Source organism: Mustela nigripes, chromosome 3 (genome assembly GCF_022355385.1).
Source record: "Mustela nigripes isolate SB6536 chromosome 3, MUSNIG.SB6536, whole genome shotgun sequence".
NCBI lineage: Eukaryota > Metazoa > Chordata > Mammalia > Carnivora > Mustelidae > Mustela > Mustela nigripes.
Window position 1 is genome coordinate 46626640 of NC_081559.1, and position 65178 is coordinate 46691817.

At 57.3% G+C, this 65178-nt stretch overlaps 3 protein-coding genes across 5 annotated transcripts; 1 reads left to right on the forward strand and 2 right to left on the reverse strand.

Annotated features, from left to right (window-relative positions):
- Positions 1-860: 860 nt before the first annotated feature.
- PDCD1 (programmed cell death 1) lies at positions 861-12121 on the reverse strand. 2 transcript variants are annotated; one of them, XM_059392743.1, is made up of 5 exons: positions 11971-12121; positions 3858-4217; positions 3237-3398; positions 2176-2210; positions 861-1958 (listed from the first exon to the last, which is right to left on the reverse strand). In XM_059392743.1, exons 1-5 carry the CDS (start codon positions 12044-12046, stop codon positions 1728-1730), a joined length of 864 nt encoding a protein of 287 aa, XP_059248726.1. In that variant the 5' UTR covers positions 12047-12121; the 3' UTR covers positions 861-1727. The 2 variants fall into 2 exon arrangements, with proteins under 2 accessions (XP_059248726.1, XP_059248725.1); XM_059392742.1 differs by having other exon boundaries at positions 861-1961.
- Positions 12122-19915: 7794 nt separating this feature from the next.
- RTP5 (receptor transporter protein 5 (putative)) lies at positions 19916-23698 on the forward strand. Its single transcript, XM_059393947.1, has 2 exons — positions 19916-20114; positions 21937-23698. The coding sequence occupies exons 1-2, from the start codon at positions 19963-19965 to the stop codon at positions 23402-23404; spliced, it is 1620 nt and encodes a 539-aa protein (XP_059249930.1). The 5' UTR covers positions 19916-19962; the 3' UTR covers positions 23405-23698.
- Positions 23699-31442: 7744 nt separating this feature from the next.
- Positions 31443-36036, reverse strand: FAM240C (family with sequence similarity 240 member C). Of its 2 annotated transcripts, XM_059392745.1 has the most exons (3): positions 35949-36036; positions 33351-33499; positions 31443-31648 (listed from the first exon to the last, which is right to left on the reverse strand). In XM_059392745.1, the coding sequence occupies exons 2-3, from the start codon at positions 33494-33496 to the stop codon at positions 31552-31554; spliced, it is 243 nt and encodes an 80-aa protein (XP_059248728.1). In that variant the 5' UTR covers positions 33497-33499; positions 35949-36036; the 3' UTR covers positions 31443-31551. The 2 variants fall into 2 exon arrangements, with proteins under 2 accessions (XP_059248728.1, XP_059248727.1); XM_059392744.1 differs by lacking the exon at positions 35949-36036 and having other exon boundaries at positions 33351-33511.
- Positions 36037-65178: the final 29142 nt, after the last annotated feature.

Below are 65178 nucleotides of genomic sequence, written 5' to 3' on the forward strand. Positions count from 1 at the left end.
AATAGAAGATCTTGGCCACTTTTTCTTCTGACTGCTTATTGTTTGAAAATATGAAAGCCAAGTGTTTCTGGGGGTTAGTTTTAGATGTGTGACATTTTCTCACTACTGTCCTTGTCTTTCCATGGAAGCTACTGGTTTCTTCAGACTCTCAAGCCTGCACAGCCCGCAGACTCCCCAGCAGTGTCCCTCCATGTGTGACTCCGCCTGGCACCCTCAGAGCAAGGCGGCCTCCTTGCCTTGTCCTGGGCGAGGTGCATCTACGTCCTGCACAGCACTGGCCAGGACCCTGGCACAGTAGGACAGGACCCCTGTGTGGCAAGCCAGGGTGTGAGTGCAGAGGACCTGGGGGGAACTTTGTGCACGGACGGCCCCTGAGGGTTTGGATAGGGTGCCCTGGGAAGGGGCAAGTTTGGTCTCCTCACAGCGGGGCTGTATCTTCTTCCGGAAGATGGACAGACGCTCCTTTGTGAGTGGGAAGGGCTTTTTCTCTACCGATGCTGCACCCTCTCTCCACCTGTGCAGTCCACCTGCATGCCCACTGCCCAGGGCCCTGGTGCTGCCTGGGAGGGACTCTCAGGTCAGGGGGAGCCGTGCCAGGCTGAGGAAGTCTGGAGACAGGCTTCCTGGAGGGTAATGCCCCATGGCACCCTGAACTGTAGGGATCTCACCCTATGGAGGCTGTGGGACATGGACGTGGGTGGGGGGCAGAGATGAGAGGCCTTGGGGAGTCTCTGGGGCAGTGAGGATGAGGGCCTGGGGAGGGCTGGCTGGGTCCTCCATCTTTGGGCAGAAACTCACCCCCCTCCCCTCCCACCACAAAAGCAGGAGAGAACTTGGTCTTTTCTTAGAACTTTTGTCATTATTTAATTATAATATAATAGAATAGGGGGAGGGACTCTGAAGTGTTTGTGGAACGCAAGACAGGACATGGGCTCCCGAGTCCCTGACACCCAGGCAGCCGCGGACCGGGCTGCGCTGCAGCAGACCTGCCTGCTGGGCGAGGCCCCTTTAAATAGCACCGTGTGTGGTTGCCAACCAGAGGGAGATTCCCGGGGAGGGTCCCCAGGTCTGGCCTCTGAGGGGGTGACTCTAGCTCTGCCTGTTCTTTTCCTTGCTACCCCGCCACCTTGGGGCTGCTTGGAGGGTGGGGCCGTGCCTGGGGGTGGTCTGTGGGCCCCCACTCTGCCTTGCCAGGAGCTCCCTCCCAAGCCTGGAGGAGCACAAGGTCCCCACCCCCTGCGTGGAGCCCTCTGGCTGCACAAGGGGGCACGTCAGTGGGCCACTCCAAGGCAGAGTCTCCAACCAGGGTCCTTGTGATCCCGTGTCCTGGCAGCAGGCTCCCCTGGGAGGCGGTGGGGGGCCATGGAGATTCGGGCAGCCTGACCCTCTGGAGGCCACAGCACTAGACCAGCCCTCCCCCCCCGGGGAGACACTGGTGGGAGGCCCAGTGCAGCACAACCAGAAAGTGACTGGCTCAGGCAGCTGGGCCTTCAGTCCTGGGTGGTCTCCTTTCCTGACCACAGCAGGCGACAGGGACACCTCCCACCCCCAGGTTGTACAAGAGGAGTTGAGCAGGGCTGGCGCAGGCAAGGCTGGTCACCATCACCGGGCTCAGTCCTGGGGCGACTCCCCACCTCCTCCCCACTGCACACTCCTTCAGGGAAGGCTCCCACTTGGGCTCCCAGTGGAGGGTCTGAGGGATGCAGGCCGCCCGAGGAAGCCGCTGGTCAGAGAGGCCAGGGGCAGGGTCCGTGTTCAGGGCTCAGAGGCTGGGGTCCCTGAGGGCTATTGGCTGAGGCCCTGCGGCCCGGGGATCCCGGCATGCTGGGGAAGACAATTGTGGCATACTCCGTCTGTTCAGGGATGCAGGGAGTGGGGGGCTCCGGCGTCTTCTCTCGCCACTGGAAGTCCAGCTCCCCATAGTCTACGGTGAACACAGGCGCTGCACAGGGGCCCTCCTTCTTTGGGGAGAGAAAGAGGGAGGTGTTAGTGGTCTGTGGTGGCGGACAGGCAGGTGCACGCGTGCCCACCAGGGGCCAGGGCAGGGCTTGGGCTCTCGGACCCTTGCTAGGGTCTGATGTCCCTGTGCTCAGATCCCGTGACAAGGCTGGAGACAGGCGTGCTCCTGAGCCTGTGGACTCCCATCCCCCGGGGCCACAAAGGGAAGGAACTCACCAGGGGCTCGTCCTCGCTCCCACAGGCACAGGTACCTACAGAGAAGCACATATTGAGTGAGGAGGCCCGGGACACCCCACGCTCCTGCAGGTGGTGGGGCTGGGGGCTTTGTAGCAGGGCCCTTCCTCCCCAGGGGCTCCCACGAGGGTGACCGAATGTCCTCTCCCCTGCCCAATGGTCTGGCTAACCCTACCCCCCATGCAAGGACCCCGTGTCCCTGATCATCAAGTGGAGAGCCACAGGTCCCATGTGGACCGGGAGTTGTGCTGGGTGGCGGCAATATAGGCCCTCTGGCTTCCAGTCCCCATACTCCTGCCACAGGAACCTGCCATCTCTGGCCACAAACCCCCCACGGGGAAACATGCAGGCACCAGCCCCCCATGCACAGTGGACGCCTGATCAGCAACGCAGCAGCCAGTGTCTCTCCGTCGGAGACCACACAGCTTCAGGGGGCCTTGTCTGGGACCCCATGGGGCCGCCCATTCAGCCACATGATCCCTGGGGTGCCCCCTGGCCCAGGATACCAGGACTGGGCCTTCGAAGGAGCTGATCCCCAGGCTGGGTCCCCTCTGGGTGCCTCCTTCCAGCCCCAGACGTGGTCATCAGAGTGACTGAGTCCAAGCTGTCTAGGACAACCAGGAGGTCAGGATGTGTGCAGGGGGTGACTGGGGGGCTCACAGCAACCACCCTGGTGTCTGTGGTTGTCAAGGGCAGAGCCCAGCAGCTGTGAGAAATCCTTTCAGTGTCCTGTGGGCTGTGGTGTGGCCTGAGGTTTGGGAGGGCCCTGTGTTCCCAGCATAGATGGCTCAGCCTGGGGGTGGGGGCTGTTGCTTGCCTTTCTGTGTGACCGTGGCCACAACCCGCTCCACCCCACTCCCCTCAGACCCCTCCTTAGAGCAAGTGTATGGGAGAGGGGGGACCCCAGAACCTGGGAGGCCCACTTCAGCCCCAGCCCCTCCATGAGAAGTGCTCACTGTGGGTGGGGAGGGGTGGTTGTGGCTGGGGGGAGGGGCTTCAGGAGACTGGGGTAGTGACAACAGTGGGGCTTGGCAGGGCCTTACCTCGAGTGGCCCTGGGGAAGGCAGTGGCCAGGACCCAGGTCAGCAGCAGCAGGAGTAGGACCCCCACCAGCACACCTGTGATGCCAATGACCAACCCCTGTAACTGGCCAGGGAGTCTGGGTGGGGGACTGGGGCTCTCCGTGGGGGGCTCCAGGATTCTCTCTGGAAAGGCAAAATGAGAGAGATTCACAGAGGGGACTTAGTAATGGGGATTCAAGGAGGGGACTCAGGGAGGGGCACACAGGGAGGGGGCTTAGAGAAGGGACTCAGGGAGGGGGTCGCAGGAGGGAAGCCAGGGCGGGGACTCAGGGCCCTCCCCTCCGCTCTCCATGTCCAAGGGTCCAGCCCCTGGTCTTGCACTAGCTAGTCTTGCCCCCGACCCCGCCCTGCCCACACCTCTGCTGAACCTGAGCTTTGCTGCATCCTGAGAGGTGCCGGCCACCTGCTGCCCTCCCTCAGGCTGTGCCCTCCCACCAAGGGCAGAGGGTCTGGGGGTGTGTCCCATCCCAGAGGTTGATGGTTGATGCCGTTTGTCCCTGAGGGCCTGGGTGGACAGAGCTGCTCGTGGAGCCGGGGAGGCCCTGCCCACTGCACACCCCCATCTTGGGCTTGAGGCCGCACCCTTCACGGTGAGCTCCGCACGGGGGCTCTCGTTGATCTGCGTGTTGGGGGGCAGGTAGATGGCCCCGCACAGGTAGGTGCCGCTGTCATTAGGCCTGGCAGCTGCGATGCTCAGGTGGAAATCCCGGCCGCTGGGCAGCCGCGTGATATGGAAGCGTCTGTCCGGGCCGGGCTGGACGTGGTCCTCCTGGAAGGCGACCAGCTTGTCTGTCTGGTTGCGGGGGCTCATACGGTACCAGTTGAGCACAAAGCTCTTGGGGACGCTGGAGAGGCTGCAGGTGAAGGTGGCGTTGTCCCCCTCGTGCACAGTGAGCTGTGCCGGGGAGAAGGTGAGGGGGCTCCAGGGCCTGTCGGGGGAATCTGTGGGGGAGGACCAGAAGCCAGTGAGGGAGGGGCGTGGGGACGGCGGCCCAGATCCTTCCCCCCAACTCCCCCAGCTACAGGGCCTCTGCCTCCAAGCCTTGCAACTTCTTGCACGCCCCCAGGGATGTGGTGCTCACGTCTCACCAGGCAACTCCATGGTGGGGTGGGGTTTGACGGTACTAGGACCCGAGGCCCGGGCTGTGTTCTGGCTCTGACCCCTAAATCTCCTATTTCTCCCCCAAACGGTGGGGTTTCAGGTCCTCCCTGCAGGCCTAACTGTCATGTTCCTAGCTCCACCATCCTGGGTCCCTGGCTCATCGTGCTAGCCTGGTCCTGTGTGCCCTGAGGGGGGCAGGGCCGGGCCAGGATGCTGGGCTGCTGGTGGGGGCCTCCCTTGGAAAGCTCAGCATCCGGCAGGCTCAGGGTCCAGCCTTCGGCCCATTGCGGGACAAGCTCAGAGCTGGGATGGGGTCTGCCTTCTGCCTTCTGACATGACTCAGGGGACTGGAGTTCAGAGCAGCTGGGCCATTATCCCTGATATGGATAGAAATGGAGGCCCCTGATGGTCCTGGTCTCTAGCCCACACTCCTCTTGCAAGAACAGCTGATTGCCAGGCCCTGGCCCCGGGGATACTCCCACATCCTTGGAGGGGCTCACGCCTCCTTCCACCGGTGCCTGCCTCACCACCACATGCACACGTGTCTGCGTGAGTGTGCGTGACCATCCCCCCCCACACTTGGCAGAAGCCCCTCCTATCTGGCCCAGGCCACAGGACAGCAGCACCCCCCAGGGAGTCAAGGTGACACAGGAACAGGTCAGAGTCTCCCAGGGTCCCAGGGTAGGAGCCATGGCCAAGCCCATACGTGCTAAGCCTTCCATTCTCCGTAGCTGGCTCACCAGGGAGGCTGTGCTGTGATTCCTGATAGACACACGGGGACCAAGGCACAGATGGAGGATGTACCAGGTCTCAAGCTGCTCTGTCGGGACCCAGCTCCGGGTCTGCCTCTGGCTGCCCTGACCCTGGCCAGGGGACCTTGCCTGGAAGCCCGGGGCTCCTCCGGGCCACTGCCACACTGCTCTAGGCCTTGGCTTCCTCACCCGGGAGGGAATACCCAGACCCAAGACGTGGTCCAGTGAGGTCATTTCCTGGCCCCCCTACACGTCCCATACCGCTCAGCTCCCAAACACTGCAAAGACGGGAGGCCCACTGCCCTGGAGGCTGGGCATCTGCCCATGGCCCCCAGCCCGGCTTTCCCAGAGGAGACCCCCCACCCACAGGGGACCATGCTAAACCCCTTTCCTATTTGTCATTGCGTGTCCCACCCATTCACAGCCGACCCACCACAGTGGTACCTCCCTGGCGGTCCTGACGCATGTCTTCGTTATCCGTGTATTTGAGAAGCTCACGCGTTTACAAAGAGAGCATCATGGGAGTAACCAGGCAATTGGGGCGTGGGGGTGCTGAAGTCGGCCGGGACATTGCCGCCTTGGCCTGGGCTGCTGGGTCCGTGGGCCTTCCCCCACCCTCACTCTGCATGTCTCCTGCCCAGCCCCACGTGCCCCTGGTCCCACTGGAGATGTGCCTGCACCTGCCTCCTGACAAATGTCCACCAGGAACCCCCTCCCACTGAGGCCTCCAGACAGAATCTGGGCCTCTGAGGAGTGGCCCTTGGGGTTCCGCAAGGTGCTTAGCATCCCCTCCCCTCCTGTAGAGCACCCGCCCCCGCCCTGGTAGGCCTCCCCCTGGGCTCCTGAGTGGACTCTGGATCAGACCCTCAACTACCCCACCCCTCACCCAAATTGGTGACCACTTGGGTCCCTTGTCTGTTGGTTGGCTCTTTGCAGCACCTCTTGGGGAACCTGAACTTGGCAAGGAGGGCAGACTGGGTGGCCCTTAGCCCAGCCTCTGCCTCGGTCTTTATGTGGCAGCCTCCTGGTCCTGCTCAGGCTCTGCTGACTCCCAGGTCCCTCCTGGTGGCCCATGAGACCCCATTCCCTTTGGTGGCACCATGGCTTCCTTGCTTTTCCTTGGACCCCTCTCCAGGGCACCCCCATCTCTGTGCCTGTTGTACCCCCACCCCCAGGGGTCTCACAGCATGGTCAGCGCCAGAGCCTGGATGCAGCAGCAGCCATGGGTCCGGCCTGAGACATGTCAGGGTGGTCTTCCCTGTGGGGAGTGTGGAAAGGGGCAGCCCTTCACCCTGTAGCTGCCCCAGAGCCCATTCTGACCAGGGAGTACCCACCTCCCCAAAGTCACAAGGTGCATGGCTGTTGAGGGCTCTGACGGTTTGGCTGGGGTGCAGGCCCACAGGGGGATCCCGGCTGGGTGCTCAGCAGCCTGTCCACATGGAGAAAGATGAGCTTCCTGGAACGGGGGCTCAGGGACACCTGAGGAAGCGGGCCGGTGGGAGCACGGGGCTGAAACCTCACTGGGGTGAGAGGGGGGCTCGGTGGGCACTGGGCTCGCTGCTTTCTGGGAGCAGGTGTGACGGCCAGATGGGACAGGGACCCTGTGTACACACACCTCTAAGTCAATCCAAACTTCCCCAGAGGAGCGCTGGTAGTAGAGCCCGACTAAGTACGGCCGTCCCTACAGTAGGAACACCTGTGAATCTTGTGTTGTTTGGCTTTAAACATTGAAGTGTCATCTACTTATTTCATATTTGATAATAAAATGTCGGTAAGGGGCTCCAGGGCCTTTCTTTGGGGAATGGGTCAAGGAGGGAGCTGTGTGCGCAGGCGGGGAGATCTCAGGGTCGGGCCCAGCGTGGTGGGACGGGCTGCGTGGCAGGGGGCACAGCCACTGCTGTCCTGGAGGTCACAACTTTCTCATCTAGCACCCAGCAGCAGTTGATTTATGCAAGACCTGCCTATGGTACTGGAAGAGTCACCCGGTGGACGGTCAGCTCCTACAACCCCCATGAGTCTCTCACTCGGCAGGAGGGGGACAGGGTGCCTTCACTTCCTTGCCGTGGGGTCCCTGAACTTGCCGCATGGAGGATCAACACGTCCCTGAGGTCCCACACGTGTCCGATGCACCCAGATGACACGCACCTACCCACCCTCCTGGGACCCGTCAGGGGCACGTGGGGGTTCACGGCAGGGAAAACAAGCAAGTTTTTATTGGGGACTACACGAAACTCAAACCCTTCACACAGCAAAGGAAACCATCAACATGATGGAAAGGCAACCTACAGGACGGGAGGAAATACTTGTAAATCATTTATCTGATGAAGGGTTAATATCCAAAACACGTAAAGAACTCACATAACTCAATAGCAAAAATCCCCAAATATCAGATTAAAGAATGCACAGAGGACCTAAATAGACAGTTGTCCAAAGGCGTCCAGAGGGCTGACAGACACCAGGAAAGACGCTCACCATCCCTCATCGTCAGGGAAATGCAAATGGAAACCACAATGAGATATCACTTCACACCTGTCAGGATGGCTAGACTCAACAAGACACGAAACAACGAGAAAAAGGCACCCTCGTGCGCTGTTGGTGGAGATGGGAGCTGGCACAGCCACCGCAGAGAACAGTGTGGAGGGTCCTTAGAAACTTAATAGAGCTGCCCTAGGATCCAGCTACTGTACTACTGAGTATTTACCCAAAGAGAACAAAAACACAAATTAGAAAAAAGCCACATGCACTGCCATATGTCCTGCGGCATTATCTACAAGACCCACAGTACAAAAGCAGCCCGCGTGTCCGTCCACAGATGAGTGGTTAAAAAGGTGTGGTGTGCGCACACAATGGGACATCACGTAGCCATAAGAATGAGATCTTGTCATTTGTGACAACATGGGTGGACAAGGAGGGCATTACGTTAAGTGAAATAAGTCAGTCACGGGCACCTGGGTGGCTCAGTGGGTTGGAGCCTCTGCCATTGGCTCAGATTGTGATCTCGGGCTCCTGGGATCAAGTCCTGGTGATCTCGGGGTCCTGGGATCAAGTCCCAAATAGCATTGGGGCTCTCTGCTCAGCAGGGAGCCTGCTTCCCCACCCCCACCCGCCTGCCTCTCTGCCTACTTGTTATCTCTGTCAAATAAATAAATAAAATCTTAAAAAAGAAAAAAAAATAAGTCAGTCAGAGAAAGATGAATACTCTGTGATCTCATTTATACGTGGAGACTAAAAAAAAAAAAAAAAGAAAGAAAGAAAAAGAGAAAGAAGAAAAAATTAAACAAAAACTTAGCTCCTGGATATAGGGAACAGATTAGCAGTCGTCTGAGGTGGGAGTGGGGTGTCAGTGGAAGGAATGAAGGGGTCAAGAGACACGAACTTGCAGTTATAAAATGAGTAAGTCCCGGGGATGGGATGTAAGTCATGGGGACGGTAGCTAATAATCCTTTCTCGCACGTTTCAAAGTACCTAGAAGAGTGAATACTGAAAGTTCTCCTTACAGATTTTGTGACTCTGTGTGATGACAAGTGTTAACTGGTTAAATTTTGTAATATGTACAAATAGCGAATCATTTCACTGTGCGCCTACAACTAATATAAATGTTCCTAATTCAGGCGCCTGGGTGGCTCAATTGCTTAAGCGTCTGCCTTCGGCTAAGGTCATGATCCTGGAGTCCTGGGATCGAGCCCCATATCAGGCTCCCTGCCCAGCAGGGAGTCTGCTTCTCCCTTTCCCTCTGCTGTTCCCCCTGCTTGTGCTCACTCTCTCTCTCTCTCTCTCTCAAATAAATATTTTTTTGTTAAAGATTTTATTTATTTATTTGAGAGAGAGAGAGAGAGGGAGAGCACACAAAGGAAGAGGGAGAGGGAGAAGCAGACTCTCCGCTGAGCAGGGAACCTGATGTGGGGCTCGATCCCAGGACCTGAGATCATGACCTGAGCCAAAGGCAGATGTTCAACTGATTGAGCCACCCAACCGCCCCAATAAATAAAATCTTTAAAAAATATATTCCTAATTCTAAGTTTTCCATATCTAAAATAAAATTGAGATCTGAGTTAAAAAAAAGAAAAAAGAAAAAAACCAACCAGAATGCCAGTGGTGGTGGCAGAGAGAACTGGCGTTTGACCAGAGTCAGAAGAAACCAAGGACAGTGACATCCAGGGAGGTAGGCGGCCCTTGACTGGGCTCCCATCAGGGCAAGATAATCCAGCAAGAGGGAGCATCAGAACGAAGGGCCCGGGGGGAGAGCCCCTGGCGTGTTAGTAGAGAGGTCTGACCTCTGTGAGATGAGTGGAGCCGTGCCCCCCAGTGCACCTGCTGGCACGGCCCTGAGCCTCAGCATGGCACATTGTGACCTTATTTGGAAATAGGGTAGGGGCGCTGGCTTATGGGTAGAGCTTGCGACTCTCCACCTCAGGGTCGTGAGTTCAAGACCCATGTTGGGTACAGAGACTACTAAAAAAAAAAGGGTTATTGCAGACATAATTTCTTTTTTTTTAATGGCTTTTTAAGAATTTTTTTAAAAAAGATTTTTATTTATTTATTTGACGGAGAGAGATCACAAGTAGGCAGAGAGGCAAGCAGAGAGAGAGAGGAGGAAGCGGGCTCCCTGCTGAGCAGAGAGCCTGATGTGGGGCTCAATCCCAGGACCCTGGGATCATGACGGGAGCCGAAGGCAGAGGCTTTAACCCACTGAGCCACCCAGGTACCCCGCAGACATAATTTCTTAAGATAAGCTAAAACCCATGGGTTCCTAATGCAACATGGCTGGTGTCCTTACAAGAAGGGGAAAATTTGGACAGCAGCGAATGAGGGGAGCGCCACATGATGCTGGAGCCAGATGGGCTATTGCATCCACAGGCTGAGGCCCCCAGGATTGCTGGCAAACACCAGGCGCTGGGGGAGCCTGGAAGGGAGCCTCCCTCACGGTCCCGGCGGGAATTGGCCCCATGCACACCTGGTCTCGGACTTCCCGCCTCCAGAAATGCCAGACTACAACCTCCAGGTGCTGAAGCCTCCAGGGGCTGGCTTTTTCCCCCCGAAGCCCCAGCAAATCCATTCACAAAGGTGCCAATACAGCCAATCAGAAACTTGGAGTAACGGGTGTTCACTACTGCGTTCTTGTGACTTTTCTGTATGTTTCAGACATTTTTCAAAATTTTAAGTTGGAAAAATAACTAAAACAAATCTGCCTTCAAAAAAGAGATCATGGGCTATGCAGGCAGTTTTCAGAATTGACCTTTTTGAATTCTCAGCGCAAGGCAGACACTAGCGTCCCCAGCCGCAGGTAAGAATGCCGCTGCCCAGTGAGACGAGGTGACTTGCCAAAGGTCTCATCAGCCATGCCTTCCTTTGAACTCAAGCCTGTCCTGTTCCAAAGCTGTACTCTTCCTTACTCTCATTCACTAGGATCTGGGCCAGCCAGCTACTGAGTTTGGGATATTCCATTAAATGGAAGAAAAACACGTACGTAAGGAGATATGGGGGGGTGGGGAGACATCCATGAGAATGATCCAAATAATAAATGTAATACATTAGGAAAGCAAAGAGATAGCACTCAAATGTCCCCGCAGCCAGGAGCGCCCGAGTCTGGTGGAAGGGGAAGAGGGTGACCCGACATATGATGTTGGCAACGTGGTGTGCTCAGGGTTGAGATGGGGAAAATGAGCCCCAAGCTGGTGCCTTTGACTCTGGACAGCGGCTGCAGTATCTCATTCTCACCTTACCCTGCTTGGGGAAGGGGTCCCGGGGGGTTGTGGGCCTCCAGGGCTGAGTCAAGGCCCACATTTATGCCTCCGTTCCCCCTCCTGGGGTGATACTCACACCTCTGCCTCTGTGCCTGGGCTCCTCTGCAAGGCCCCCCAACGGGGCACCTTTGGCCACATGCCCTTGGGCCTCTGACCTCAGCTCTGAGTTTCCTCCGCTAATCTTGAGAGTGGCCTACATGCCTTCCTGGAGAGCCAGGCTGGGCTGGGGAGGAAACATAGGGCGGCTGGCACCCCACCATTGCCCAGCAGGCCCGGGAGGTGCACCAAGACTCCAGGATGGGCAGTCCCAGTGGGACCTCGTCGTGGTCCTTCTGGGGGCCATGCCACCTCCCAGCCCAATGAGGTCCAGAGGAAAGACCCTGGACCCACCCAAAGGATCCACCTTCCTCAATGTTCCCATCTGTGCAGTAGCCGAGGACAAGGGCAGCTGGGCCCCTCTCCCTGACCAATGGACTTCGACCGGGGTCCCCAGTGGTAGATAATCTGTGCAAGGGGGGTAAGGGCCAGGCCCCCTTGCCGGAACCTGCCGTGGATGCTCGCAGCCATACCCAGACCCTATACACACAAGAGTCTCTTCCAGAGACCTAGGCCCACAGCAGGTGGGCTGCAGAAGTGGACAATCTCCACTTGAATGGTTGGTTACTCTTCTGATATAATTAGAGAAATGTCTCTTGGCCATCTGCCTGGGACCTCACAGAGACAGTCAGTCCCCTGGGGCGCTGGTCCCAATCCCTGGAAAATATGGGGCATCTGGGCTGAGGTTTGGCGCTCTGGTCAGCCCTTATCCTACAGAGGGGCAAGCCTGTCCCACAGGACCCTGAGAAACAGCTGGGATGTTCCTGCCTGCTCATAGATGAGGGCTGGACTCACCGCCAAGTGAGGTGGGCAGGCAAGAAGCTGGAGCCCAGAGATGCACTTCACCCACCCAAAGTCACACAGCACCCTGCCAGGGGCAGTGCTGGGCCTTTGAGGCCAGATCCCAGCACAGCCCCCTCCCTGTCTGTCTGCCAGGGACCAAGAGCCAGAGGTCTTTCCCTGAGACCTGATCCCGTGCCACCCAGCCCTGACCCACATACCTAGGAGCCTTCCTGGCCACCAGCCCAGCTGCAGCACGGCCCAGACGAGCGGCCAGGGCGCCCGTGGGGTCCCCATGCCCAGAGCGCAGCCAGCCTCGTTTGCCAGTCTCCTCCTCCACGGCTCTGGCAGAGGTGTGAGCGGAAAGGAAACTGTCCCGGGTCAGGACGGAGCGACACGCCCCAGCCCCACCCCCTCTTCCTCCTCCTCTTCCTCCACGTGGGTGGAAATAGGAGGGGAGCCCGAGAGAGACTGGGGGACTGAGGGAGAGAAAGATGGGGAAGACAGAGTAGGGGACTGAGAAGGGGGATGGGCGAGAGAAAGAAGTACAGAGGGTGGGGGCAGGGGTGGGGAAGAGTGAAGCACAGGCGGATGAGGGGGACACCCAGCTGCCCCTCTTCCCCTGTGGGGGTCTCTCCACCTGAGCAACTTGTCATTTGTTGTGGCTTCTTTCCCCTTCTGCTGAGCTTGTGAGGGATACTGGACTCTCTGTTCTCCCCTCCCCCACCCATTCTGCCCTTTGCAGGTGGACTGTGCATTCAGGCCCCTGGGGCTGCGTTGAGGGCTGGGCTCAAGCCCATGCCCACTTTGTCTTCTCTTGAAGGCTTGAACCAACCACACTCTGCAAGTGCTGGAGATGGTGGGGGCAGGGCCACTGCCAAGGGTGTGCCCCTCCCCTGAGGGCTGCAAGGCCATGCTGGGGCAGCTGAGGGTCTGCCTAAGCCCTAGACTGGGTCCGGGAAGCAGCTGAAGGGCTGCCTGAGCCCCAGGCTGGGTCCGGGAAGGGCATTTCTGGTAGGCCTACCTGAGACCCCCTCCCCTCCTGTCCTGTCCCAGGCCTTGGAGTGCCCTGGCCCTGGGTGGGGGGAAGGGGCTCCTGCAGGAAGCTGGCACCCCCAGCCCCCAAGCTTCAGGGTGCCACCTGCCGGTGTCCTGAGGACGTCCCATGTTGGGGGCTTAACCTTCAGCGTTTTGGGCTGCTCAGCGCAGCCTGGGGACAGGGGCGGTTGGGGGCGGTCGTGGGCCGGGGTCTCCAGGCTCATCCGGGCGGGGAGGGGGCGGCGCGGGCTGGGTCGTGGGCCTGGGGTCTCCAGGGCGCCGGCCGCGTGCAGCCACACGTCTGGCCATGGCGGGTTTGCTGAAAGCGGTTGGTGATGAATGGAAAGCGCGAGAGGAAACTGCTGACAGCGGCAGCCCCAGGCTGGGTGCGTGGGTCTCACAGCCCGAGCAGCAGCCCGACAGCTGGCGCCTCCCCGGCCCCGTTCACCTCGGGCTCGGCTGCCAAGGGAAAACATTAAAGACAACTGAAACGATGGAAAAAGAGCATCAAAGATGGTGTCTGCAAGCGAAGGCGAGCAGAGGAAGCTTCGGTGGTGAGCGCAGGGCCACTCCCCGAGCCCCGCGTGGGCGGCGGGGGGCGGGGCACTAGGCCGGAGGCCTCGGATTGCTGGGGGGTGGGTGGGCCCTCCGGACAGGTGTCTCCTGGTCCGCCAGCCCCCGGGGCTTCCCCTTGGGCCCCGGACTGGGGATGTGCGGTCAGGTGGGATTCGGGGCTGCCAGGCGCCCGGCAAGTCTCGGGCCCGGTGGGCACAGGGGGGACCTGCATTTTCGAGCCCCAGGCTCTGTGCTGGGAGACATGCCTCCCTGCATGAGGGGTGTGTGCTGGGATTCCAGGCGACTACAGAGCCACCCCCCACCCTACACCCCCCAGCCACCCCAGCTGTGATTCCATCTGCAAGAGCTTGAATGCGTGTCTGCCTGTCCTGAGTCGGGATGCACTGTGCCCCTCCCCCAACACCCGCTGTGTCCTCCTTTCTCCTCCATCCCGCTGAACTCCCTTGGGGTGAGGGGCTGTGGGAACGGCCCACTCAAAAGGTTGGAAGGGGCATTTGCGACCTGGAGGGTTGGGTCAACAGGACGATTTGGAGTCACAGGAGGGCACAGAGACCCTGCAGGCAGGAAGGGGAGGGGTACACAGCCTGGAGGAACCTCACACTCCACACTAGGGTGGGCAGGCGCAGCAGGTGTTGGGATCAGAGCCTGGGAAGGAAGCTGGGACAGGTGGGGGAGGGGGCAGGGGTCCCAGGGACTGCTGGGGTGCTGTACTCCCAAAGGGAGCTTTCTACCACTTGTCAGCACACTTTCCCCCAAAGACATATTCTTCCTGTTACACAGTGTCCCTGTCATACTCACTGTCCCTGTCACACACACCGTCCCCCCAAGACATACTGTCCCCACTGCATACTGTTCAAACCACATGTTGTCCCCATCATACCGTCCTCATCACACACAGTGTCCCTGTCACACAGTGTCCCCATCATACTGTCCCCATCACACACACCATCCCCCCAAGACATACTGTCCCCACTGCATACTGTTCAAACCACATGTTGTCCCCATCATACTCACCATCCTCATCACACACAGTGTCCCTGTCATACAGTGTCCCCATCATACTGTCCCCATCACACACACCATCTCTCCAAGACATACTGTCCCCACTGCATACTGTTCAAAGCACACACGTCCCTGTCATACTCACTGTCCCCATCACATACAGTGCCCCGGTCACACAGTGTCCCCGTCACACTGTCCCTGTCACACACTGTCTCCTTCCCTCATCATCTTAGGGATAGGACAGGCTCCCTGGCTGGAGAGAAGGGCAAGATCAGGGTCCTTTGTGTCCCTCCCTGTGTCCCCCACAGGCTGGCATTCTCCTCCTTGCCCTGTGTCATGGTTTCACCCCTTTGGGTTTGGGGGGTCCCAGCTGAGGTTACAGCTGGGGTTTCCCGTCCCTGTCTCCACTTACAAGTAGGCACCAGGGACAACCCAGGAGCCCCATTCAAATGATAGTTGATGAAGAAAGATGTGTGTGGTCAGTGAGGTAACTAGGTTCCCTCGCAGTCTCGGAAACAGCCGAGAGCCGGCCCCTCACACGTGGCTCAGGCTCTCTCGGTAACACATTGCACAACCGGCAGTGGTGTGACAACCAGGATGCTGACACGGGGACCATGCCCTGAGCACAGTCAGTTCCCGTGCGTGGTTCTCGTGTGCATGTCTTGTGGCCCTGGGACCACCCTGCACCCCCACACACAGGAGTCACCACACCCTCGTGCCTGTTCCTCCTTCCAGTCACCACCGGCTTTCACATCTGCTCCATGTCAGCCTGGGGGTGATCCAGCATGTGGCCTGTGGGGTGGGGTGGGGCACGATCTGTCCACGTCCCTGTGTGGCTGGTGGGCTCCTTCTTGTATCTGCCCAGAGCTCTGCAGTGGGCCGAGCACAGGCGGGCTGGTCCCGGCTGAGGGCTGTGCTGGGGCCGATCGGTGCAGGGAGTCTGGGATCTACAGCCTCCGCCGTCCTGCGAGGGCCTCCTGTCCCACGTGCTCCCTGCCACATGCCCGTTGTCCTGTGGTCCTGCCTAGGCCGTGTGTGCTCCCTGGGGAAGCTCCCCTGTCCCTCCCCCCGCTCCGCCCCCCCATGTGCTTCTCACTGGACTAACACATGGCCCTGAGGGTGGGGGTTGTTGGCAAGGTGGGTGCTGCCATCTCCCCTGAAGCAGGAGGGTCTGGTTGTGGGGGGCGGGAGAAGCTTCCTGCCTGGGGCCCTCCCACCCTCCCCATCAGAGAAGAGGAGTCTAGTTTCCAAGGTGCCAGCCCAGCTGTGACGCCAGGCAGGGGTGTGCGGGCGGGCAGGCAGGCGGGCGGGCGGAACCTGAGCCAGAACGATGGAAAGTGGGGGAGACGGGGATCTCCCCGCGCTTTCCCGAGGCAGCAGCCCAGTCACAGGGAAGTTTCCATTTATGGTAAAGCACAGGAAACAGAAGGATCATCCTGAAAATGCTTCTGAGCGGCTGGGCGGTGATGTCACCCCGGCCTGGACGGAGCTGTGGCCCCGGGAGGCAGCGGCGGGTTCGCAGTATTTCTGAGGTTGGAACAGGAAATGGTTAATAGTGTTTGCAAATAAAAACTTTTTGTTCTATCCTGTTTTTGAAGCATTTCCCAGAAGTTAAAAAAGAGCACCCAAGTTATTTGCCCAATTTAAAAACCCAATTTTAAAAAATGTGAACAAAACATGACACCATTTATTAATAGACAAGAACCGAGATGGTCGGGGTATCTGTTTGCTAAGATGACAAGTTACAGATTTCCTGCTCCCCTTTCTTTGTCAACTTTCGAGAACACTGCTTTTTAACGTGAACTTACTTGCAGCTTAAATTTCCACGTGTGTTTGTGTGTGTATGTGGCTGCATTTTGTGTGGGGTGCGTGTGCATGGGTACGTGTGTGTGTGTCCGTGTGTCTGCGCTCACACGTGTGTGTTGTGTGACGCGTGCTGCGTGTGTCCTCTGCGTGTCCGCCACTTGGACTCCCAGCTTGCTGGTCCCCCCAGCTGGCACAGGGGCAGCCCCCTGCAGGCCATGACTCCAGGCACTTGCCAGCTACCTGCCCTCTGGGACCTCCGCTCTGCTCCAGTGGATGTGGGTGAGGAGGGAGCCTGCCCTGCCCCACACTTACCTGCTGATTTCAGTGGAGCCGTGAAATCCGGCTGTGCACCTGTGTGGAAAACTGAACTGTCAGACCAAGCTATTCTTGCCGGTTATGTTTTATTCTCAGTCTCTGTGGCTCTCATGGGTCCCCACTGGGGCTTGGTATACGTGACTGGCCCCTGGCAGGGCAGCAGTCGGTGGACACCAGGGCAAGGAACTTTGCGGGGTGGGGGGTGGGTGAGAAGGGCTTGTGGGAGCAGAACACTGGATGCTGGACATGGGGCTTCAAGGGACAGATGCTGCCATCCTAGCCACGGACTCCATGGCCCCCGCCCGTAGCCCAGAGACACGCACCTTGCCTGCTTGCTGGGGACTGGGCCTGGGGTCTGCCCAAGTGGCCTGTGTCCCTGGAACCAAGGTTTGGGGGAAGGCAGGGGTGAGCCCAGCACGATTATTTCCACCTGATTTTTTCTTCTTGCCTGTCTGTCTCTCTCAACTTCTCTCCTTCCAGACACACAAGGTGGGGTCCAATCAGCTAGGTGGCCTAGAGCTGGACCCTGTGATACCCTCCTTTCCCAGCCTGGCTTCCAGCTCTGACTCATTGGCTATGCTGTCTTGTCCCAAAGCTGGCATTTATCTGGTTCAGCATGGCATGGAGAGGTTTTGGGGGGACCTGCCCAGGCCACGCCCAGGCCAAGAGGGAGACAGAGGCTCTGAGCATCGTCACCTGCAGGAGACTGTCCTCATGGCTCATCAGGGCTGCCAGAAGATTTGCTTTCAAATGCTCCACCTAGAGGTCCCCCAGTGGTGAGGGCTGAGCCCTGCCTTCTAACCATCTTCTCTAAAAACTGAACTCAAGAAGCTAAGTGCCAGGCAGGGGAGTGTGAGCCAAAAGGAGTGTCCATGGGGGGTGGGCAGGCAGACAAGAAAGTGCTGTCTCCATCAGGTGGGGCGGCAGCAAGGGCAGTTGCCCTTGGCACCGCTCTCCATCCCCAGCCCGGCCCATTCTGGAGTCATCGATGCATCGGGAGGCTGGTCGCAGAGTGGTGGGCAGACGGCGGAGGGCAGACGGCGGAGGGGCTGCTAGCCAGCCTCATTCCTAGAGTCCATGCTTGGAGGGACCTGTGTCCATGCAGGTGGACCCCACACAGCAGGCCAGCTTCGGGGTCACGCATAGCCCTCAGGTGTTGGCCGAACACTGTGCCGTATTCTGCCTTGTCCATCACCGTCTGGTGAAGAAGCCAACCGACTTGTTAGTTGGTGTGTGAGTAGCTTTTGCAGAGAGCTTGGTTTGTGGGTTTGGGGGGGACAGATAAATGGGCATATGGGAAGAGGCACATGGAGGCTGGCTTCCCTGGGGTCTGTCCCCTATGCCTTTCGAGCGATCTTCTGGGAAAGGTATAAGGAAGTTCCTGAATCAAAGCTTATTTTTGGATGGTGGTCAGTCCTGATACCAAGACTTCCCTAAACTCAGAGGCAGGTTGTGGTTTCTGGAGCAGAGAAGGCTGTGGGGTGGGCCGTGCAGATGGGCCTGGAGTATGGGGTGGAACATGGGGTGGAGCACAGGCTCCCACACCCAGCAGGTTGTGCAGGGTCCAGAGAGGCCAGGTGGAGAGGAAAAGCCCTGTGGGGACCTCTGCAGACCATGCTCCAACTGTCTCCTGGGACCACTGCTACCCACGTGACCAGGTCCACATGCTTGCTCGCCTATACACAATGGCCCTAGACCAGCCAGAAAACCCAGAGCACGAGGTCTTACTTACCATGAGAGCAGGATCTGGGTATTTACCTCTCTCTTGAACAACAAATCTGGAAGTAGGTGATCCTGAAGAAGTACAGGGATTCCAGCTGTCATCAAGGTTGCAAAGTCTTGACTTTCTGCTTCTTCCGCATGTAGCTTCTAACTGCAAGTTCACTTCATGGTCCAAGGGGGCTGCAGGAGTGCCAGACATCATGTCTGCATCAACGAACAGACGTGGGGGAGAGTGCAGGGGCGGGGGTTTTCCCAGCCAGCTGGTCCTGCAGGATGGAGCCTTCCCAGGAGCACATCCCAATCATTTCCTCTCCTACCCCGTGATCTCACTTTGCTGCAAGGCAGACAGATGGCGCATAGCTGAGACAGCCAAGAAGTTTCGGAAATGCAAAATGTGAAAGGGCCATCCACTCACTTGCCAGGATCAGCTGCGGACGGGACAAAGATGAGCAGAGAATTCGTCAGCCGTTGAGAGAGGAGAAGAATCGCTCTGCACACAGGTCAGAGAGGCTGTCATGGAGGCACAAAGGGTGAGCGAGAGGTTTAGGGAGCCACAGGGGTGAGGTGTTTGCTCTACCCTTGGGAGGAGTGGGCTCACGTCCCACTCTGGAGCTTCTGGGGCCACCAAAAAAGCAGCAGGACTGGGTGCAGCATTCGCAGACCTAGAGGGGTGGGAATGGAAAGATGAAATTGTGACCCCAGCAGGAGGCATGGGAACAGGGACAGGGCCCGGGGGGTGGGCAGGAGGAAAGACCCAGGGAGCCCAGGTCCTGGGAGGGGTGGAAGCCTGAGGCCTGAGGACGGTTTTCCAGCGGGTGCCACAAGCCTCATGTGGGGCACACGGCAGCGTGGCTGCGTGCACAAGAGGGGGGTGGTCGCTGTGATGCTTCTGTGAGCCAGGGGAGGGCGGGGACCCAGACCCACACACACAAAATATGTCCTGCACGATTCCATTTACATAAAGCCCAAGGTGGTGAAGGGGAACGTCTCCAGTCGTGGATCTGGAAGGGGTCCTGGCCAGGCTGGAGGGGCCTCTGCAGGGGAGGAGCCTACGGAGTAGGTGGGGGGCTGCCCTTCAGGTGTACAACTAGTCTTTACAAAACCGTGACGCTCTGCATTATGTTTTAGCCATTGTTTATGCAAACGTTCTATGTTTCTGGCCAATATAAAGTTTGAAAAAAAAAAAACCCATAGGAGAATTTGCAAGGATACACACTCAGTGCATGTCCTCCTGGCCTCGTTTCTGATGGCGAAGGAGCACTGAGCAGTCGGGGACCGAGGCGGCTGGATGGACGGAGACATTTGCACGCAGATGAGTGGGCAGCACTGTCCATGACAGGTCGTGGGCCGAAGAGGCCAGGGCGCACCAGCACACGTTCAGGGTGACTTCTTGCTTGAGGAGAAGACATACTGGTGTACGTGTGTGTATGTACCTGGGCCATGTACGGACATCAGCCCACCGTGACGATTTTGTGCAGATTTATTTTCTATTGCATATTTTCCTTTGGATATATCTGTTTGTTTCTCATTTTTCCTAAAATGAAAATATATTGCTTGCGTAATAAAAAATATTCAAGGGGATAAGAAGGAAAGGCCTGTTTCTCATGTCTTGGAGACGAACCCTGTTGCCATGGAGACTGGATGGTTGTCAAGGCCGCGATTGGCTGGTGAGGGTGCGGGATGCAGGATCCCGGGCTTCCTAGGAGCTGGGGCTGGCGCAGCTGTCAGTCCGCACTGCGGAGCCCGGTGCCAGCATGGACGGGGTGGACGTGTGGGCCAGCACCCTGGCCCAGCTGATGGCCAAGAGGAAACCCCAGGACACCTGGGAGCTGGTTCCCGAGGAGAACCTGGCATCCGGGCACGTGGAGGGCGGTGGTTTCCAGTACCGGCTGAGGGGGCTTTCCAGGTGCGCGGCGGTGGGCAGGGGCCTTGATGGGTCACTGGGAGGGGAGGGGCTGATGCTGCTTAACCCCCAGCTCGGTCGGCCTTGAGTCTGGAGGCTGGGCTGCCGCCGACCAGCCCTCATGGTCCAGGAGGGGTCATACACCCAGCCAGCTCTTGGCCCCCAGCAGGTAGGTGGGCTGGGGACGTGGGGGGCTGGGAGCCACCTCTGTTCAGTCCCTCAGTGCTGGCCACCCCAGTGGGGGCCCTGGGGAAGTGGGGGCGGGGCAGATGCTGGGGTGTGACTTGGCCACCCTGGCGTGAGAGCCTTGTTTGCTTGAGGCAGCATCTTCTGGTTTCCATGGCAGCAGAGCCAGCCAGAGCCGGGTAGGGGCAGGTGCCTGTGCTCAAGCCCAGCCTGCAGAGGGGCCTGAGGAGGGGGTGCTGAGTCGTGCCCAAAGGGGCACAGGCCCAGAGAGGGGGAGCTGTGTCTGGACTAGGTTGCGGGCCAGGCAGGGGCCTGGCTGAGAGCCCCAGTGTTGTGGGGGTCCTTGGGTGAGACCTGTTCCTCACTGTCATGGTGACAACAGTGGGGACGGGCCAGGCCTACAGGGACCCCACCCAGCCAGGCATCCCTGGCCCTCCAGGCAGGGAGGGGGGCCAGTGGGGGGATGGAGCCTCATGGACAGGTCACTGTGGGGACCCCGGGCAGCCACATTTTGACACAGATGCCACAACTCCTGGTGTCTGAAACCCCTGGGGTGGGGTGTCCAATGGGAGGCTGGGTTCCCCGGGTATTAGGAGAATCAGCAGCCCCCCCCCCCCCCCCGCCCCCGTCTGAGAAGCACCTTTTCCCACAGCCAAGCCGGAGCTGCCTTCGGTGGTAGAGGAGGGTCACAAACACCATTCCCTCGCCTTTCAGCTTTCCTACAGAAAGACCAGGGAGCAGGTTGGGTGGGGCACAAGGGACCGTGCCACGTTCTGCAACACGGCAGCGGCTGGGCACAGGTGGCCTTCGGTTACACTGAAATGAAGCTGAAAGTTCAGCTCCCCAGGGCGCTCGCCAAGCCCAGCCCCACCTGTGGCTGTGGGCTGCAGGCTGGGCGCGCGCAGATGGAGCCTGCCCTCTCCGTCACAGAAAGTTCCATGGGATGGCACTGCCTGCGAGATGCTGGGCGGGCTTCCGGTGTGCATGTGGTTGCTCATCCGTGACCTAAGGGTCTTGGAGAAGGGGCCCACCTCCTGGCCCTGGGGCATATGACCACAGAGACCCCAGACTGGTGCCTTCTTCAGCCCCAGGGTGCATGGCAGTCTTGCTCATAGGTTTGGAGCCAGAGCAGACCTGCCCAAGGGGCTCGCTTGCCATCGTCCTGGGAGCCCCCAGCCCTCCTGGCTCTCCCCGACCTTCAGTGTCCCGAGATTCCCCTGCCTATGCTAGCTCACCTTTTCTCCATGGGGGTGGGGCTCTTCCTCCAGGGCCTCCCCTCATTTCTCTGCTCAGCATGGAGACACCTTCTGCCCCCCTCACAGGACCCATAGGACTGTTTGTCCGCAGGGCAGTGAAGCCCGAGCCACAACACAAAAGGGCAGCACGAGGCAGCAGCAGGGGAGTGACCTCCCACAGGGGTCAGGCCAGTCTTTGCCATCCAGCCGGCTTTTGGTATGAAACTCATAGAAAGGGATTTACTTTTCAGCTTTCCTGATGACATGCTGCAGGCGAGGGTCGTGCACCTGTGGGAGGGGTCTCGGGTGAAGGAGCTCCTGCTGGGCCAGCCCCCAAGCTGGCCAGGGGAAAGGGCCGTCCCTGCTAGTCTGCTCATGGCTGCCTCTGTCCTCCCCACCCCCAGGCTCCAGTGTGGCCGCTGCCAGTGGGGCTGGTCCTCAGCCCACGTGCACATCCTCTTCCAGGCGTGCTTGGACGAGGACAGCCGCCTGGGGCTGGTGAAGATGCGCATCTGGGGCCAGCAGTGCCGGCTCTGCCCACCGGGCACTGGGGGTGATTGCCAGGTGAGCCTTCTGAACGTGCGGCTCTTTCTCAACAAGCTGGTCCCGGTCATCCTGCAGAAGTGCTATGGGGAGAGCCTCAGCTCCGACCAGTGCCCCGAGATCTGCTTTGGGGAGCGCTGCGAGGCCTGCGATCTGGGCGTCTGCTTCTTCCAGAAGCCTCCAGATCCAGCCTGGGGGCCTGAGGTCGGGAGCACCCCCACCATCAAGGGCAGGTACACCTTGTACGGAGAGGATGATGTGGCCACCCCTGCTGCCGGCAAGCAGCTGCTCACCCTTGGCAGCGGGCCCGTGGTCGACCGTGCCAGGGGCTACACCCCCAACTCCATCACCATCCCGCTGTCGGTGTCCGACTTCATCAGGAACCCGATTTCTGAGAGCAGCAACTTCTTCAGCCAAGATGATGACATCGTCACCGTCCCCTTCTCCCTTGTGCATGTGCATAGGGACCAGGGGAACGTCGGCCCCAGCTCGGGCTACCCCCCAGCGGCCGACCCCCACGCACCACTTATCATCGCCAAGGGCTCCATCTACTTGCCCACCAGGTCCATGGCCATGCCCAAGCGCAGAGGCCTCCTGGTGAATATCAAATGCCCCATCTTCCATGGCAGAGGCCTCCTTATCAGCAGCATCAAGCCTTTCCAGCTGAAAGGCTTCATCTTCAAAGGCCAGGGCTCCATCTCCAGCCCAATCGACCCTGAGAAGGGCCTGGGCTCCGTCCCCAGTGCTGCTGGAAATGACCCCCCACCGGTGTCCTATATCATTGGCCTCACGGATGATGGAGAGGGCTCTGTCACCTTCCCCTCGTCTCTGGCAGACCTCATCAGAGACAACTCCATCCCTGGCATTGACGGCTGCGTCACCTTCCCCTTCATCTTTACGGATGAAGACAAAGGCAAGGATGCTCCTGCCAATACTCCCCAAGGCAAGGAGGAGGGTGGTGGTGACGGCCCTGTCCCTGCAGGCCAGGATCCTCTCCCAGGCACCCATGCCCGTAGACCTGTCACCATCAGCGAGGGCTCCATCAGCATCCCCTTCTCCGTCTTCAACCTCATAAGACACAAGGGCCCTGGCTCCATCGCCAGTGGCCGCCGGAGCAGTGGCCTGGCCATGCATGGCTATGACAAGAAGATGATGCAGCCGAGGGCCAGGCTCAGCGGGTCCGGCTCCGATCCCGGCTGGGAAGAGGACTTCTGCTGGGATGACGAGTGCTGCGCGCCGCGTTTCGACCCCTATGAAGAAGTGTGGATCTGGGTGTCCATGACTGTCTGTGTCCTCTGGATCATGTACCTGTACAAGTTCAGCCCCTGATGGCCACCGCAAACCTGATGCTGCCTGCCGGGGCCTCCCCTTCCCCCTCAGCCGCAGAGCAGCGGGATCCTCTGCCCCTGCCCGCAACCCCAGGGCCCCCAACCCATCCCTATCCGCCCTCCCCGAGCGGAGCCTGGGCCCACAGCCTTTTCCTGCACCCCTGCTTTTGTGTGTCTAGTCTCCTGATGGGAGTCGTGGCTTCATGGACGTCCACACTGTGATTATCTGCCAAGCTGCCCACCTGGGGTCCAAGCGTGTGTCTGTGTGAGTGTTATGGTCCAATAAAATAAAAGTTAAAAGGAGAAAAACAACAGTGTGCCTGTGCTGTGAGGAAGCTGGCCGCCAGGAGAAGGTTTTTAGGTGGGAGGGCGTGCTGGGCACATCACTGTCCCCTGTCGGCCCCTGAGGGGAGTGGGTCACATGCACTTCTTCCCCTGACAGCTTCTGGATTCCTGGCCAGGGGTGACGGGACAGGACATCCAGGCCAGCCTCCCCTTCAGCAGTGTTCCTGTGGGCATCCATGGGATTTTCCTGGGTCCACCCTGGGGAATGATTAAAGCCCCCCGTGAGCCTGGGCTGGTGACCACCCAGCATGCATCTTTCCCGAAGCTGTTCCCTGAACTGTGGCCAAGAAGACATATCCCACCCAGAGGGCAGGGGACGAGACACAGCCCTGCCAGCCCTAGGGACCCTGGACCCCTCCAGCACTGGTGCGGTTTGAGAAGGGCTGTCCATGCCAGAAGTCAGAGCCCTCCTGTCCATCAGTCACTCTGGATTTCCACCTTCAAAGGCCAGAGAGCCCACTTCCACAGGGTGGGGGTTGGGCTGCATGGCTTCCAGCAAGGTGGGTCAGTGGGCACAACAATGTCAGGTCGCCACACTCTCTTCCCCTATGCCTGACCTGGCCCCCAGCACCCCAGGTAGGTGGGGCCGGGTCTGGAGGGACCCCAGGGTCAGACAAGAGGGTCTGGGGAAGCCTTGCCTTGTGGGGAGGGGTGAGTGTATGGAGACCTCTGTCCAAGGCTCTCTGTCCAGCTGCCCTGAGCCTGACCTGGATCCTGCTGGGGGAGGCAGGGAAGACCTAAATCCAGACTCTCCATGTCCCTGTCTACACCAGGTGGGACTCTCACTGTAAGGCCAGGACCCACCACCTACCTTCAGGGTCCTGTTTACACCAGGTGAGAACCCTCTGTCCTCGAGCAGGTAGCATCTTCCCACCATGGGTGTCCTGTCCACACTTGGGGTGAAGACTGAATTGGGTGGCTGCGTAGAGGTGTGTCTGATTAGGAAGGTCCCACATGGCCTGGCTTTGTCTGGTCCCCACACAGCGGTCCCTGCTGGAAATGGCTGTTTGGGGGGGAACTGTGGCCACCGTGGGCACTGCAGCTGGACTTTCTCCTGAGACAATCTGTCCGCAGTCGCAGGGGTCCCAGGACAGGACAGACCTCACCCATCCTGAGGAGCACCCCTTTGGGCCTGCGGGTGGACACCTTCCTGACCCTCACCCAGAACCCGAGAGGGGCTCCTCAGAGGCCCTGCCCCTCCCCACAGAAGGCCCCCTCTGGCTCACTTTCTGCAGATCAGGGACCCTGCCCACCAAGGCCGCCCTGGGGAGGGGGCTAGTCCCGCCTGGTGTCTTTTGTTTGAGGGACCCATGCCAGTCAGCTCCGGTAGGAGTAAGGACATGTGAGTCTGCCTGGTCTCTCCGCCCCGCTTCTCCAGCTCCTGGACCCTTCCTCCAGCCCCCGCCCCTCCCCCCTCCTTCAGCCCCCTTTCCCCTCCAGCCCCCTCTCCCTCCTCCAGCCCTTGGTCCCCGCTGCCCCAACCCCTTCTCCAGCCACAGCCCCCATCCTCTCCTCCAGCCCCGTCCCCTCCTCCAGATCCCGTCCCTCCCCTCGACCCTCCCCTCGACCCTCCCCTCCTTCCTCCAGCCCCAGCCCCCTCTGCCAGACCCCGGGCTCCTGCTCCTGTCCTGGCCGCCCGTGCTGTCCTGCGGCGCCCCCGTGTGGTCGCTGGCTGGCAGCGCCGCCCAGAGATGTGGGATCTATTGCAGCTGTTTTAACTGTTTCAGTTTCCTCAGTTTTATTAAAATCCAGCAAATTCCAGGGGCGCCTGGGTGGCTCAGTGGGTTAAAGCCTCTGCCTTCGGCTCAAGTCATGATCCCAGAGTCCTGAGTCCTGAGTCCTGGGATTGAGCCCCGCATCGGGCTCTCTGCTTAGCGGGGAGCCTGCTTCCTCCTCCTCTCTCTCTGCCTGCCTCTCTGCCTGTCAAATAAATAAATAAAATCTTAAAAAAAAAAAAAAAATCCAGCAAACTCCATTCGCCATCAGCATCGTTAACATTAGTCTTTATGAATAGTTAAATTTCATTAAGTCATTAAGAATTAATTCATGAAGAATTAAGTTTCATCAGGGCGCCTGGGTGATTGGGTTGATTAAGCGGATTTGATCGTGGGATTGAGGCCGGTGTTGGCTCGCTGTTCAGTGGGGCGTCTGCTTGGGATTCTCCCTCTTCCTCTGCCCCTCCCTGCACTCATGCGCCTGCACATGCTCTCTATGAAGTAAATAAAATCTTTTAAATAAAGAATTAAGTTTCATTAATAAAACCAAGAGCGAATGCAGTAGACGCACTTACTGGGTGGCAGACTGATATGTAAACAGATCAGGTATTTTGAGTGCCACGTCTACCTTCATAACCACGGGAGACCTCAGGCTTACAGACATCAGTTAAAATGCCAAGGGCAAGCCTGGGACTCAAATCTAGGACAGCCTACATCTGAGTCCACACCTGAACCCACACCTGAGCCCACACCTGAGTCCACACCTGAGCCCATATCTGAGCCCACACTTGAGTCTACACCTGAACCTACTCTGGAGCCCTCACCTGAGTCCACACCCGAGTCCACACCTGAGCCCACATCTGAGCCCACACTTGACTCTACACCTGAACCCACTCTGGAGCCCTCACCTGAGTCCACACCTTAACCCACACCTGAGTCCACACCTGAGCCCACACCTGAGTCCACACCTGAGCCCACACTGGAGCCCTCACCTGAACCTATACTTGAGTCTGCACCTGATTCCGCACCTGTTTCTAGTACAGCCTGAATGATCAGGTTGGGCCTAATTCAGTATGATGTAGCAGTAACTATTTTTGGAACTCAGTTGGTAATGGAGACACAGAATGTATACAATATTTTAAAGAGAACCAAAGGCAATCACATTTTAAATCAATTATTGTTAGTTCAGCCAAAGTTGGGGCCTCAAAGTGTGAACAGTTTCCTGATTTTTGCTAAATGTTCTAGTGAAGGAATGAATCACACTTCCTGCACCCTGGGCAGTGGGCACGGTGATATGAACTTCTCAAGCTGGGAGGAAGAAGCAAGGGCCTGTGTGTTGAGGGAGGACTTCAAGGAGATCACCTGCAGGGCAGGGGGGAGGGGGCTCCACCAAACAGACTCTGATTAGCCGGGGACCTAGAACAGTCATGTCCCACGCCTGGACACAGTGCTCAGAGCACGTCCCATCACGTGGCTGGATCCTGCAAGTCCCACATGCCCTCGCCTAAGCCGGCAGCAGGCAGCTGGGACCTCACTCTGTACACGGCAACAGCTGGGTTCCTGATTTTGAGTTGCCCCACCTGAAATACTCTTCTTTTATGTTTTCTCTGAGTTGAAAGGTCAGAGGACAATTTGTTGACTTAGATTAGAAAACACATCTACCGTATGGTCCAGCTGTTCTCATCAGCAAGTGTAGGCTGATGTTGCTTCCCAGCAAATTCTAGAATTCTACCATTATAATCCCAAAAGGGCTGGGTGAGTTTGTGGGCAGGCAGATCTTTAAGCCCTTTTCTGGCCAGGGTGGGGCAAGACCCCAAGCACCCAAGACAGGGTGGGCTTGCCTCCAGGTAGAGCTCCTGGGGCACTCAAAGGAAACACACACTTAGTATAGCTCCTGGTCTGAACCGTTCCCCCTATTTTTATTAGAAGAGTCGCATGAAGAGTTCAAACCCTCCTGGAAGTGGAGGGTTCGGGAACTGTGTCTGCCCTCTGCTTCTGGATGTCACTGGGGTGTCTGTTGTGTATCTGCCTAGAGTTTCTACTCTACACCTTCCTGTAGCACTCTACACCTTCCTGTAGCACAGATCATGACGAAATGGGACTTTGTGTGTCCTTTCAATGTCAGAATAATTCTTCACTGAACGTAAGTCTGGAACAGCTGAGTCCCCTGCTGCGCCTGCTCAGCCACCCCGCCACCTGAGCCTGCCTGGATTTTTGACTTTCCCCGGTGATCACCCAGGGCCTGCAGGACTGGGCTTGGCTTCAGGGCAAGGATAGAAAGATGGCGTCGTCCTTCTTTTAAATACAAGAAGAACATCATGAAAGTGACACACACTTATTATTGAAAAAGAGGAAAGCAGAGACAAAGCCCCCTCCGCGGTGCACCAAGCTCTCTTATCCTCCCGATCCTGATGTTCCCAGTGGCTCGGGGTGCGGGGAAGTGTGGGGTGGAGCACCAGCCCCTTGATGCCCCGATACCCTCCTGAAGAGCCTGCCAGGAGCCCACTCAGAATGCTGAGACTGTTAGCCCAGGCCAGAGGCCCTGGGGTGGCAGCAGTAGGGGAGGCCGTGAGTGATGCAGCCGACAAGTGGGGCTTCATTCCTTCCTGATGTGTGGGGGAGTGGGTGCTGCCCTGTGCCAGGTTTCCCAAAGTTGGCCTTCCCCCTGCAAGGAGTGGCTGGCTGGAGCTTGGCCATAAGATCCCAGCCAGACAGCAGGGCCCATTATGGAGCCCAGGCAGGCTGCTGTCCCCAATCGGGGTCCAGGGGGGCCGGCAACCCAGCCTGAGGCCACAGTCAGGTCTTCCTGAGAGGCTGAGGGCAGGACAGGCTGCAGGACTGGTGGCTGGAGCCAGGAGCCACTAGGATCAGCACAGGTGTGAGGGGCCGTGGCTGGGCCACATTTTCTCTGGGCCGTGGCTATGTGGCCTGTTTGTGGACAAGGTCCCAGCTGGTCTGTGGGTATCAGAGGTGGGGATGGGTGACCACAGGTGTGCTGACTGCAGGCCCTGAATCCGTGACTCTGCCCTAGGGCAGCAGGATGGTGTGTCCCTCACAGGGGCCGTGAACTGCTCTGTGAGGATCCTCGCTGATCTGTCAGGAGGGTGAAGCTGTGCCTCCTGGTGCCCTATCTGGATGGAGGGGGAATGTTCGCCGCGCACCAGTGGCCACAGTCATAGGACAGGCCCTGGCTCTGTCTTTTCCTTTTAGTTCTGCTCATTTTTTCATTATATATTTTGAGACTCTGTTATCAGGTTTATAAGTAGTTAGGATTTTTTATGTTTTCCTGAAAGACTGTCTCTTTGCCCTCTGTTCCTCTGGTGAGACCACTTAGCCTGACAGCATTCCACGGAAGCTTCCTTATGCTAGGTTCTGCAGGGCTCTCCTTCGAACATTTAACCTGTGTCCTTATGTTTCTTTTTTAACTTTCTTCTTTTTTAAAAAAAATTCATTTGTTTTAGAGAGAGACAGCTCAGTGGGGAGGGGCCTATGGGGAAGGGGGGAAGAATCTGAGGCAGACCCCATACCAGAGGCAGAGCTGGATGTCAGGCTCGACCCCACAACCCTGCTATCACCACCCGAGCCGAAATTAAGAGTTTGAGGGTCACTCATCAACCGACCGAGCCACCCAGGTGCCCATCTATGTCTTCTTGTTTTATATATCGTCAGGTTTGCTGTTCGTCTGACAGTCTCCGTCTTATATTTGTTTTCTCCCTTTGCATTGTATACAGTTACTGATATGGTTGTCTATGAACACTAGGACCAAACTGTTCCCAGGGAAGGGGCCCTCAGCCTCATGCAGGGGTGCTGCCCATGAAGGAGAGGGGGACAATGGGGGGGTTGTCAGCCCCTGGTGAGGGGATGGGGTGATTGGGGGTCAGCCCCCGGTGAGATGGTCCATCAGTTGGGATCGGGGGAGCCCAGGGGATACTTCGCGCTGGGGTATGGAGGGCTGTGGACCGAGGCCCTGTTGCTGGTCCTTGGTGGGAGGGGACAGTCCCAGCTTTATTTTGAATCCCTGGAGCCTCTCGAGTGAATGGCTGTGTTTCTAGGTTTAAAGGATGAGAGAGGCTCGAGGACAAACCAGTAGCCGGTGAGGAAGGAAGGGATCATCTGGCTTCTGGTCCGTCAGAGGCGCGTGGGGACATGCAGACTGTGGCTATGCTCCCTGAGTCCGTCCCACACGCAGGGCTGCTTGGTTCCATTGCCTGTAGTGAGTCTGGCACAATCGGGTGCAGGGTATGGGATGCCTTCCGAGGCTGTGGCCGGTGTGAGCAGCCCAGCGGGTCGGGCTCTTCAGAATGAGCTGCAGACCTGGGTGGGGCGGCTTCAGAGAGCAGGAAAGAGGGTGCCCGTCAGTGCCCTGCGGGGTCAAGGCACCTCTCCCCTGTGCACTTGGCACCCAACGGTTGTGTGTAGGAGCACTGGGTGGGAGCCCTTGGAGTGGCCGGCACACGGTGGCCCAGGTGTGGAGCTGGGTGAGCTCGGGGCCCAGTCCCTGGGTCCAGGCAGCGCCATGGGACCCACAGCCCCCCACCCCCTGCCCGTTCCTAACCTCTTCCTCACCTGATGTCTCTTGCCTGGGAGCCTGGCTTGGCTTTGTCTGGGGGTCACTTAGTGGTGGAGAGAGCACAGATGTGCCTGGTCCATGCCCCGGCATCGGAAGGCAGTAACTGGAGAGACATGGGCTCCAACCACCGACAGAAAGCAAGGAGGGCATGACTGTTCTTGAAAATTCCTCAGAGCCTGGCGGCATGGGCAGCTTTGTGAACACACTCGTCTGCCCGCCCCAGTCTACCTGGACAGCTCTGCTGGTTAGTGTTCTGTGCCACAGTGTTCTGAGTATACCACTAAACAGAGTTACCTTCCGGCAGCCTGCGGTGTTGCAGGTGCCAGGGAGTGACCTCTGCCCAGGAACTACTTGGGGCTATTAATGGCCACATCCCCCGGTGTGTTCATCAGTGGAATCTGAGTCATGAGTGATGTCAGACAGCCTAGGGGCCACAGGAGGAACATGTATTCATGGGCTGGTGTCGCAAGGGACATTCACAGGATTCTCTCCACGTGTTGATTTGGAGAACCAGACATCCACGCTTTGTGCAGGGTTGGACCTATCTTTCTGCCCTCTGGAAATGCCCTACAAGGTGTCTGAATGCACCTTAGCTATTGGTTGATGTGTTTTCTCTGGGCAGTGTCTCATGACTGGCAAAGCTGTGCTTATCCCCCCTCTGCTTGCCAGCTTGGTTGGGGAATCACAACAAAACCCAAACCCAATAGGTAGTTACATCTGGAGACATGACACTGGCTGGATCCCATCTCCCACCCTGGGTCCTAAGTCACTGAGGATGGGACGCAGTGGTGACAGCAGGTGCACGCAGTTGGAATGCGGCTGTCGGGACTGTGCTGGCTGCAGTCCGGGTCCCCATCAGTTGATGTGGCCCAGGTCCTCAGGCAACCTGGCCTCTGCTGTGTGCTTGGCCCTCCTGCCCCTCCAGGATGGTCACAGCCACTGTGGGGGCCCCAGAGGGATAGGACTGAGAGCAGTAAAGCCCTAGATTCTGGTAGTAAGGGCCTTCGTGGACCTCGGAATTACATACATTCCAACTGAGACAATAAGGATCTGTAAGTTCCTGAGATGTTCTGGGTCAGGAATGATGTGTTTAAGGGGATTCGGAAAAGCAAGAAGCTTTACACCATGTCGCATTGGACGGTATCCCAGGGTGGGGATTAACGTGCATATTTTGATCAGAGGGAGGACAGACGTGTTTAAGTAGCAGGCTGGAGAAGATGGGGGCACCGACTTGTCCCCCTCAGGCTCCAACTTCCTCCGGGGTTTGTCCCAGGTCAGCAACATCATGGAAATCTTCTAATGTGGGGAAGACTTAACGATAGGAATGAAATTTTGCAGGAAACATGTAATTCAGTATCTTAGGTTTTATTGGGCATGTGCCCAATGAGCTTCTCAGCGGCTCTGTCCTGGTGGTTGTTCTGCTCCGAACCTCTGCACTGAGCCTCGGGTGCCTTTGGACCCCGGGCAGGGCAAGTCTGCAGGCCTCAGGTGGCAGCGGTGTCCTGCGTGGGAAAGGGCTCAGTGCCCAGCAGGGAAGGCTGGGTGGCCACCTCCGGGGGGGCCCTGCAGCGCCTTGTTCCTCCCCTCCAGCATCCGAGCCCACTCGCCGCGGAGCCTGGGACAGTGATAATTTCAGCCTGTGAGTCACTGTTTTAGGGCCGGGTGGCAGCCAGGCCTCTGTCGGCACCTGAGCACATGTTCTAACACAGCCCAGCAGCCCCCAGGCTGCCAGCGGCTGTGACCTTGTGGGGTCCCAGAGAGCCCTGCAGCCAGTCTCCCAGGGCTTGGCCAGTCCCGTCCAGGGGGCCACATGGAGGACATCACTCGGGTCTCTAGCCTGAAGAGGGGAAGTGCTTTGCCTAGGAAGCAGCTTCTGGAAACTTCTGAGGCCCGGAGAACTGAACTCCTTCACTGGCACCCCTGCTGGAGTGCTCTCCTTTCCTTGTGCTGCCCGCCTGCCTGGCGTCCCTGCCTGGGAAAGTGACCACAACAGGATGCACAGGGGTGACCCGGGTGGGAATGGCCTGGCTATCCCCACATGGGAAGGCCCCTTGCCCCCTTCACCGAGCCCCTGGCTTCTGGGGGCCTGTGGGTGCTGTGAGGAGCTGCCACTGTCTGGGGGACGGGGCACAGTCCTTCTGGCTGTGGTCTGTGCCCTCATTAGCAGCCATATGTCCCTGCAGAATGTCACCCTCCACAGTCCTTGAGCGGCCCAGACCCTTGGTGACTAACTCGGCCATCGCTGACCACACTCTCGCCGTCTGCCCCAGAGCCCATCCCTGGGGCCTGTACCGTGGGCAGAAGACCCAGAAGTTTCCAGGGCCCGATGGCATGTGTAGGACAAGGATGAGGATGTGGGGACTACAGCGGGGAGCAGGGGGCCGTAGTGGAGGTCCCCTCTTCCTACGTTTGGGCTCTGTGCTGGGACCCCCACCCTGAGAGGTTAGGGGGATGGCACCATGGCTTCCCATACCGCGCCTAACAGGGGAGATGTCCTGGATGACAGGGTGGGTGGCCCGGCCAGCAACCAGGACTCTGGTAAGGTCAGCACCAAGTCCGGTCCCATCGCGGCTGCCAGGTACCCTCTTTCCAACTGGGCTCCGGATAGCAGCTGCTGGTGCTATTTGGGGATGAAAGCTGTGACCACTTTGGAATATCTGCCCATTTGAGCCCTTGTCTAGGTGCAAATTATGTGCTAATCTGCCCTCTTAGCTGTCCCTGAGACCAGGCACTCCTCAGTCTGCTCACGGTCACCCGGGAGACCCTCTTCAGCACCCACAGGCCCCTGGCCTCCATCCCAGGGATGAAAGGGGGCTTTGGATCTGCTAATGTGTGGGAAGGAGTATGATGAACTTATCCTGCCCTCAGGGAGTGCCTGTCAGAAAACCAGCCTAACCAGACACAGGTTCTCTGACAACTTCCCACAAGACCTTCAGGAGTGGGGGGGTAGGGAAATGTGGAATGGGGTGAGCGATGGGGGTGGGTGTGGGATAGGAGAATGGGGCTGGGATGGAGGGATCGGGTGAGGGATGGAGGGGTGGTGGATGGAGGGAGGTGGTGCTGGGTGGGGGTGGATGGGTGGGGTGCTGTCTCTCGCACCTGCAGACCTGGTGGTAGTTGCAGGCCCTGTTGTTGTGGGTGTGGTTTTGCAGTTCCAGTTCTTCCTGCAGTGACACCAGTGACCCCTCCCGCTGTGACAGCTGGCCTGGGGGCAGCACTGGTGGCCAGGTGGCTATGGCCCCAGTTGTGGGGGGGGGGTGGCCCCCTGTGGGGGCTCTCGTTCGTGGAGCCCAAGCCTTGCTGCTCGGCGAGCTTACCTGTCCAGGGCACTCCTGCGGGTCCTCATGGCCTCGCTCTGAAGTTGTCTTGTGTGCAGCTTGATTTTTTCCTCCCAAAACATCTTTATCACACCGGCATCGAAAGCTACCCTTCCTGGGTGCTTCAGAGCGTGGCTGTCACTCATTCTCTGAAAAAGCATTTGTGCCGCGTGGTTGGACATCGCAGGGAACCAGCATGTTAACAACTGGGGCGCTGGCTCAGCCCTACACACTGGATGCCCCCCTATGTTTCTGGGAGCACCCTGGGGCCGGGGTGTCAGGAAGGCAGGCTCAGGAGCACACGGCTGTGGGCAGCAGACGCTCTGCCCCGCTGCCTTCTGAATGGTTTCCGCACGAATGCAAGCTGCAGCTGATAGCAAACGCCGTTTGGGACCTTTGGGCTTCTCCAAACTTAAGAAAGGGTCTAGTTTTGTTTGTGGTTTTGGGAGAGTGGCCTCAGGGCTCCAGCCAGGGTGGGTATCGTCTGGAATGCAGGGGGACTGAGCTGGGTGCTGAGGCCATGCAGAGGAAGGCTCTGAAACAGCCATGGCAGAATCCAGCTGGTGCACATCTGTTTTCCACACAGGCTCCTTTGGCATGGTCTGGGGATAGTGGTGGTTGTCTGCTGTGCGCCAGGGAAGGGGGGACGCGGGAGCAGTGTGGATAAGTGGGGCGAGTGGAGGCCTCCAGGGTCTTGGCAGCAGAGCCCCAGAATTGTGCTGTAGCCCCGTTGGTGACTGACAGAGGTCTGAGCTCCCCTCCTGGGACTCGAGGCCCCAAGAGAAGCCCCACAAACCATTGCTGGTCATGCAGAGAAATAGCACTGAATAGTGTAGGTTAGAAGTAAGTACAGAGATCTTCCTTTTGGCAAAAACTAAGGACACCAGAAGGAGAGGGTGGCATATAGTCTGGCCTGCAGTGAATCAGTAGTTAAACTTCTAGCTGCAGGCTGTGTGACACGCTGCTGAGCTCGGACGCCCGCTGCCCCCACATGGCATTCTCACACCCCTAGGGTCTTCTGGAGGGTTCTGTCTTGGGACTTACTAGGATCCCAGAGCCAGGACACGGCCCCATAGGCTCACTGGGCTCTCAGGGGTTCTCAGACACCCCTGTGGGGACCCCCCGCAATGAATCTGTCAGGGGGATAACTTGCGGGCATGCCTGCCAGCAGCATTCAGGGCCTGCCTGCCTCTGGGGCTGGCCTGGCCCCAGGGTCCCAGCACAGCCGATGCCGCCCCAGACATCTGACTGCGAGAACAGTGGCGTCTGCCACATCACGGGGCTCTCGGTTTCATCCTGTTTCACGCGTGTAAGACTCAACAGAGATGCCCGAGGGAGGGTCAGACCCAGCCAGGAATGTAGAGCTTTTCTAGCCAAATTACTTCCCGTCAGACGGCGCTGGACAAACACATGGACGGAGTCAGACAAAGGAGAAGAGGAAGCCCATCTTGATGGGGATGCGAGGCGATGCTCACTCCTGTAAGGAAGGCGTGCTGGGAGAAGGAGGGCAGGGGCGGTGGGAGGAGGGGCGGGGGGCTCTGCGAGCAGATGCAAGCTTTGAAGGGAGGGCAGGGTCCCAGGAGAAGTGCAGGGGTCCCCAGGAGACCAGCTTCTGGGTCTGTGTCTCCTGCGTCTTGCTCAGCCCTCAAAGTACTCCAGTCTCTGAGAAAAGTGGCTGTGGAGCCATGGCCGTGGAACCGTGGCCCATCTGTGCTGAGCTGACTGGTGGCCGACAAGCCCACCAGCACTGGTCGCCTGGCAGACTTAGTTCTGGGCTGTGGAGCATATGGACTGATTTTGGGCCAACCCTGTCACCAGCACTGCCCCTGGGGTCACCTTCACTCAGCTTCCCGATGGTCACTTACCCTTAATCTGAAATACTGCTGGCTGGGGAGTCGAAAGGGCCAGAACACGCTAAAAAGTTCAGTTCCACTATTGGAGAGGGAAGGGTCTGGGCAGGTTGCCTAATATGTCCCTTACGACGGATCCTCTCGGGCTCTGGCTCCCAGGTCCCCTGTGAGGGCACGTGGAGCCAATGTGGCAGTTTCCTGCAAGGGGCTGCCATTAGCCATGTCCACCAGCACAAAGTCAGTGTGCCAGTGGGTGAAGGAGTGCGCGTGTTGGCTGGTTGAGAGCTGGACACACGGCCAGAGACCGCACGCACCCCCCGCGGCCCACAGGGAACTTTGGTTTTCCTCAGGGGTCTGGGTGGAAGTCCTCAGAGAAACCAGGGGCTGGCATTGACTTCCTGTGTGGCAAGTCAAGGCTTTGAGGCTGAGACCTGACTGCTCTCCTCGGTGGGTTCCCCGGAGGCTCGACCTACAAACCCTTCTGCGGTGGAGACGACCAGCCCACAGACAAAGGGAAAACCAGAAAGTGGGCAGAGGGAGCACTCCAGCAGGGCCCAGAGCCAGACGTGAGAGCACCGTACACCCAGCCGCGTCTGCACCTGGGGTGTCGCCCCAGAAATATGCCTGGAAAGTCTCCAGTTCTTGTGTGAGCCCCAGCTCCCCTCTGTTTTTCTCATTGATGGGGCCCCCAACCCTCAGCCCATCTCCCACAAGGTTAGTGTCCTCTGGCAAACAGGACAGAGCTTACGTTTCAGGGATTCCCCAGCCAAATCTCTGGGTGTCCTAAGGGTGTCTCCCCCGGGGTGGGCGTCCTCTGAGCGTCTCTCCGGAGCTCGCTCACTCTTATATGGCCTTCGTGATGTGGCACCTGGCGCCAGTCCAGTTGCCAGGAAGGACAAGCGGCCTCCCATCTGGCTGCAGGCCCTGGAGACATAATTTGGCTCCTGGAACACAGTTACTGGCAGACGCGCAAGCCTCGGCCCTCAGTCCAGGACTGTGGAGTCCGCTGAGCTCGCTGCCTGCTGGCTGGTGTTATGGTGGCCAACAGATTTCTTCTGCTGAGATGCTGCTCCCAGGGAGCCCAGTAGGTGGACAGGGAGCTGGAGGCTGAGCAGAGGGTGGTCCCTGGGCTTGACTGCTACCCGAGCATGTGGCCTGGCTGAGCATCACGCTGGGTCCCAGGCCTGTGCCTTGGGAAGAGAGATCTTTGCAGCCAGTACACGGCAGGTCACTTTAGAGCAACAACCGGACGTACCCAACATGGCACCAGGGGTGTTTTGGGTTGCTCTGCCTGGCGCTGGCTGGTGGATGAGGGGCGGCCAGCCTGCCCACCAGCAACACCAAAGTGCCCATCTCCAACTCAAGCAAACTCAAGAAAGAGACCCCTTTCTTTTATACATACAAGGCAGGACCTCTGAGGTCTCCACAGTGTGTGTGGGTCCTGCTTCCATCACTGTGACAGGGTCACCAGGGGTGCGTTCCTTTCCTCAGCAGGTCATGAGGTGTTTGAGTTGAGCAGGAATTATTTGTCTAATAGGAAAACCAGAGCCATGGGAGGCATTTGAGACACAGTCTGCCATAGGCAGGGGCTTTAACTTTCTGGGTTTCTCCTCTGATCTTCCCAAGCCCAGGGCACGACTCAGGGGGACCTGGAGGTTGGATCTGTGACACTCTGAATAGACTTTTCCTGCAAAACCCCCGAATCAGACAAGGTGGTCAAGTTAAAACAACATGAGGGTTTTCAGTTGTAGGGAGTCAGTGAGCAGAGATGGTTGGCCAGGGATGTGTTTTGAAAAACCTCACAACACGATGTCAGGGAAACAAGTGTCCACAACACGCAGAGAGCTTTTACAGAAAAGGAAGGTTGAATCCACTTGCAGATGGAGAAGGGAAGAGACAGGAGGTCACAGGACAGCAAGGTGACAGCGGCATTGTGGTGAGAGCCGGGTGCCAGATGCGTGAGCAGAACCCCCTGTAGCCGCGAGGGGCTGGCCAGTGCGGACTGTTGCCCTGGTTAAGCTGGGAGATACTTGAGACCTGTCAGCCAGCCACGCAAAGAAGTGCTTTGTTGGGAGAAAGGTCCTCTCCCCAAATGTTCTCATGTGTCTGTGGGTCTGTGGTTGGTGGGTGCAGTGATGCAGCAGCTCGTGGAGCCGTGGGCTCTATGGTTGCTGTGTGTCCCCTGGGCAAGGATGCGAAGTCTCCTCCCGTGTCCAGAATTCCACCTCTGCCAACAGATGGTGGTAGAAGACCAGGAAACAGTACCTGTGGCTTGCCAGAGCCCTCCCCTAAAACCAGGGAACCCAGCCCTGGTGTCTGTTATGGCTGCGTAGACGCCCCCGTGTGGAGAGAGGGTCCTGGGACCCTCACCAGCCTCCCAGCTTCAGGGAGGCCTGTACAGACCCAACAGTTGTGGCCCAGACTCCCCTTCTTCCCCAGGGCTCAGCAGCCATGCTCCATGCTCCGTGGACGCCCGGGCAGAGTCCTCAGGGTTCGGCAGCCTGCCTGTGACTCTGGTCTTTGGGGGCGCATGACCCAGAGGCTGTAGCTTCTCAGCTCCCAGCACTCAGCCTGCCAGCCTGGTGCCTGCCAGCCCTTCCTTGGCCAATCTGCAAATGCAGGAAAGTACATAAAACACAAGACTCTCGAGGAAAAGCTAGCGTCCGTGGGACACCCATCTGGGAAGAAGTAGGGTGTGGTCAGGGCAGACTGCCAAGTGTGGGCCCCAGTGTGGGGTGTGGTGCCTGGCCATCCCTGGGGGGCTGTCCCCTTCTGGGTGCCATTTTTGGATGAAGCCTGTGGTTTCTCAAAGGACCGATGTCCGGCATTTATGCTCAGGATGTCCTGACTCTGGGCAGGCATGAGGTCCTTTGTGGCCTTGCTATTTGAAACAGCCACCTGTCCCCCAGGATCTACCCTGCTTTCCCACTGGAGGGCTACTCTCGGGGGCAGGGGTTTGCTGCCATGTCCACCAGAGCGGTGTCCAGACTGCAGCTGTCACTGGTCATTGAGTGCATGAGGGCACAGAGGTACGCATCCTCCCACAGAAGTGAACCCCAATGCTGTGGGATCCCAGGGTGTGGAGAGACATCCCAGAAGGCCCCACAGAGGACGCGGCGTCTGCAGTGGGTGAAAGACAAGGGGGATCTCAGCGGCAGAACGAGGAGGATGGGGAAGGGACACATGAGGCAGGGGGAGGGGCTGCGTGCAACCTTCCTTTGTGACAGCTCAGTGTTGGGAGTGGTGAAGTCTGTGGCAAACAGAGACCCAGTCAAGCAGGAAGGGCAGCTGGCCGTCAGCCCAGGCTCACTGATGCTATGAAGACGCTTTCTCAATGGAAGCCCCACGTCTGGATTGTTCAGGGGCCATATCCAGATTTTAAGTGTTGGCTAGTAATTAACTTCAAGTCACCGAGGCAGCCAGCTGCAGGAGGGCCAGGCACAACAGGCACGGGGAGCTCTGGGAGCCCGTAGGAACTGTGGGGGACTTGGGTTCCAGAAGGAGACAAAACCCCTGCCTGGAGATGATCAGGAACTCTGAGCCAGTCCCCTCTTGCTGTGCTGGGCCAGGATGGCCAGGAGAGGACAGATGGATGCACAGACGCCAGGCAGCTCACAAACCATGGGTGTTGGGGGTGGGGGTGGGGAGGTGAGTTTTTGTTATCAGTTTCCTGACCAGAACCACCTGTCAAGTCCATTTTTCCTGGAGGCTTTATTTTTTCCAGGCCAGCAGGAACATGGCCTGGCTCAGGTGCCAGGTTTGGGAGCCCGTGAGGCTCACCCGGCCGCCTCTTCTCTTCCCGGTTCACTGACTGTGGTGCTGAAGTACGAGCCCCTCCTTCTGGGGTTTCTGAGTTCTCGCTGAGCTGCACACCAGTCGTGCACACCAGGCCTGCAGCGACCCTTCATCCCTGCTCAGGGAGCCCTCCCCAGCTGCGGTCCGTAGGGGTGACCGGTGGTTCTGAGTGCCGACCCTGGCCAGGAGAAACAAGGGGGTGTGCACACGCACATTTGTGTGTTTGGCTATGACTCAAAGTGGGGCTGGAGCCTCTCTCTCAAATGTCCGCGTGGCTGGCACTGAGAGGCGCCCCCCTGATGCGGGTCTGCCCCTTCCCCCGTGGGGCCAGTCCTGCGGACTCGCCCGCTGTTGACCCGGATCGCCAGGTGCCTTGTTCCACAAGCTGGGGCTTCCTAACATCTTTGCTGAGACGCCCTGGCTTGCTTGATGTTATTTTTCTCTAAATCTGGTCATTTCCCCCCAAATGTATTTCAAAAACTGTATTCCTCCTCCCAAGTCTCCCTGGCAGGAGTACCAGGGATGAAGCCCACCAGAGTCCGCACCTTGCCGGCAGGGGTGGGTTTACAGAGGCTGCCTGGCTCGGCTCCTGGGGTGCCCTGTGCTCAGACTGCTGTTCCCCCATTCAGTGGCCTCTCTGCCACCACAGGGCGGGGGCTGCACCCTGAAATCTGGGGGCGCTCTGGCTCTCCGCATGCTCTGCACATCCTGCATCCAACAGAAGTGGCCACCTTTTCCCCAGAGGTGTACTGGGAGGAGGCTTTGGGGACAAGGGGAGTAAGGACTGTGGGTTTACATGAGAGGCAAGTGGAGATGTTGTGTCCACCTTTTTATTTATTTTTTTATTTGACAGAGAGAGTGCGTGAGATCACAAGTAGGCAGAGAGGCAGGCAGAGAGAGGGGGAAGCAGACTCCCTGCTGTGCAGAGATTCCTGATGTGGTACTCAATCCCAGGACCCTGAGATCATAACCTGAGCTGAAGGCAGAGGCTTAAACCACTGAACCACCCAGGTGCCCTCGTGTCCACGTTTTGGAAAGGACAAGAACCAGCAGCTGGGGAGCCTGGGGCACATTCTCGTCCTCAGAGGGACTCTGTCCTGCTTGCGCCTGAGCTCGGGATTCTGTGGTCTTACCTAAGACGATAAACTTCTGGTGTTTGAAGCCACCGTTTGTGGTCACAGCTGTCATGGCCACTGCAGGAAGCAAGCACAGCCCCGGAGGATGCCTCTGACTATTCCTGGGTCTGGAGGGCGTGAGCCAACTCCCAGCTGGTGGGCAGGAGGATCCCGCCCGGTGATGACCCCCAGTTCACACTGGGGGCATCCTCCTGCAAGGGAAGACACCTCTGCTGTGTTTCCCATGACTCTGAGGCCGGGGGCCATATGAGGGCTTGCACGCAGATACTGTGGGGCCCACTGCACAGGCATGGAGGCAGAGGAGAGGCTAGGGTGGGAGAGAGGGGCTCAGCTCTTGGGGCCTGGTGAAGGCCAGTGGCCCCTACAGAGGAAGGGCCCAGACTGACTCCCCAGGCACAGCAGCTCACCTCAAAGCTTGGGCTCCAAGAGGAGGGGACAGATCTGGGAGCTGAGGTGGCGTGGGGCTTGGCCCGGAGTTGGGGCCAGCTGGAACCAGCAGCTGCTGAGCACAAGCGTGGACCAGCCCAGGGCTGACGGGGCTTGTGGGTACTCCAGGCAGGGTCCCCGGGTCCCTGGAAGGCCTGCTGTCTGCTCTGTCCCTGGAGGGCTCCACACACATGCAGATGCCTCGCTGGGTGCTGAGTTTCTCCCCATGGCAGGTGCATGGGCTCGATGTTTCCATGTGGCTGGGGGACACTGTGCAGGAGGTATCGCGCAGCCACCTCTCATCACACAGGGAACTTGCTGGCAAAGCCCCGGCTAATTCCCGCCGGGAGGGCTGGGCCTCCCATTTCTCCTCCATGAGTGCTGGGCTGGCTGTCTGTGCCCTGGGGTGGAGGGTGCCAGTCACCAGCATTGCTGACTTGGGCGTGTCCCTCCTGTGTCCTCTCCATCTGTGGCTCCAACCACACAGGCTGCACCCTATGCCGCTCCGTGCAGCCCCCCTTCTCCTGGGCCAGCTGGATTCTTGTGCCTCGTGCTTCTGTCACCCGAGATCCGCTCTGTGCCTGTAGGACTCCATGTTTCTGGGTTCTGAAATTCTAATAGATCACTGACTGTCGTTTTCATTGTGGTTGAAATTTCGTTTCTTTTCATGCAAAATGAGCAAATTCTAACCGCCCTTCAGAACCTGAGTCTGCTGTCTTGGACATCTGGCCCATGGGGCAGGCTGGGCTCACTGCTTCTGCGAGGATGACTGGTCCCAACTCCCCATTCCTGTGTGTGTGACTGTGGATTATGTCCTGGACTTTTGGACGGTGTGTTTTTGTTGAATCAGGTTACTTAGGTAAATTCCCAGCTCTGAGTCCCTGGGTCCCTGACCAGTCCCTGAGGGCTGCTGGGAGTCCCACACATGTGTTTGGGATCAGCAGCCAACCTGGGGCTCCCTCTCTTGCTCCCCTCTCCGGGACCCACCACCCCAGCAGCGACCCAGCCATGCTCTGGCTCTTTGCACCAGCTGGATGTGGGTTTTCTTTTTCTTTCTTTCTTTCTTTCTTTCTTCCTTCCTTCCTTCCTTCCTTCCTTCCTTCCTTTCTTTCTTTCTTTCTTTCTTTCTTTCTTTCTTTCTTTCTTTCTTTCAAGATTTTATTTATTTATTTGACAGACAGATCACAAGTAGGCAGAGAAGCAGGTAGAGAGAGAAGGGGAAGCAGGATTCCTGCTGAGCAGAGAGCCCGATGCAGGGCTTGGTCCCAGGACTCCAAGATCATGACCTGAGCCGAAGGCAGAGGCTTAACCCACTGAGCCTCCCAGGCACCCCAGGATGTGGGTTTTCTAAAGACAGTTTTGTCTCCCTTTGTGGGGCCAGCTGCACTCTGGCAAAATGTCCTGAAAGAGAGAAATGTGTCCAGTGCATGTCTTCCTCCAACAACCAGGGACTTGCCAGTTCCTTTCTGCTTTTGGTGGTTTTCTAGCGCTTTCTGGTAGTTGCGTTAAGTCTGCCCAGGGGTTGTAGGAGGCCGCTGGTGTGATGGGAGCAGGTTCAGCTGGGACAGGCTGTGGATCCCTGGATCCCGCTCTCACTGGGTGACTGTGAGCATGGCCGGTCCAAGGGGGTTGCGTCCCCACACTCTGGGTCCTTGTCGGGATATATAACTGACCAGTGCTGGCTGGTGCTGACCAGGGACTAGAGTCCCTGGATTCTGGTAGCCAGGCTAAGGGTTCCTGGCCTCACATAGCCCACCACAGAGCACACAGAAGAGGGTTTTGCATGCAGGGATGCTGGGTTTTATAGATTCAGTTACGATCCTTGGCTGGCAGTGTTCTGGGGTTGGGTGGCCCCTGTCTTTCTAACCAACCCTACATTTCTTGGCTGTATTTGATAATAGGACCCACATCTATTTTGTGGACAGTCTATCAACATCCTAGGGCACACGCTTTGACACTTTGGTGATTAATCTGAATATTAACATCATTCTAGATAATCTGAATTTCATCCCCGGACCAAATGGGACGACTATCTACTCGAAACTGCTGACTTTTTCTGCCTTTGTTTTCCTTGGACCCTGATTTTTTCAGCTATTAATGTATTAATCTATTAATTTCTCATTCTGATTCAGTTTCACTAAGCCCTCCCAAATGCAATTAGCTACTGTCAGTGTGTAAATGAACTACTTCCTAAGGGGAGACATGGAAATACTCCTTATCCGGACTTGGGGATGTAGGGACAGCCCCAGGCTCCACATAGCAGGCTGATATCAGTTCCCAAGGTGGGCTTGTCCTCCAATTGCCTGTCTCCACGCGGCCACGCATGTCCTCAGTCCGCCACACACACGGTCAGGGAAGAAGCATTTCTTTAAGGACAAAGCCCGGGACTCAGGAACCCTGGTTCCAGCTGAGTGGGTGCAGAGCCCGGAGCCAGAACTCAGGCTGGAAAACCACCCAAAGACAAAGAACCTGAAGGGCCCTTGTGGGATGGGAGAGGACACTGAAGATACGTATGAAGTCTGGCTGCAAAGGCCCCTGCGCAGAACATGGGAAGGACTGGCACAAATCCAGCAGAAGCAGCAGGTGACAGACTTGAAGAACTGGTGCCAGATCTTCCAAACGTGTCACAAACAGGAAAAACAAAGGGCGCAGGTGGGAGCGCTGGCCCCACGAGGAGTGCGGCCACAGTTAGCCCCACGGCGTCTGTGCTGGCCTGTGGTCAGCAGGGAGCGGCTGGCGCGTCCTGGGCTGCTAGGGACCACAGGTGCTGGTACCGTGCTCGGAACACAGCCTGACGTGCGACATACTAGAGTCATACATGTGCACGCCCGCCCAGCAAGTCCTGTCTTCGGCACACGCACGACACCCCAGGGCCCAGATGACCCCGGGGTAGGCCAGTCAACGGCGTGTTGTGTTTGGACAATGGTTGTTACCAGTGATGACAATTAGCAGTGCCATGGACAGAACGGGGCATCTGGACCTGACGAATGGGGGCAGAGAGAAGTCCAGCTGGTGGCACAGGTGGGCAGGGCTCCTGGGACGTTGTCCAGGGGTGGGGGGGGGGTCCGAGCCTGCAGGCCCTATGTTGATCAGCACGGGGAGCGCACACCCCTTTCCGTGTGCATGTCCCAGCTGGCTCTCTTGTTGAGGAGTGGAATAGGTTCCGACCGCTGACTTCAGACACTTTCTAGCTGCCAACCTGACCATGTCAACCCGGAAAAGGTGAAACAATTCTGCTATTCACAAGTTCCCAGGCCACATAACCACAAAAGCTATACACAGATGTTTAATTTGGAAGGAAAATGTGTTAGTGAGGATCCGCTGAGTTGGCAGGATGTGTTGTAAAAGCCAACCACGCTATGTGGTCTTGCGGGCATCAGAAGCCACATTGATTCAAGTGAACCCAGCGTTTCATCTAACATGGGTATTCCCCTCCGACAGGCGTCACCGTCAGCCTGTTCCAAACGGCACAGGCTGCTCCCGGGAGCAGTTCTCCTCCGCTGGGTTTTTGGAAGCCTGCTGCTCTGTTGGAGTGAGCAGTGGATCCGGCGCCGGGGGACAGATGCGATCCCAAAGCTGGAAGGCATGGTTTCCTGGACAAACACACACACGTGCATTTCTATTAAAGATTTGAGTTATTTATTTGGTGGAGTGAAGGAGTGAGAGGGAAAGAGAGAGAGCGGGAGAGAGCAAGAGAGTGAGCGAGTGAGAGAGAGAGATCAAGAAAGAGCGAGTGTGCAAGCAGGGACAGAGGGAGCCACAGACCCCCGCTGAGTGCGGCGCTGGATTCAGGGCCTAGCTCGATGCCCATACCCCAGGATCCTGGGAACATGACCTGACTCTTAACCAACTGCGCACCCAGAAGCCCCCACCTGGGTGCATTTTTTTAAAGCTGAAGTGAGAGTAGCTTGATTGTGCATGTTATCCAGAAACAGTGTGAATTCCTGATTGCTCATTTTAGACACTGTGTGTCCCTGTGGGTGGCTTGGATGACCACAAGTTGGTGGCTGGGCCATAGGGGCTGCCTCACCTTGTCCTATCACACAGATGGATGGGTGTGCCAGAGTCCAGACTCCTCCTCTCACCTGCCTCAACCCCAGGGGCCTGAGAGCCAGGCTGGGCCCACAAGCATCCCGTGGCTCCAGCCCCCTTCCCCAGTGCATCTCTTGCACGACTAAGTGTGTAACACAGCCGGAGGAGAGCAGAGGGGAAAGAGAGTCTCTGTGACTATGGGCCAGGGGAAAGTTCCTCAGCAGTGACCCCAAACAGCACAATCATATAGAAACAACGAAGGCCCTAGATGTCACTTAATTAAATCCAATCTGCTTTTTGAGAGACACTGTGGAGAGCATGAAAAGTCACCCCACAGAGGAGCAGAACGCATTTGCAAACCATGAATCTGAGGAAGGACTTGTGTCCTGAACACAGGAAAACGTCCCACAACTGAGTGAAAAGGCAGGCACCAGGCCTGACGACCACTTCACCAAAGGAGGGACATGGGTTCAGCAGCACATGCAGAGATGCTCCCCTGCTTGTGCTTAGGGGCATGCACTGTAAATCCACGACATGTGTCTCCCAGTGGCTAATGTGGAAGGCGTGGGCCCCGTCCAGCACCGCCAGGACGTGGGGGAAGGAAGGCAAGACCGAACAACTCTAGAGGACAGCTTGGCAGTCCGTTACAAGGGTGAGTGCACACCTGCCTGGGTGCGGGCATTTCCCTCCTGGGGACTTGATGAGCCCACTCATGCAAAGACCAGAGGGTGAATGACGTGGCAGGTCCACTTGTAATGACCCCAAAGAGAAGCCTGAAACCCGCTGGGGAACCCCACAGCCGTCCTCCTCTTCCCTTGGTGGGAGTCCGCATGGCCAGTGGCCCTGAGACACCTGGCAGGGGAGCACGCTACGCCAGTTGCTTTGGAAAGCTGCAGATTTCCAGAAAGACGCACAAAAAACTGCTCAAAAGCCTGTGGAACGAACGGAGGTGGGGTGCTGGGACTGGCCTGGCGGGCGAAGTAGGGTGCGCCCTGGACGGAAGGAACCTCTGCTGGGGTGCGGGGATACTGGGAGCACTGGGTACCGTGTGGTCAGGCAGTGGGCTAGGGCGTGGTGGGCGGGCTGGGGTCCCAGGGAGCCGCGCAGGGGCAGTGGGCACCTCCTGGCAGGAGATATAGCAGCTGAAGGGGCTGCTTGTGGGAACAGGTCAGCCGTGTGCCCTCCCCCAGTACGGGTCTGAGAGCAGAGATCACAGAGCCACAGTGGGAGGGGTGACAGCGCTGAGCTCCCGGTAGGCAGGACAGTTGGGGGCAGGGATTGAAGGTGTGGGCATGGTTCCTGGGGATGGTGGGCTGTCAAGTGGACGCACACCCCCGTGGCCTTCTTCTTTGTGGGGAGCAGCTGCAGGTGAGGGTCCATTTCCTCCTCTGTTTCTTGGATGTTTCTGGTTGGATGAACAATGTTCTAATGTCTATGTCCACCTGGAAGCTCAAAATGTGGCCTTATTTGGATAAAGGGTCTTTGTAGGTGTCATTCATAATCCAAGGGTGGACCCCAGATCCAGCAATGGGTGTCCTTCCAAGAAGAGGAGACATGAGATGTAGGGGAGCAGCCAGGAGTAGATGGCGTCTCCCTTGCTGGTAATGCCCCACATGAGAGAGACGGACTGTCCCAGAACCCCTGGGAGCATGGCCTTGTGGATGACACTGCCCTTGCCCCCGTGAGAAAACCGGTCTCTGGTTTTAATAACCGAGTCTGTGGTCACTGCTTATAGCTGTGCCACCCGCTAATCAGCGTTCACTCCTGGGCCTTCTGGACTCAACTGTCCCTTGATGGCTCTCACAGGTTCTGCCCCTGGGGCCATATGTCCCCTGGATTGGGCTGGGGGCAGGGTGGGGGAGGCCAGGGCTGTTGTGAGGCTGGCTGGCTGAACTGGGTGGTGGCAGCAGGACCTTCTTCTGGGTGGAGGTCCTGTGCTTCCTGGTCAAAACCTGGAGAGACACTGTTGGAGGTAGGGGGATGGGCTGGAGGGGTGGAGGTGGAGGGGGTGGGAGTGGGGCTAGTGGGTGGGTCAGGGATGGGGTGGGTTGGAGGGGGTGGGAAGAGGTGGGTTGGGGATGAAAGTGTAGGAGTGGGGGTGAGGTGGGAGGGGAGGTAGGGAGTAGAGGTAGAGGGGGTAGGAAGGGGTGGGGTGGGAGGGCATTGGAGCAGACAGAGGTACAGGTGGGAGGGGGTGGGGGCAGGGACTACCACGGAGTGCTGTAACCTGGAAGATTCTGGTTAAATCCAATCAGTGGGTGGCGGCTGGTGGGTGGGCCCCGGGGGCAGATTATTTAGAGGGGGGCGATTACAGAGACAGAGGCTTCCCGCCCTCCCCCGAGGTTCATCTGTGACCTAGAAGCCGGGAGCGCCTTCACCACTGGTTTGCTTTTTACCCCTTGCATTTTGAAGGGTGTCAGTGAGCTTACGAGGCGGTTAAATGTGGTGGCTTCCTGAGGACGAAGGTGTCACCCCGTGACTGTGTTTATGGCTGGTCATGATGGGAGCAGCACTAACTGTGGAGGTTATCTTTCTCTCTGATTTGTCTTTGGGGGCCCAGAAGTGGGGATTCATGGGGAGAAAGAGGCTTATAATCAGAAGACGCCTGTCCCTGGAGTTTCAGGACCAGCAGGCTCTCCAAAGCTGGGTGTGCGGCACTGGGCTCCAAGGGTATGAGGTCCTGCGTTCCGGATGCTGCTTTCCTGAGGTCACAGCTGGAGGCCAAGGGGCCCTAACCAACTCCACCAGGCGTGGGCTCTCATGGTGAATTGTGGGACGCATCCTTGGGAAATGGTGCTGTTAGTGCGGTGCAGGGAGCGGGGTGTGGGCCACAGCCCCCTTGTCCTATGGGGCTACAGTTAGTGCCTTCCCTTCCCTGCTAGAAATACATGGACGAGCTGGTGGGTGGGGGCTGGCCACCCTCCCGCCCCCTGCCCCAGACTCTCTCTGAGATGGGGGAGGACTGCTCTACATTTCGGGCTCAGGGTCCTTCCTGCAAAACTATCATGATTTTGCTTAAACCCACATGTTATGGTCTGAATATTTATGATCCCTCCCCCTAGTTTGTATGCTGAAACCTTGACCCCAGTGTGATGGCAAGTGCAGTAGGGCCCCGAGGATGGGGTTAGAGCCCTTGTAGGGGCCTCACAGATCTCCCTCACCCCTTCTCCTGGAGGGCACAGCAAGAAGCTGATAGCCCTGAACCAGGATGTGGCCGCCCCAGGAGGCAGCCTTGACCACACCTTGATCTTGGATGTCTGGCCTCCAGAACGGTGAGCAGTAAATGTGTGTTGTTTAAAGCCCAGTCCACAGGGTTTGTTGTAGAAGCGGGCACAGTCTGTGGGAAGGGAAAAGTATCAATAAGTTATTCATGTTGCTAAGTTGTCTGCAAACACCGAGGTGTAGAAACATCTATTTCTTTCACCTCTTTTCCACTACACAGTAACAACAGGTACTGTGTACTGTACTGACCAAACAGAGCTTTATTTTATATTTTTTAAAAGATTTTATTTATTTGACAGAGAAAGACACAGTGAGAGAGGGAACATAAGCAGGAGAAATGGGAGAGGGAGAAGCAGGCTTCCCGCTGAGCGGGGAGCCAGATGTGGGACTCGATTCCAGGACCCTGGGATCACGACTTCAGCTGAAGGCAGAGGCTTAACCCACTGAGCCACTCGGGCATCCCCACATGGAGCTATAGATTCCCCACAGAATCTGTCCGAGTAATAGCCCTGATTTAGGTGTGGTGACGTTCTTCTGAAACGAAACTCCAATGCTGAATTTAACCCCAGGTGTGTTTGGCTTCTTTATGCTTTCTTGGTGTCCTACCTGGATATGAGAATTTCTGCCCAGACGACTTGTCACCTGGCTCTTCATCACGGCTGTGGTAATTTTTCATCTGCAATAGCTTTACTGACCGGCAGGTCATATTGATGGGATAATCAACGGGATGGTGCACGTCTGAAGTTGTGCTGAGAAATGAGGATGACTTTTCCGAGGAGGCTTTGCCGTCTCATGTTTCCTGCCCTGCTCAGTGCTGGGTGGCGTGTGGGCTGTGAGCTCGGGGCATACCTCTGAGGGCCCCTCTGTGCCGAGTGAGGCCAGACGGGTCTGCTTCCTTGTAGTCACACTGCAGGCATGCCTGGCTCTTACAGTGCCCTGTGAGGGCCCCCCATGCCCACCAGCGAGGATGTGACCATCCGCCCGCTTGTGGACTCGGCTATGAAACCAGGTGTCTGCCTTCCACACTGAGCGTCACTGGTATGAGCCGGAGTGTTGCTATTTGTCGTTTCAGATCATCACTAAGAACAACACACAGCATTTACAAAAATTGCACGGACTCCCTGACCCCAGAAAGTATATCATCAGATGTCCCCCCTCAGCGTGGGAAGTGTGGGTGTAGGTCCTGAAGCCCCATGACTCTGGGAGATTTGCTTCCCATGGCTCACTGTATCTCCACCACTACATTGCTGGAATCAAAGAAACACAGAGTCTCTTTGAAATGGAATAGAAGTCAGGATCTTTGTCCATAAGGGACAGAAAACTGGCTCAAAAATGCCAAGTGAGAAAGAATTCATTGGGTCATAAAGCTAAAAACTCTAGCATGGGCTACCTTCAGGTACGGTTGGATCCAGGGGTTCAATGCCATCCGGAGCTGCTTGCTTCTTTCTGGTCTTTTGGTTCTGCCCCTTTCTCTGACCATTCTCAGGTGTTCTTGCCTCTCAGCTCACCCCTTGTCCAAAGCCAGTGGAGAAGATGGCTATGTGTCCCAGCAGACCCAGGGAGGTCTTCTTGACTCAGTGTCTCACCAGGAGCACATGCCTGGTGGGGAGCAGAGTGCGTCCACAGCTGATAGCAAAGCAGGAGGGGTGTGGACACTGGGAGGTAAACCACAGGGGTGAATTCTGAAAACCCAGGACCACTCCCCAGGTCCCTCCAACTCTCCACCTGCTGGTCATTAGCTGGGGTGCCTGAGAGCAGGGGCCCTTGTGTCCCCAGCATTCACCCCCTGCCTGGCACACGATGGCCCTTGCTGGGCAGTGGCTGTTGGGTGCTTGGATTGACTGAACAGATCTTAGCTCTGAACGGTGCATCGCCTGCTTACCGGAAATGCCACGTGGCATCACAAGGGAAATGAGTCATGTGTCAGGCCCCCAGAGCGAAGATGTGTCTCTCAGGGGATTCGCTGAGGAGCACTTGCTCTGCAGAAACCCTGAAGCTGCTGCTTTGCTGATTTCACATTTCGGCAGTTCTTAGCAGGACACGTTTATGGGAAGTGCTGCCCCCTTTCCTTCCAAGTGCCTCCTCCAGGCTGAAAGGCTGTAAACGCGGAGCGCAGAGAGCATAAATCCACAAACGTTCTCCCTGTCGGGCTCGACCACAGACGTTCATCCCCTGAAGGGAGATGGGCTGTGATCGGGTTCAAACCGCACTCGACCCCCCCACCCCGCGGGGAAAGAGAACAGCCCACAGAAGCTGGGGCATTGGATGACAGAGAGCTCCTTTTCAGATTTTGCGAAAGCACTGCAAACATCAGAACAAACCCTTAGAACCCTGGGGTTTATGAGCAGCACTAAGGTCGTGCCATCACTTCAAGTAAATGGAATGGAGCTGAGACACAATTTCAAGTGCCTGTTCATCCATGGGAGGGGCTGCTCTGGGGCTTTCAGTGGCAAGGAGTCACAGGTCCTCCCGCCAGGCTTCTGGAGTGGGGCTGCCATTCTGTGAGGACCCGGTGCAGAGGAGAGAGGGGCAGCCCCCCTCAGTACATCCCCCCAGCCTTGCTGGGCAAATAGAACAGTGAGTGAGGGGTGCCCCTGCTCCTCCCGGACGCACAGGCTGGCCGTGTGCTCAGCCTGGGGTCCACGGCACCCACTGGGTTTCTTCTCTGTTTATCGTATCACTGACCCCTTCTCTTGCAGGTTTGGTTTTCTATTTTAATCGCTTGTGTCCTGTTAAAATCTCCCTAAGGGTCTTCTTGGAAATGGGGAGCACACAAGCACCACCATTAAATAATGGTGTTTCCACTGCTTGGAGGGAACAGCCCCGTTGCCACGTGGCCCAGAGCTTTGGGGTGGTAAGGGCGCTGAAGGGGGTCCCCACTGGCACCGGAGCTGCCCTCCAGGACATGGGACTTTACTGAGACTGATTTAACAGCAGTCACCCCATGGGACTATTTTGAGAGACACAAAGGACAGGGCGGCTGGTGGAGGCGGAGATTTTCCTGGTGAGATTCTTTTCATGTCAAACTGTGTGAAAGGGAGAGGACTTAGGTCCAAGCCACTGAGTGTCGCAAGACCGGGGGTCCTCCCCACACCGGCTTCAGCCCACTTGGCAGGCTGCACAGAGGTTGGAGGTTATCTTAGGAAAGCCTGCGGATTTCAGCCACTTCAGAGAGGTTTTGAAGGATTCTGGACACTGACAGGTGCTAAACCACATTGATTGTGAGTCTTCTGTGTGATTTACACGACTGGCTTCTCAGAGTGCAGCTGTGGGTGCGTGACGCCCCTTCAGTGTTCTCTGTGTTCTCCCAGAACAGAGGGGCCTGTGTTTGGGAGGAGAGTCTCGGGCTGGTGGTACATGGCTGATGTCCCGAAGCCAGAGGCACGAGGGCTGTTATTGGGCTGGAAGCCCAGCCTGGGTCCCTAGGGATGGATCTACAAAGGACAAGGATGTGTTTGTCAGACAGCCACCTGTGACCCGGTGGCAGTGGGAGAGGAGAAGTTAACACTCACTGCACACACGTCCGTTAGCTACTGCCGTGTAACAAACCAGCCACGGACCTGGGTTCATTTCCCATAAACCGGCAGAAGTGGGGAGGGTGTGGCAGCTGAGCCAGACTGAGCCAGACTGAGAGGGCAGGGCTGGACCATGCTTCTGAGCTCAGCCACAGGGGAAGTGAGGGCAGGCTAGTCTGGCTATCCTGTGTCCGTGTGCTCAGCAGGCCAGCCGGGGACAGAGTCATGACATGTCCTGCACACCCTCATGGTGGAAACAGGAGAGGAGGTCAGAGTGGGCAGGCCTCCTGCGGTCTGCTGCGGGGGCTGGGAGGTGAACTCTCCTGCAAAGGAGGGGTGGGGCCTGGGGACCCTGGGTTCGTGCCCCAGGCTGCCTAGCAGGCGAGGCCCCTGCTGCTTGGTTTAGTGCCCTCTCTCTCCATGGGCTGACTTCTTGGTTCTCCAGCTGGTGAAGGGGAGACGGCAAGGACTTGGGCAGTAACGGGGCAGCTGAGCCTGACCCCACCTGGACCCCCGAGGTTACCGTGGGTCACTGCGGGTCCTGGTGGTAGGATTCTTTCATTTTCCTCCTTCTCAGCAGCCACTCGGGGTCCTTTCCTTTAATCAGAGTTGTGTTGGTGACCAGATTTAGTCAGCGTCTGGGAAGGGTTTGCTGAGTGATTTCAAATGCTGTGCTGAGCTCTGCGGGCCGGCTGCGGCTGCCGAAGCAGATTGAAGAGCTTAATTTTACCAGATTTGTGGTGTCAGGATTGGTGTGCCACACAGGCTGTTTAAAAGTTTGTCACATATATTTTTATGGAATTCCGATTTTGTCGGCAAAGAGATTCAGACTCAATGGCAATTGCAGGTCACATGGGTGGGACCCGGGTCTGCATGTGTGGGTCTGTGTGTCCCCTGGGTCCCACCAGTGCAAGATGTTCATCTCTCCTGTATTCCTCAGAATACAGCTGAGGGGGAGGGGAGGTGGGGAGGGGAAGGAGGAACAGAAGGGGACAGAGTGAGGGTAGAAGGGTGGAGCAGGGGCGGAGGAGGGTGGGGGAGGGTGGGGGAGGGGGCGGTGGGGGAGGGCACACGCATCATCTCACAGCTTACTTTCCCTGGGCCACAGGAGTCTTCTGTGTGGTTTCAAACTCTTGGTAAATGCATTAACTGCTCAGTGTTTGATGTGGGGAGGTTTAGAATTCACTAGACATTGCTGGATATTTAGGTGGGTTTTGGTGTTTTGCTATTTATATCCCTGCCGTGAATTTGTACTTAGAACTCTCCTGCATGCCGGGCTGTTTCAGTGCCTCACTTCTTGGTGGACGGCCCAGGGGCTTAGTGATGGGCCTTGATCCTGGGAGAGTGGGATGGGGCCCTGGCCACTGGGAGCAAGATCACAGGACTTGGGAGTAAATCTCTGTGGTATCGACTGTCTTCCCATGCACTTTAAGATTAAAAAACAGTTAAATAAAATATGGCTTGCCTGAATTAAAGGTGCAGGGCAGCCTGGGGGCAGCTGGCGCTGGGTCTTGGTTCTGGGCCTGTGTGCTCCCACGGGGCTCCCTGTGAGTCCCTAGGCCTGGGGAGGAGCTCTGTGTCTGACCTGCACCCAAGGCACCTGCGGGGTCCCTCGGGGTGCTTGGTGGTGCTGCTATTGGGCAGTGGGACGGGCTGTCACCTGTCAGCTCACCTCTGTTGGCATGGGACAGCTGCTTCTGGCCATGGGTGCTCACTGGACCGATGTGTAAATATGCGTTCAGGGTCACTGCTGTTTTAAGTGGGGAGGAGAGTGGAGGTGGTCGGGGCTCACTGATGGGGCCACAGAATCAAAGCAGCCGGTGTGGCTCACAGAAAATGGCTTCCCTGTAGACAAGGGGCCAGCCTCGTTGTTCAGATGGAGACCATTTTTTTATTATTCCAACGCTCTGCTCTTCCTGGTGTCCCGGGTGGGAACAGGGGCTCACAGGGGTTAGCCCCTCATGGGCCCTGCCATCTGGGCTGTGACCTTCCTAGCGTGGGGCTGCCCCTTCCCCAGCATTGGGGTTGCAGCTGTGACAGTGGGAAGAGACCCTTGCGTTCATGACTCAGAGATGTCAGGGCCGCATGGCCCGTTTTCCTCTCTTGTTCACAACAAGACAGCAGGCCCGGAAAAGCCCCTTCTCACCATCCAGACTTCACCTAATTACAGTTTCGGCTCCCCCAGAGATAGAATCTTAACCCAGTTGGGTCATCTGCCTGCTGGGTCCTGGCTGTCCCCTAAAGGGAGTGGAGACCTTGTCCAGACCTCTGTCACTTGCCAGTATGGCTTTCTTGTCCTGTTCCTTCTGCCTTGTATTTCCTACAGCTCCCTGAGCCCTAGCCGTCTGCTGGGTGGGTTGCCGTTTGGTCAGCCCTGGATGGATGCATGTAGATTTTGTTTTTCTCACACTGTTTCTTCCCTTTTTGTTCAGACAGTCGCTAGGAGAGAGAGCTGGGGTCCCGCAGGACGGAGCAGGGTTATAAGTGACCGTTGTCTCTGGAAACAGACTGCACACCACAAACCCCCTTTCAGCCAAGCGCTGGGAGTCTGGATCTGGAGAACTCAGGGAAGGATGCTGCATCTGCCTCCATAGTCCAGCTTGCAGCGGGACCAGCAGTGCACATCAGGAGATGTGCTCATCTGAGGTCCCATGTGGCTCCCCACGTGCACAGGCTTGGTCTTGGGGACGGAATGAGAGTGGGGCCAAGCTGCTTCCAGGGACAAAGGCATCTGGTCCCTGAGATGGCATCACTGTCACGTTCCAGAGCCGAGACAGTGGCAGGTAACCATGGTAACTGACCAGACCCCATGTTTCCTGAGTTTCAGCCTTCCGTACTTGTTCTCTCCATGGGTAGGGCACCTCTCCTTTGACCTTGGCGCCATTGACATTTCCCTGCACAAATGCACTTTGTAGCCACAGGGAAGGCATCTCTGCAGGACACAGGACTTGGGCTCCAGAGTTTCAGGCTGCGTGCTTTGCCTGCTACAGCGACCAGGTTTCCACGGAGAGCTGCAGCCTCACAGGTATATCTGGTGCCTGGAGGAGGAATGCTTAAAGCACATTGTTGGTTCTAGGATTTTCTTTTTTTTTTTTCAAAAATGAGAAGAAACATGTTTTCTGAAGAAGATGCTGGAAGCCTGTATGGCTGTCAGCTCTCCTTGGGGAGCGTCCACCATACGGTTGGAGGCTGGCTTTCCTGAGACGGGGGGGTTGTGTGTGTGGGGGGGGTCTCGTAGGAGCCAGGTGGAGAGAAACAGCCAGAAGAGCAACCTCTGTGTCCCAAGGAGCAGGGTTAGGTGACTGTCTGAAGGTGAATGTCTGCAGTCTGGGGCCTTGGTGTCAGGACGGTGGGGTCCCTCCAGCACCCCAGAACCAGGCAGGCCCTTAAAGGAGCAGCATGGGGGGCAATAGGGCTCACAGTGCCGGACACATGTGCTTTTCCCTGGGAGGTACACCCAAGCACAGACTGTGGTTTCCTGCTAGGCGGGTCCTGGTTGCTGAGATGGGACGCACAACCACAGGGAGGCCTGGGGTGGGAGAAGAGTCCTCACACACAGCTGAGGAGGTTTAGAAAGACCCACATTCCTGGGTTTGAGGAGGGAGCATCAGACACCAGCACTCTGGAACCCTGAGGCGGGGGCCTGGAGAGGGTGTGCAGCTTGGCATGTGCACCTGGAGGGCTGCCCTCCTGATGTCCCCTGGGTGCAGAGTTGGCCCTTGAGCTGAGCCTCTTACGCTGACCCCAGGATATACGGAGCAGAGGCTGGGGACGCGGTGGCTAGCCAGGCACTCTACAAATCTAGCTGAGTCTGTAGGGCAGGGACGCCACGGTCTTCACCCACCGGCTTGAGTCAGGGATGGAGGGTGGGCGGGAGAGTGCTGTTTGGTGGGAGCAGTGGGAGGGCTGTGGGTTGAGGAGCAGGCGTCTGTGGCGGGGATGGGGGCAGATGCATGATGCTGTCCTCGGTCTCCACGTGGAGTGTGCTGGGAACTGAGGACCTGTCCAGGTACCTCCCCCAGACCCCGATGCCAGGAAGGTCCCAGCTGTCTCTGGAGTGGAGAGTTCCAGAAACCCCAAGCTTGACGCTATTGAGCCACACTGGCAGCAAGACCAGAGTGTCCCCTGTGGGACATCACGCCTCTTCCTGGGATGAATAACCATGTCACATGCACAGTCCACCAGCCAAGCCAGCCTCTCGTCTTCCAGACCCCACCAGACAGGCCGTGCCCTGGCTGGGGCCAGCCAGCCTGCTCTGGGAATGTCAGGGTCACGTGCGAGGCCACTGTGGCTCAGTACAGGCTATGCTGGCCCATGACAGGTGACAGGAACACCCAGGGAGGCAGGTCTGAGGAGCGGCTGATGCCGGGGCTGGGGCTGATGCCTCGGTCTGCAACCGGTGGACAGACCTGACCACCGCGAGACCTTTTGGCTTCCATCCCACAGCATGGGTAGTCAACCCCATGTCTGCAGCCAAGAGCCGGGGCTGCAGTGTCCCACTGGATGCTGAGTCTGGGCCGATGTTTAATCAGCTGGCTTGGTCTAAACTCTAGAGCCTGATTCATGACTGAAAGAGAGCGTTTGGTTGAAGCTTTTTCAGAGGGAGAGAGAGAGACAGACCTGTTTTCAAGCAATTGTGCAAATGCCCCACAAGCCAAGGGAACATTCTTGAGAGAAAACAACTCTTGTAAACATTCCCAAAGGAAGGATTGAACCCACAGGCATGTGTCTTAAAGTGTAGATGCATTTTGCTTTCAGTGTTTATGCAGTAAACCTCATCGCAGGAAGGATGAGACCATGGGAATCGGCAGTTCGTTTGAGGGATTTAAATCCCTTTTCTGCAGCAGGAGCATAGTGAAGGGGACACGTGACAGAAGCCTGAGCCGTGTTTCCTTGTCTGTTTAGATGAGACCCAGATACCTGGTTCCCCTCCGAGAAACAGGCTGGAGTGTCTTCAGGTTCCCTGGGCTCCATGTGTACCGGGTCTGGGTTTCCAAATGTTGGTGCTCAGTGTCTATCTGAACAGGGGCTCTTTGTCTCTGAATCAGAACAATTGCTGTCCATGGGCCCCAGGAGGCAGGGCGTGCGGAACCCCGGCTTCTGCGAGACTCTCCCGTGAGGGTCAGGAAGACATCGAATCAAACCCAGAGCCCAGGGTTGAGGGCAGCTTCTTCCAGGGCTCCCGCTCTTGGTCTTTGGTCTCCACAGTGAGAAAGGCTTCCCTGGCCTGAAAAGCATCTCAAGTTCCTGCTTCCAATGGTCCCATCAGGGTGGGTGGGGGAGGGCAGTCAGAGCACGAGCCCCTCATCCAGGAGGTGCCTGGGGGAGCCAGGGTTGGGAGGAGTTAGGACAGCCTATTCCCATTCACTGGTGATATTTGCCAAATATGGGTACATGTGTACTCTTGGCCGACCTGGGGAAGTGAAGACAAGGGGCACAGGTGAGTGCCCCAGGGGGCTCTGTGAGTCGCCTCACATGGGACACAGTGCCACCAGCTGCTGAAAGGACCCACAGACTTGGTGCTTCCATGCAAGGAAACACGACTCGGCAATGAGGAAGGGTGTCCCTGGGAACAGCCTGCACCAGGAGCGAGCCATGGAACAGCTCCATCATCCCCAAGTATGGGCCTCTGGAGGGCAGTCCTGCCTGGAGCAACAGAGCAGGTCAGGTCTTGTCTGCTAGGTGGGGTTTCTGTCCCCTCTCTCCCAGTCCTGCTGGGCAGGGTCAGCTCCACTATTTAGTTCCTTTTCATGGGGACATGAGTTGGCATCTGACAGTGGTGTCTCTGGCTTCCTCACAGACCCTGAGCCCTTTGGGAGAGCAGCATCTTGCTGGGTGACCCCTTACGGCCACCTTGGCAGAGCCAGTGCCCCAACTGTGAATCACCAGGCAGGGATTTTTTTTTTTTAAAGATTTTATTTATTTATTTGACAGAGAGAGATCACGAGTAGGCAGAGAGGCAGGCAGAGAGAGAGAGAGAGGAGGAAGCAGGCTCCTGCTGAGCAGAGAGCCCGATGCGGGACTCGATCCCAGGACCCTGAGATCATGACCTGAGCCGAAGGCAGCGGCTTAACCCACTGAGCCACCTAGGTGCCCACCAGGCAGGGATTTTTAAAGGCTCCCCACATGGTCCATGCCACAAACACTGACTGAGCCAGACTCTGCGGAGGGACAGCAGATGCCATGGGACCACAGTGAGCCTTGGACCTCCCAGCTTGGCACGGAAACCCAGAGCCTTGGGTTGGGAAGACCATGTGTCCTGATGACGGGGACAAAAGGGGCCTGCCAGCCAGGCAGCTGCAGCCTGGGCCCTCAGGGCCAGTGAAGGTGGGGGTGGGCTCAAAGTCCAGGGCCTCTGGGACACACTGGCTGGCTAAGGACCCAGGTACACTGGAATTATGGTTGCAGGGTCACTGGCTGGTCACTGGCCTATCGGTCACAGAACAGTCCTTGTTCTGTGCTGGGGTCTTGAGTTTTTTTCTTCTCACTTTGTCCTCATGAAATTTGGAGATTAAGCTTCTTGAAATTTTTTTAAAGATGTATTTATTTATTTATTTATTTATTTATTTATTTATTTAATAGAGAGAGCGAGAGAGTGCTGGAGGAGCGGCAGCAGGAGAGGGAGAGTGAGAATCTCAAGCTGACTCCAGGATCAGTGCAGAGCCTGTTGTGGGGCTAGATCCCACAACCCCAAGACCATGAACTGAGCCGAAGCCTGTGCCAGCCAGGTGCCCGTGGAGTTTGGGCGTCTACGGTCATTTTGCTGCATGCCCTGGGGGACTGCCAACTCCTCCAGGGAGAGACCTGGACAGTGTCCCCGGAGTGGGGTTGACCTCGGGCCCAGTGGAATCTACTGCCATTAGCAGGTGTTTTGTCCTTGTCATGTCTGGGACCTACCTGGGCTGCTCAGAACACCCCAGATGTGATGCTGGGCCAGCTGTTGCCCGATTCCCAGCAAGCGGGACATTCCCGCAGAATGTCTTAACCATCTGGGAAACATTTTCTCCGTGAAATCTTCCCAGAAAAGGAAAGAAGGGGTGGCGGAGGAAGACGTCTCTGAGGTGGCTCTCCTGGAGCTGTAGCATACCACAGAGCCTCCCGTACCCACTTCTCACATCTGGATTTTCCAGCCTAAGGGCTGGGCACACACTGGGCTTGCCTCTCTGGGGGCAAAGGGTGTATCCTAAGCCCTTGCTGGGTTTTCTCTGAAAGCGCTGATCTCTCTCCATTGCTTTGTAGTTCTTTTTTTTGGGGGGGGCGTTAAAAACTTTAAAAAAGCACTGAATATATGAAGTTGGTAAAAAGTGAGAACAAAATATTTTAAGAAGAGTTAAACCAAGAGAAAATAAATAAAATATTCAACAATTTCTTCACTGAATACTTCCTATTATCAAACTAATCATAATTACAAATGTAAAAAAATAAAACTTACTTTTTAGCAACCGAGGGGTCAATCCAGAAATAGAGGTACAGGGCGTGCCTTCCCCAGGCCCAGGACCACCTTGTGTAACTGGTATGGTTGGGGTGTGTTTGATCACTCAGATGTGGGGTCACGGGCACAGCTGACCTATCCTAGGGACAGGGCACGAAGCGTTCCTTCTGACCACACCTCACACCATAAATCTGGCCCCGCCCTTCAATGCTTCTGGGGGTCCCAGGGGCTGTGGCTCCATTTGTGCCTCTGCTAGTTCGGGACTTCCAAGGAAGCTAAGTTCTGACAGCCCTTGCACTCGGGGGACCTGCCTCTGGGTTTCCCAGGATGGACGCTGAGGACACAGTGCCAACAGGGGACAAGGCTCCCCCTGCACGGGCTGGAGGCTGCAGGCAGGGACCCCCAAGTCAGAGCTGGTTGCTGCATGTCAGGGGCTGGGGAGTTTCTTATCGACTGTGTTTGCAGCACAGGCCACGGCGGACAGGTACCTGCTTCCTCTAGAACCCAGGCACCTGCGTGAGGGACCCTCCCCCCACCTTCAAAAATACCAACAGAGCAAACCCACGACAACACCGAGAGATACTTTCTGCTTCAGTTGGCAGGGCATCCCAACCCCAGGTGGATGTGGGATCCATCATGGAGTTTGGCAGTGACCACCAGGAGCCACATGGGGCCTATGCTCTCCTATGGCCTGGGGCCTTGGGTTTCCTGAAATAGTCAGAGAACAGCAAGCCTCAAACGCAGCTTCCTTGTCTCACCTGAGGGCACCTGCCCTCCTGAGGACCCCCGCATACCCGAGGGCACCCTCATACCCGAGGGCACCCGCTCATTAAGCAAACTGCTCCCCTAGAGTTTGTAGTCCCAAAGGGCCATCTCTAGATATGAAGACTTGAGCAATTGGATTGCTACAAAGTGTCCCTCTTCCCTCTGTTCCTGCTGGGAAGGGCTGCAGGTGACCCAGGTGGCTGCCTCTGGGCAGCTGCTGATGGGTGTCTTTGCTGGGAAGGGAGCCGGTTGGTTTTTGGCTACAGGTATGGTTGGGGTCTTTAGAAGCCCGTGGACTGCCTCACAGCCTCACACTGACCCGGGTGAGGACCTAGAGGACTGTCACACTGTCTGCAGGAGAGGCGCCTGTGGCCGCGCCTGCATGCCGGTCTGCACAGGTGGCCGGCTGACGGCCAGGCTGCTTCCGGTGGGCGCACGGTGGGCGCACGGTGGGCGCCTGCCCTTGGGACGAGAGCTCCTGCCTGTTACTGGCCTGGGCTCTGCTCTGGCTCGTTATTCCTCCCCAGGCATCATCAGAGCTGACAGTGACTTTGTGAATGGCTCTTGGGCAACTTTCTTTTCTGCAGGTTTCATGCCCTCCTGGGAGACGAGCAAGTGAGCGCTGCTTCCCCGGACTGGGGGGTGGGGGTGTTTGTCTTCGGAAGTCTGTAACTGAAGAGTAGGCAGTCTGCCTGGAGGGCTGGTTCTCTGGAGTGGTCCCTGCTGGTTTTGCACCAGGCATTTGTGCTTGGGGGGGTCTTTGATGGAGGCGTGGGTGCATGGACCGCGGCTTGTTGTCCTTCCCTCTGGGGAGCTCAGATCCTCCTTCTCCAAAACCTAGTCCTGCCTCTGTAGTCACACAAGGTGCGTGAAGGTGGCTCGCACACCTTTCCCCAACCTTCCTTTCTTTGTCCCCAACACACCCAGGCTTTCCAGGCACATCCACCTAGGCCTAAAATCCCGCCAGTTCTTCCCAGCCCAGGGGAGGGGCCACCAGGGACCCTGCATCTCTCTTTTTGCACCTCCTGGGACCCTGTAGGGTCGCTGTTGAGTTTTTGGTCATGTGCCACCTGTAGCAGGGCGCCCTGTGGCTCTTCCCTGGCCAGCAGCTCGGGGGTCTCTGGCACACTGTACTGGGTATCATTGCTTGTGTGATCAGATGATTCTGGGGTCATCTTAGTCAATTCCTGTAGGAGGTGCTGCCTTTGGGCATCTGCAGGGGACAGAGAAGCAGGGGTAGGGAGGAGAAGCAGGGGTGAGGACGGAGAAGCAGGTGCGGGGAAGCTGTGTCACAGGCTGTACTTGCTCCTGTGGGTGCTGCCCTGTTCCCCGTCCCTGCAAGTCCCAGGCACCTTAGCGGGAAGGCACCCCCTCTTCTCATTTCTCATGACCCCAGGACCTTCCTTGATAGTTTTCATGGCACCGTCTGGATTCTCCACCTTGACACCGGTGGAGAATCCATGAGAAATGAGAAGAGGGTGTGCCTTCCCTCTGAGGGAAAACAGGTCATCATCTTCGATTTGTCTCATCAAATCTCCACCAGCGCTTCCAACTCAGACACCAGGTCAGAGTCTCACTGCTCTCCTTCCCCAGGCGCTGCTCACAGGTGGCGGCGGGGCCCACCGTGTGCTGCTGTCCCTCTCCCACCCGGTCACTTGTGTGTGGTCAGACTCTGCACATGCTCTGCCAAGCCACTGCTCCTTTTCCTGGGACGGTTTGTTTCCAACCTTTTCTGATGACGAGAGAGCGGTGCCACGTGTCCCTCACGCACCTCCCGCCTGCCCCCAGCAGGTAACACCTCATGGTCACCCCACTGCCGGGACGCCCTGGCCAGCGTCCATGCTGGAGCCCTCAGTGCACTGTGTCATTTGAGCAGGGGACAGTCCATGCTGTTGTTTTTACCCTGAAGGCCTCGTAAACAGGACGCCCTGATGGCCAGTGCGAGCCTCTTCGAGCGTGGCCCTGGTTTCCATGGGACGCGAGTCGGATCTAGTCCTGTGCTTCTCTGTCTTCTGGGATTGGCGGCTACCAGGTTGTGTCCTTCGCTCAGCAGAAGGAAAAGCGTGAGAGGACAGGCCTAGCCCCTCCAACAGCATCCTTTCTGCTAACATCCTTGGCCAAGGGGAGCCCCATTGCCAAGCCATACATGGAAGGTGCCGGGTTGTGTGCACCGTACATCTGCAGGGAGGAATGGTGTCTACACAGCCTGGGCCATGCTTGCAGGGAGCGGTGAGGAGCTGGGAAAAACAAGGTAGCATATTGGGTGGGGGGGTCTCCTTTACAAAACAAACCACGGCACCACCGTCTCCCCAGAAAACAAAGGATCACTGGTGGTAAAATTTCAGCCCCCATTTCAGTATCGAAGGACTGAAATTTCCAACGGTCTCATAAACGTCAGTACCCTCAGGTTTCTTCTTAAATCGGGAGCCAGTTGAAGCCCCTGCCATGGGCCTCGCATCCCTGTCCACCCACTGGCGCCTTCTCCCCTCTGTCCTCACCACCTACACGGCGGGGGCAGGCGGTGGGTGGAGGAATTCTCACGGGTGGACTTGACATTTTGTGTGTGTGATGTGGCTGACTGCACTTCTCTCTGTCAGTTTTCCTGAAAATCAGTATTTGGACGTGGAGCTGTGATTGGACTGCAGTTTACTGATTGTTTATTCTGGCAGGAGCACATGCCAGTGGTTGCAGTGTGCGTGTCTTTAGAGCTTGACTCCCGGGTAGTGTCCCTCTGGGGAGCGTCAGCCGCCGTGGACGGTTGTGGCCTGGCCATGGAAGAGCTCTGTTCTGGCCCTGGATTTACCAACTTCTCAAAATACTGGTGGGTTACTCCAGCTCCATGAGCGAGGAATCCCACCGGTGGCCTGTGGCTTGGCTCCCGAGGGCCTCTGTGTCCTGTTTGTGAGCTGCCTACTTCTGGTGTGACATGACCTTTTCAGGACCCTCCTATTGGATCCCGGTCTCAGACTTTAGACCCTGTGACCTCTGCAAGGACGGATTCTCCTGAGCAGGATGCGGCACTTGGAGACCACGGTCTGGACGTGGAGGAGCTCATGCTCCCCAGTGGCCGTTGTTCCGACCTTGCCTGTGGGCAGAGCTGGCCCGTCCCCTTCCTTTCCTTTTTAGCAGAGCCCAGAGTGACTCATGGTGAAATTTCCAGCTCAGATGGAGGTCTACAGGCTGTAGTCCGCATCCTTGCCCTCCCTCTGTGTGTCCGTCCTGCTCTGCTGAGAGTCCCCCTTCCCGACACGGTCACTGACCTGCTTTCCGTTACAATGCACACACGTGAGTTCAGCTGAGGGGGCGAGGCCCCAGCGTTACAGAAAAGACTTGAAGACACACTACGTTCTCCCGTCTAGGTGTGTCCTTGCGGACAGAAGGCGTTTGCGGGTCTCTAACAGGAGTTGGTGCTGGAGGCTCACCCTGACGCGCCACACACGGTTGGTTCCTGGGACCCATGACATCTTCTGACTGATAGTCACCTAAACACCTGCCTTGTGGTTGCACAGTAACGACACTCCAGACCTTCAGTTCAGGGAAGAGCCAGTCTGTGAAGTGTGAAGATATGCTGTGTGTTTTCCCTGAGCTTATCTGCCTGTGTGGACGCATGAGGAGCTCGGAAGGTGCTAAGGCTGGGGCTCCGGTCTCAGCGGCCCTGCCTGTGTCTCTCCCTCCCCTCCTCCTCCTCCACAGCCCCTCCCTCCCCACACGTGTTTCCAGTACCTGACCCTGCTGTTTGCAGCATTACCTTCAGCCCGTAGCCCCGGCTGTGATTAGGAGGAGGCTGGGAACTCCTACTACCGGCCTGATGATGGACAGGAAACGCAGAGGGGAACTGGACAGAGTGATGCTGTTGCTCAGTGGGCATTGACTAGTGACGGTGCAGGAGGCCCAGGAAGGGCGTCCGGGTGTCTTTCCCTCCTGCCTTGCCCTCTCAGGCCTCGTCTGTGCCCCAGCTGACCCTCCAGCAGCCCAGGCTCCCAGAGGGGCTCCCGCCCAGCACCTGATGAGACTTGTGGGCCCCAGGCATGGGGTCTTCCTTTTCTGTTTCAATGTCCAGTTTGCTGCAGTGTAGACTGGACTATCAGGGGACTGGGCAGCCTTCTGCCTGCACTCGACCCCACACAATGCCAGGCACTCAGCATCTTCTCTGAAGCCCCTTGCTGTGGGGTCTCCATGACACCAGATCTCCCTCCGCAGGTGAGAGCTCAGCTGTTCTTGCTCCTACAAGTGTATCCAGGAGCCTCAGGGCCTAGAAACCCAAGGAGAGAACCCTGGAGCCCATGCTGTTGCTTCCATGAAAATGTCCTGGGACGAGACAGGAACAGTGTTTGCACAGCACGGGGATTGACTGATCTGTCCACTGCAAGATGGCTCACCTCTGTCATGTAAATTGCACCTCAACTAAAAAAAAGGAAAAAAAAATGTACAAAACTTTCTTTCCTGGGAGGGAGACAAGTTATCACCTACACCACAAAACTGGGGAGAAATGTAGAGACAGAGTAGTCAGGGCAACAGCCAAGGGCCATCAAGGGGGCACGTACACCCAGAGTGGCTGGGCTGCCTCAGTCAGGGCAACAGCCAAAGGCCATCAAGGGGGCACGTACACCTAGAGTGGCTGGGCTGCCTCAGTGTCCCCAGTTTAACTCATCAGTATGGACTCGGCAATCAGGAGCTCACCATGCCACATTCCTATGAGTGAGGGCTCCGATGGGGGTGACAGCAGACATGGAAGGTCATCCCGTGTCAAGGGTCACACTGGGGGCCAGCTGGGTTCTCTCCCCATCCCATAGGCTCACAGCTTCTGCAGCCCTGGACTCTCCACGAGGCCTTTCCAGCACTGGCTGCTTTGGCCTTCCGTCTCTGGGGCTGGTCTCCACCTCCCAGGCGCACACCTTGTGGATAGAGTCTCCAACTTCTACAGGTGTTTCTCCATGACCCAGCCAGCCTGTCTGTCCACGTGACACCTGAGACCCCAGGGGTCACTCCCTCAAAACTGGCAACCAAGTCCACTTAGTCTTCTGCCCCCTGTTAGGAATTAGAACTTTCCTCAAAGCCTGGAGCTTTCTGCCTTACTTGTTGTCTTCAGGTTTCTCTGGTTTCTTTTACCAGGTGTGAAGGGACAGTTTAATAGAGGTAGAGCTCAAGGGCATGCAAGCCTATTAAGGATCCGTTCTTCTCCAGCCGTGGGGGTGGGTGAGTGCTTCTGGGATGGGTTTGGGGTGAAGAGTAATACCGTCCAGCCTGTCAGGATGCAGAGGACAGAGGGGACTTAGACACAGGTCAAGACAGTTGCTTAAAGAGCCATTTGCTCCATGCAAGGACTCACAAAGCAAGTCCTTTCATGAATATGATCACCCACCCACTCTTCTACCTAGCCATGTATCTACTCCTCTGTCCATTCACCGGCCCATGCTTTCACCCAACTACCCCTCTATTTATCCATTCACCCATTTCTGCTCATCCATCCACCCATCCATCCTTCCATCCATCCATCCGTCCTCTATCCATTCATCCATCCATCCAACCATCTATCATCTGTCCATCCATCCATCCACCCATCCATCCACCCATCCATCCACCCATCCATCCATACATCCATCCAACCATCCATCCACCCATCCATCCATACATCCATCCAACCATCCATCCACC

What these genes read in the sequence shown, in the direction of transcription:
- RTP5 (XM_059393947.1), top strand. Translation starts at nt 19,963, where the DNA reads ATGGACGGGGTGGACGTGTGGGCCAGCACCCTGGCCCAGCTGATGGCC. An exon ending in CGGCTGAGGGGGCTTTCCAG is followed by an intron (nt 20,115 to 21,936) that starts GTGCGCGGCGGT and finishes CCCCACCCCCAG; the next exon opens with GCTCCAGTGTGGCCGCTGCC.
- PDCD1 (XM_059392742.1), bottom strand. Translation starts at nt 12,046, where the DNA reads ATGGGGACCCCACGGGCGCCCTGGCCGCTCGTCTGGGCCGTGCTGCAG. An exon ending in GTGGCCAGGAAGGCTCCTAG is followed by an intron (nt 4,218 to 11,970) that starts GTATGTGGGTCA and finishes CCTCCCCCACAG; the next exon opens with ATTCCCCCGACAGGCCCTGG. An exon ending in GGAGCGAGGACGAGCCCCTG is followed by an intron (nt 1,962 to 2,175) that starts GTGAGTTCCTTC and finishes CTCTCCCCAAAG; the next exon opens with AAGGAGGGCCCCTGTGCAGC.
- FAM240C (XM_059392744.1), bottom strand. Translation starts at nt 33,511, where the DNA reads ATGCTTTTTCAGAGAATGAGTGACAGCCACGCTCTGAAGCACCCAGGA. An exon ending in CGCAGGAGTGCCCTGGACAG is followed by an intron (nt 31,649 to 33,350) that starts GTAAGCTCGCCG and finishes TCACTGTCCCAG; the next exon opens with GCTCCGCGGCGAGTGGGCTC.